General features: G+C 33.1%; 4 protein-coding genes across 5 annotated transcripts; 2 read left to right on the forward strand and 2 right to left on the reverse strand.

Annotated features, from left to right (window-relative positions):
* Nucleotides 1-6,387: 6,387 nt before the first annotated feature.
* On the forward strand, nucleotides 6,388-7,627 carry LOC139865626 (DNA-binding protein S1FA-like). 2 transcript variants are annotated; one of them, XM_071853699.1, is made up of 2 exons: nucleotides 6,388-6,498; nucleotides 7,211-7,627. In XM_071853699.1, the coding sequence occupies exons 1-2, from the start codon at nucleotides 6,469-6,471 to the stop codon at nucleotides 7,421-7,423; spliced, it is 243 nt and encodes an 80-aa protein (XP_071709800.1). In that variant the 5' UTR covers nucleotides 6,388-6,468; the 3' UTR covers nucleotides 7,424-7,627. The 2 variants fall into 2 exon arrangements, with proteins under 2 accessions (XP_071709800.1, XP_071709808.1); XM_071853707.1 differs by having other exon boundaries at nucleotides 6,409-6,498; nucleotides 7,214-7,627.
* A 3,597-nt stretch (nucleotides 7,628-11,224) lies between these two features.
* On the reverse strand, nucleotides 11,225-12,744 carry LOC139889421 (cell number regulator 8-like). Its single transcript, XM_071872377.1, has 3 exons — nucleotides 12,611-12,744; nucleotides 12,226-12,373; nucleotides 11,225-11,461 (listed from the first exon to the last, which is right to left on the reverse strand). Exons 1-3 carry the CDS (start codon nucleotides 12,742-12,744, stop codon nucleotides 11,225-11,227), a joined length of 519 nt encoding a protein of 172 aa, XP_071728478.1.
* Nucleotides 12,745-13,984: 1,240 nt separating this feature from the next.
* LOC139889427 (uncharacterized) lies at nucleotides 13,985-15,034 on the forward strand. The gene is made up of 2 exons (XM_071872383.1): nucleotides 13,985-14,084; nucleotides 14,670-15,034. The coding sequence occupies exons 1-2, from the start codon at nucleotides 13,985-13,987 to the stop codon at nucleotides 15,032-15,034; spliced, it is 465 nt and encodes a 154-aa protein (XP_071728484.1).
* A 1,434-nt stretch (nucleotides 15,035-16,468) lies between these two features.
* LOC139889434 (uncharacterized) lies at nucleotides 16,469-41,236 on the reverse strand. Its single transcript, XM_071872392.1, has 12 exons — nucleotides 41,036-41,236; nucleotides 40,659-40,932; nucleotides 40,547-40,573; nucleotides 40,212-40,235; nucleotides 40,022-40,109; nucleotides 39,802-39,909; nucleotides 39,509-39,652; nucleotides 39,259-39,379; nucleotides 39,015-39,185; nucleotides 19,326-19,341; nucleotides 16,632-16,767; nucleotides 16,469-16,526 (listed from the first exon to the last, which is right to left on the reverse strand). The coding sequence occupies exons 1-12, from the start codon at nucleotides 41,234-41,236 to the stop codon at nucleotides 16,469-16,471; spliced, it is 1,368 nt and encodes a 455-aa protein (XP_071728493.1).
* Nucleotides 41,237-72,089: the final 30,853 nt, after the last annotated feature.

Here is a 72,089-nt window from a genome sequence, read left to right on the forward strand (position 1 = left end):
ATCATACAAACCCCTACAGTGGTATCAGAGCCGCTTTTGCATGTGTTAAGAAACTTATGTTATATACAATAAGAACTTGTTCTTATTATTAGAAATGAACAACTTTTTTTTCTCTAAAAAAAGAAAAAGTTGTAGATTTCTAAAATGCAACTTAGTTATTTTATTTGCTACAACCATTCCTTTTACATGCATGTATGGTTGTAGAAGTTGCTATTTATATATATATACTAGTTGATATATTAAGTTGCATGGTGCATAGAAAGCCTTTAGACCATTTTGTGATGTTTGGTTGTGTTGAAATTCGATTGGGTTGTAAATTATTCTTTCATTTATAATGGTTTGTAATAATTTTATTTTTCATGTTTTGTTTAATTTTGAAATGTAAAAGTATTAGTGTAGACTTGTATATTTTATCTATAAAAATGTAACAAGACATGAAGAAAATTCAAGATGGAGTTCTAAGCAATTTTGGAGCCATTTGCAACATCAAATGTTGACTAGGCAAGTGGGAGCTTCAAGACATCACAATGGAGCATGGATATTTGTTATGTCCTTAGATTGACCCGGTCCCTTCGTTTGGCTCACGAAAACCGATTAGAAAAAGGCTTGGCTATGCACCTATTAATTGTTATGTTTATGTTTGTATGTTGCATGTTTGAATATAGGATATTTGCATGCTAGAAAATAATTGTTATTATGTACCTAGTCTAACTAGGAACATTATTTCAGCTGCACATTTGTATGAATCTGAATACTCGTATGCTTTTCCTAATGGTAATATTTCAGTTTTCAATAAAGATGTTTTTTATTTTGAGGCACGACCTCACAATGGCATATATGAAGTTGACATACAAGATTCATCCAATAATAGTTCTATGTATAACATAAACACCAAAAGATCCAAGCATGACTTGAATCAAACTTATCGATGGCATTGTCGTCTTGGTCACATAAACAAGAAACGCATAACCAAACTCCAATCTGATGGAATTTTAAAATCAACTAACTCTGAGTCATTTGATGTATGCGAATCTTGTTTAAGCGGGAAGATGACAAAGGCACCTTTCTCCGATTCCGGAGAAAGAGCAAAGGATCTTTTGGGACTTATACATTCCGATGTATGCGGTCCTTTTAGAACTATGTCAAGAAATGGTGAAAGATACTTCATTACATTTACTGATGATTTTAGTAGATTTGGTTATGTTTACTTATTGAAACATAAACATGAGGCATTTGAAACGTTCAAAGTGTTTCAAAATGAGGTTCAAAAGCAGCTAGGCAAAACGATAAAGTTTCTTCGATCGGATCGAGGAGGTGAGTACTTGTGTCAAGAGTTTGACGATCATCTAAAGAATTGTGGAATTATTTCACAACGCACTCCACCCGGAACACCACAACATAATGGTGTTTCTGAGGGGAGGAATCGAACCCTACTTGATATGGTTCGATCTATGATGAATCATACTTCACTTCCTCCATCCTTCTGGACCTATGCCTTATTATCTGCTGCTCGCATATTAAATATGGTATCAACCAAAAAGGTTAATAAGACACCATACGAGTTATGGCATGGAAAGGTTCCAAATTTATCTTATTTGAAAGTTTGGGGTTGCGAAGCTCATGTTCGACAAGAAACTTCCAACAAACTTGATCCCAGATCTATCAATTGCATTTTAGTGGGATACCCAAAGGATTCTATGGGATATTATTTCTACAATCCTACCGAGAACAAAGTGTTTGTTTCTAGACACGCTACTTTTCTAGAAAAAGAGTTTCTATTAAATAAAACAAATGGGAGTAATGTAGAACTTGAAGAAATTCAAGAACCACAAAATGTCACACCTGAGGTTGGCACTAGCTATCAAAAAACTGTTGAAGAACCTGAACAATTGGTTGCTCAGGAACCTGAAGTAACACAAGACATTCGTAGATCTAGTAGACCTCGTCATAGTCCCGAAAGATATGATGAAATTTTCTTGGTGGATGAAAGTGAGCCCACTAACTACAAAGATGCTACATTAGATCCTGAATCTAGAAAATGGCATGAAGCCATGAATGACGAGATGCAGTCCATGTATGATAACGAAGTATGGGACTTAGTTGATCTACCTACTGAAAGCAAGGCTGTTGGGAGCAAATGGATTTTCAAGAAGAAAACCGATATGGACGGAAATGTACATACATTTAAGGCAAGACTAGTGGTGAAAGGTTTCACTCAAACTCATGGTATTGACTACGACGAAACTTTCTCTCCAGTAGCCATGCTAAAATCAATTAGAATACTCATTGCCATAGCCGCATATTATGACTATGAGATATGGCAAATGGATGTCAAAACCGCATTCCTTAATGGACACTTAAGTGAAGATGTCTATATGGAACAACCAGAAGGTTTTGTAAATCCTAAGTATCCTAATAAAGTGTGTAAGCTTAAAAGAGCCATTTACGGATTAAAGCAAGCATCTAGAAGCTGGAATATTCGTTTTGATGAGAAAATAAAAAAGTTTGATTTTATCAAAAATGAAGATGATCCATGTGTTTACAAAAGGGCTAGTGGGAGCATAGTAGTATTTTTAATCTTATATGTAGATGATATACTACTTATTGGAAATGACATCCCAACTTTACAAAAGGTAAAGTCTTGGCTTGGAAAGTGTTTTCAAATGAAAGACCTTGGCGATGCTGCTTATATTCTAGGAATAAAAATTCATAGAGATAGATCAAAGCGGCTAATCGGCTTGAGCCAAAGTGTATATATTGAAAAGATTCTAAAAAGATTGAAGATGCAAGATTCCAAACGCGGATTTTTGCTAATGTCACATGGTACAATATTGAGCAATTCTCAAAGTTCTAGTACAAATGATGAGCTTAGACAAATGAATGAAATTCCATATGCTTCTGCAATTGGATCCATTATGTATGCCATGTTATGCACAAGACCAGACGTATCGTATGCTTTGAGCATGACGAGTAGATACCAACAAAATCTGGGAAAAAGCCACTGGATAGCTGTCAAGAACATCCTAAAGTACTTAATAAGGACTAAAGATATGTTCTTGATTTATGGTAGTGTGGAAGAAGATCTTACTGTAAAGTGCTACACAGATGCTAGCTTACAAACTGATAGAGATGATTCAAGATCACAATCTGGATATGTCTTTATCTTGAATGGATGAGCTATAACTTGGAAAAGTTCTAAGCAGAAAGTAGTTGCACAATCTACTACAGAAGCTGAATACATTGCTACATCGGAGGCAGCACAAAAGGCTGCGTGGATGAAAAAGTTCATTGCTGATTTAGGGGTGATGCCAAGCATAGAAGACCCATAGAAATATTTTGCGACAACAATGGTGCTATTGCTCAAGCAAAAGAACCTAGATCGCATCACAGCACCAAACATATCCTTAGGAGATTCCACTACATACGTCACATAGTGGGAAACGGAGATGTTTGTATTCGCAAAGTTCACACAGATCAAAACCTTGCTGATCCTTTTACAAAGGCTTTGGCACAATCAAAACACGAGGGTCATGCTCGGTGCATAGGGCTTCGTAATGTTAATGATTGGAATGATTTATAATTTACTATTATGATATTTTGAAACATTTATGCAACATTTATATTAAATGATATGATGTATTTGGAGATAATCATGCTCATTAATAATTATTGTGTTCTTTATTAGTATGTTTAAATCCTTGAATAACATTGTTATTCTAAAACGTCCATAGTCAATCACACCTATGGGAATAGTTATGAATTAAGACTAATGTGAATAAGTTGGTTGACTTTCATGAAGATGAAAGTAGAGCAAGGGAGTTGCAACCAAATTCACCTATGTTTATTAGAGAATAAACATTGGACATGACCCACTTTCAAGATCACTTCATGGATCAATGTCATAAGTGATTCTTGAAAATGGTAATATCTTTATATCCTTAGACCGTAGATACATATTGGGTCTTAAGTGTGAGGATTGTTATACTTTGACATAGTCAAACGTTGTTCTTTAGCCAGGCAATCATAAAAGCTATTGTTAAGTATAATATGAGACACATGAGAGACGTGTGTAGTCTAGACGGGATTTGTTCCTCTCATCTGGATAAGAGATTGACATCTATGGGCCCCTCGATGATTTAAATTGATTAAGATGCGTGGCCACGCTCAAACTATATTGATGTATTCAATGGTGTTTGTTTTATCATTTCCAATCTTGATCGAGTAACATAATGTATGAGCTAAATATGAGATTGATTGCTATCCATGTCTCATGCTCAACGTGATGTCAGTAACAAAGGGATAACTGATACCTTACCTATATATTGATTTGAAGTTTTAGCTTGAGAATCAATGGATGCTCAGAATATATGACACATTTTCATGTGTTGTTAGGGGCAGTGGCATGTTGCTAGACGTTTACCACTGTCTGTGTTGACATATGTTGAATCTTGTGCAAGTGGGAAATTGTTGGTTATTAATGCCCAAGACACAACTTATGTTTATACTACTAATAACACTTGAACCTATAGGGTCACACACAATGAGCAAATAAATATCAATTACATATTTGAATATGATTATTATATTACAACCTTATTATACATGTTGTGACATTGTTATTTAATTGAAATAATAATACTACAATTGTATATAAATGAATATCCATACATATGTATAAACATGTATATATGTAAGTAACAAGTATATTAGTTACTTGTTTATATCTTGTTAATTATTGATTATATATAATGTAAAAGTATACATTGTATAACTATATTACTATATTATAGAATTATAGTGGAATTCATGATAACATTGCACTATATTAGTGGGAGAAAAGTAAAAGAGAAATGATGAAGCATTACCTTTCATGATTAATTGTTTAAAGTGAAATGATTAAGCATTACCTTTTTTTTTGGCAAAAATATTAATATGTATATATATAATAGAACCGAAGTTCAGGTGAAGCAACATTAGCAGTACTTGGTCACAAACGACCAAAACTCAATAAAACACACTATCTTCGTTCTAAACATGAACAACAATATAGAGCACAATAATGAATAACAATAGAAAAGTCAACAACACAAAATCACCAACCCTAGGCCTAAACAACATACACATAACCCGACCCCGTATCCAACCTCGCATCTTCACTCCTCAGAAGCCGCCAATCCAAACCATTCACCGGGCAACCCAAGAACACCTAACCCGAGGCCTATTTACCGAAGTTAACAAAGTCAACAACGCTGGCAACAACATCAAACCCACAGAAGGCCCGACGACGAGAAAAATGGAATGGATGACCAAACAAGCCGCAACAGAACAGTACCAAATGCAAAATCAAACCTTAGGAACCAGTCATCTTCACCAAGTTTTCTAAGGACGTTTACAAATCCCCGGATTCAAACAGTCATAGCTTCAAGCAGTCGGCCAATAACAGCTAGCTACCGACAGCAGCCACCAGCCGCAGCCGGCGACCGCCATCGGCATCCAACCACCACTAGCATTACCTTCTATGACTTGTTTGTGTTTCTTTAAAATGTATGAGAACATACATTTGCAAAACTTACGGAGATACACAATTGAAAAGAAAGGCTTCCATGTGCTTTCATTTTCTCTCATGAAAATAACTTCTAAGAAAGTCTTTTAGTAAGTAAAAGAGTTAGTAGTTAAAATTATGTTTTCAAGGGTTGTGAAGGACTAGCATCCGGTTGATATTGGAGTTTGCTTTCGTGTGGATTACCGATAGAGGGAGACTACTTTGGCTCCTATATTCTTAGCATCCATAACTTCTCAAGTTCAAAGTCTTCAAAGGTTGTAGTCTTTAAACTCACTATTTATTATTTAGTTTTCTTAACAACATGCAATTGGATCCTTGGTGGGGAGTTTTTGAAAGGTTTAAAAATTGTTGTACATGCTTCCGCTGCTAAATAGTTTTATGAAAAATCATACAAACCCCTACACATCATCATCATCATCATCATCATCATCATCTACTTTCAATAGATAGGTGCTAGTTTTGGACCATAATTTGATGACTACTAGACTTTATATGACTTCTTATCCAAATGTACGAGATACATTCAAGAAAAATATGGACACTAAAGAAAATTCAATATTTTTAACTTACATTAAATTTACATAAAACACTGTGTTTATACAAAGTCTCGATATATAATCAGCATATTTATGCACTAAGACATCAAATTTTATGTAATACTCCGTAATTCTCAAACCAAAATACGTAGTATATAAATGTTGTAAACATTTTTCCATAACCACATTAACACTGCAAATAGATAAAGATTTAGTGTTTCAATGTAAACTAAGTAAACTTGAGGGGGTCAAAATGTAAATTAGATTCAACTCAATAACTCCCACACCCCATGTGTTGTGGAGTTCACATAGAACTCTCCGTAACGCGCTATCAAAAACTCCATCTCGCAGTTTCATCAAATCCGTTTCATGGATTCGGATCCTTCGTCTGATCGATCGGTTAGTCTAAAATATTTTCAATCTATTTTACAGATCTCGTAATTTTATGTGTTTCTTCCAGCAATCAGAAGGATTTTATAGTTATACGATCTGTTTATGTTCGATTTGATCTATATCTTTCCCTTGCTTTAACCTAGGGTTTGTAGCTTATATCCATAGATGATTACATCAGTCGTTTATATTTGTTCGAATTGAGTCCTTTTTGTATCAACAATTGATTTCTTTTTTCACGTGTTATGTAATTGTTTGTAGTTTAGGTAATTTGATCTGTGAAAGCATGATTTATGTCTCTATGATTATGAAATTGAGCATATATAGCCCAAATTGAAGTAAAATTGAGGCCTTATTTTTAATAGTTACTGATTACACATAATATATTTGCAAACTGATTTTTGTGATTTTTATGTTTACTAATGTTTTAAAATTTAACTGAAATGCCTAAATAGTCTGCTTGTTAGGTAGCTACTTAGATATAGAACAAAGAAATAATGCTAACTCACAAAAATAAGGACCTTCTTAAAATACTGCGATCATTAATAGCAAAATTTAGAGATAGTTATTCATTAGTCTGCAATTGCTTCTACACAGTCTTGAATAACCTTATTTATTCTAATGTTAATTTATGTTTAGTGTGGTTATCGTTTTCATGTAGCTCTTAATGAGTTTCTAAAACATCATATCAACTCACCCGTTCTAATTTTACCAATACCAGCAGCAATTCAAGGATGCAAAAGCCACAGGATTCAACCCAGGATTGATTGTTTTGTTGGTTGTTGGCGGGCTACTGATTACATTCCTTGTTGGCAACTATGCGTTGTACATGTACGCTCAGAAGACGTTACCGCCCAGGAAAAAGAAGCCAGTCAGTAAGAAGAAGTTGAAGAGGGAGAAACTTAAACAAGGTGTTGCAGTACCCGGAGAATAGACTGTCAAAAAACGGAGCATAAATTTGTGTTAATGTTCAGTACCGTCTTGTTCTGTGATGATTTTAGTGTCTTTAGTTTTGTACCTGTTTATCTAATCGTGAGTGCTAGTTTAAATTGATCCGGTATTGTTAAGTGGTAACTTAGTGTACTAGCAGCCCAAGGGTTCTCCAAGTATGATTAATGGTAATAATCACCTTGGCTTAGTTCGTGTTCCATCAGGCTTTAATTATCCTTTTTCGTGGGTGTTTTACTTCCATCGTTTCAGAGGTGTCAAAATGGGTATGTGGGATGAGTTGGGGAAATGGTAAAACTTTGCTCAGTTCAGAGTTGTTAGACCCAAAACAGTTTTATGTCTAAATTATAAACATTTTCTTTTACATTAAATTCATCGAATATGCCTATAAATATATAAACAGTCACTTTTTTATTCCAAATGATTACAACACATCGAATGACTTTTCACTTGTTTGGCCACTTTAACGATTTCAATGTGTTATAGCTCGGTTTCTGTTTCATCATAAGCGGTCACAAATCTTCATAAATTAAAAGGAACCACTTGGTGACACTTGATTTTGGTGTGGTCGTTAGTTTATAATGACGTGCTTGGTTTTTATCACCCGGTGCGTAAACTTTTGAATGTCCTTTTAGAGCATTTTCAATGGTTAGTTAATAGAATGTCAATTCATTGTTAATCCATTGGCATCATTAGGAATGCTTAGTCAATCCATTGTCAATCCATTTATGTCTTCCATTTAGTGAATCTTAAGCATTTTGCATCACATATGAAATTGTTGTAAACATTTGTACAATTTGCTTTTAGATTTGTACCATAATTTAATTAATTTATTTTTAGTGGTTGAAGAATGATGTGATGGTTGGGAGTGATATGTGATGAGTTAGTGATGGGAAAGATATGAGAAAGAAACGGTAATGTGGCGCTGATGTGGCAGTGTGTTAATATGAAGAAGGGTGTCATGAATGGGAATGCTCTTACTAAACATTTGCATAACACTAACCGAATATGCTATTAACGTAATTTATCTTTTCATTGCTGTCAAAATTATTGTCCCATGATTAGATGTTGCATCTTTAGTAAAGAAGCTTGCTCTTTCTTTCTAAAACTGAAAGGGGGAAAAAGATATACGAAAAACCCTCTTTTTATAAAGATTAACAATTAACAATTGTAACAAATAATTAATAACCAACAACTTGTGGTTCAATGGCACCAGTCCCTATGAAGCTGGGGCCCCATGTGTGGAAGCTTGAAAGAACAACATACGCAAGTTTGAATCCTCGGGGGATCATGATTTATCTTTGACTCTCGGGTATGCCTTCGTGGCGCTGCATCAGCTTGCATTACGCATATGCTGATGCCCTTGTACGTTGGGTCTATCACGTGCCCTTGGAGGATGTCTTCGGGCTAGACTCTTGCCTATCACACATGGGATTCCTTGGTGGAGGTGATTTACAGGCATCCGACTCTTACGGGGTAGGTTGCTAAAGGCAACACAGAGTTTGTAACAGATAGCTATGGCCACCAAGTCAAACATGGGTAGTCGCCTGTATAAAGAATACACAACAATAACACCCTTTTTTTTTTTTTTTTTTTTGTGGATAAAGAAAAACAATACTTAATCCTGCAAATGTGGAGTACGAGGATGTAAGAATAGATAGACATTAATCCACCTATGGAGAGACTCGTTCTTATACTTTTCACATAGAGAAGTCATTCTCAATCCAAATGTACCATAAATAAATCGGTTATTTATAAGACAAAATTGCATAGGGGATCCCTGTGGTTTGTTCGATACAACAAGTGGAGTCCAAAAGAATTTTTTCACCTTGGGGGGTCACTGTGGTTTGCAATAGTTTCACCAGGGGTCCAATGTCCTAACGTCTGTCAATATTTAACAGTTTTGGGCCTCACATGACTTGCACTTGAGGGTAGTTTCGTCTTTTTAATTAACCCTCCAGCTTTTTTTTTATTTTATTTTCTCTTTTCTATTTCTCTCTAGCATTAGAAGTATGCCAAACTCGAGGTTGCTTCAATCAACCTGACCAAAACCTTCAATACCAAACTCTAATTAAAATCAAACAACGAGCGAAGATCTGCATTTAAAATTTATGAAATCAGGGTTCAAATGAAGAACAGTGAAAAAACCATTGTTGAAGGCTTCAAAATCAAACTCGAGATTTAGAAACTATTAGGCATTGATTCCTTCACAAATAATGCTCCAAATCAAATCTCTAACGGTCGACATTCATAAAATAAACCTGAGTCACAACAGAATTTTTGAATTTTATGAATGAAACTCATGTTGACCATTTACTCCGAAGTTTGACTCTTCGAATTAGATCTGAATTCTTCAAGTTAGACCTTTCAAATTCTGCAGACACATTCACGATAACATAAGGAACGAATCTGCTTTTTTAATTTACTCTCTAACATCTCCAATTGATCCAGAGATTAGATCGGTGACGTTTTTAACTAACCGAAGAACATGGATCAAATCATCATGAATCAATTAATGTAAATCAGTTGTGATGATGCACGAAGTGTAGGATATCGATCGAGATCAGTTTTCTAACTTCGATTTTGCTGAATGAAACATCAATGAAAGATTTCAATCTTTAAACGATGAACAGTGACGAGCATGTAATGTAGCAATAATATGTTTTTTGATATTTTGAATTTGATAATAATCAGCTGTTGTTGAATCTTTAATATGAAATATGTTGATGATAATCAGCTTGTATTTGAGTTTGGGTTTTGAAAAGAAATTTATGAATCAGGGTTTAAAATTATTGTTCATACATTTTTTGAACACCATTTCTAACCAGGTTTTAATTAAAAGACAATAATACTCTCATGTGCAGGTCATGTGAGGTCTCAAAAACGTTAAAATTAGACAGACGTTATGGTGTTGGACCTCCCGTGAAACATCTGCAAATCATAGTGACCCCCAAGGTGAAAAAAATCTTTTGAACTCCACTTGTTGTATTGAACAAACCACGGGGACCCCCCATGCAATTTTGTCTATTTATAATGACGAACTTACAATCCTTCCGACAAACTAGAGACACGTGAAAGAGTATTTAACAAAGATGAATATCTACAAATCTTCAGTTGAATTAAAAACATATCAAAGAATGACAAAATAGAACAAAAATGAAAATACTTTATCTATGCTCTATGTAGAGTTGGAGGATCTGGGTTGGCATAACAGGTTGGTGTTAGCTTGAGCTTATAAACAACTTGTCACTTTAATCGCAGAAGTTGGCAAAGAAAACTCGAGTTTAAAAGCAATCAATCAGAGTTTATTAAAGATGACACAAAACATTATCAAGTGTTGATACAAAATGCTGGTAATTGTCTATGCCTAAAAAGAGGAAATCTTTGAGGTTGTTGATATGGTCATCGTGTGTCAAGTTAGTTTTCTGCTTTAACCGAAACCAAAGCAACATCGATAGATTTAAATATATGTAGGTGTGGCTGGTGTATAAAAAATATCTAACAGGTGAGATTCACCTGTTTAATGTCATCATTATACGAAGATATATTTGCCGGACCCCCTAAAGTAGATATATACCATAATCAGATTTTGTAACAGGAGACTATGAACTTCACTGACATTGCAATTTGAATTACTTGATTCATTTGGAACAAAATCTTCACAACAAAGCGTACACACACAACTGGTTGTAACTTTATGTACACGCATATTACCATATATGTATATGTTCCAAAAACATATTAAAACAGCTCTCTAACTCCCTCTGTAATCAATTGCAAAATACTTTCAGGCTCCATTACGACCCATGGTCTGCTCCCCAGGAGGAATCATAACCAACATCGGTTGGGCCCCAAATCCCGGATGAGGAAGCCTACGGCGAATCTCACGGCCTTCTTGGCAAAGAGCACACGGGTGGCAGCAAACATGAGTTGCAAAATCACCTGCCACCTCAGCCTGGTCCAATTGTTCTTCATCCATATCACAACATCCACCGCATGATTTTCTCATTGACTCCCAGTTACCCTGTCAAACCCATACATTTAACGAGCATCATTAAAATGACACTGCTTTAGAGGTGGCAAAATGGGTGGGGCAAAATTGTTGCATGTAATTAAGTAGGGTCGGGTATGTTTGGGTTTGCCTGAAGCAATATATGATTCTGTCCAAAAGTTCAATTCTTCCAATAAAAGTTTCGAGTGCCACACACACAAACCACCTTATTACAATAAGAATCTAACATTTTGATTATAACGATTTACGTCGACATTCTAGTTCTGTTTTCCTACAGAATGGGTAGGATTTCGTTTCTCTAGGAAACGAATAAAAATTTGAAAATGTTTTGAACAGCAAAACATGTACTTTTTATTTTCCATAAAGGATGATGTACAAAGACATAAACGAAATATTATACTTACAAAAGGGAAAACGGGGATTTTTGTTTTCTGAAAAAACTTCTCCATAAAACACAAAACTTGAAAAATCTTTTAATCTTCAGTTTACTGTTTATATAGAAACTTTTACTGGGAAATTCAAAATTGTGTTTCCTACAACTAAATGCAGACTAAGAAATGATATGTAAAAGAACTACAATATTTGTAAAGAGGCCAACATTTTGAAGTCAAAAGCTGAGGAATAGAACTCTTCCTCCAAAAAGGCAACAAGTTAAGCTAACCACAGGCTAAAATCAAGCTAAAGTATCCAAATATCCTGATTATCAATAATCAATAATAGATATCTCGAGAAAAAGGTAATTAAGTAATTTAATATTAGGGGGAAAACTTACAGACTTCAAGATCGCTGCTACAGAATTCATCATTACGACCTAAACAAGCAAATATGCCTGAATCCCAATGAGCCCTAGGTAACGGTTCTCCCATGACGTTAACAATGCCGTTAGTTAACGGCAATCCGTCAGCAGTCCAACCAGAGGCGAAACTAGGATTTTTTTTCACTGGGCCAAATTTTTTTTTTAAACCGTAACAATTTTTTGAACAAAATTTGAAGATTTTGAGGCAAAAGTTTGAGAATTTGGGGTAAAATTTGAAGGTTTTGGGGCAAAATTTGTAGTTTTGGGGGAAAAAAAAAATCAAACGGGTCAAAGTCGAAAAATCCAAAATTTTTACCGTGAAAAAAACTCCACTGGGGCGGCCGCCCCCCTCTGCCCCTACACACTTTCGCCCCTGAGTCCAACCATAAACAGCTGCACGATGAGTAAAGCCTTCTGGAACTGTAGCTTGTTTCAACTCTGGATTGCACATCAAGTGACTTTGAATTGGGGATAAGGGTTTTGGTGGTGTTGTTTTCATCGGTGATTGCTGGGTTTGATTGTTGATTGTTGTCGTTATTAATTTGAAAAAGAGATTGATTTGATAAAAGAGGGCTTGATTACTCGTTAATTGTCATGATTTTTGATGAAAAGTTGATACTAGTAGGGTCTGTGTTCCATAGATATTGTGTAGAAGAAATGAAATGAGATGAAAGAGGAACGAAGGGAAGGGATTGTGAATCCTTCCAATTTGATGGCCATTAGGGCTCCCTGTGAAGTGCGAGGTCACGGGTTCGAATCTTGCCATAGGCAGACGAATTTAATAGTAGCCCCTGACAAGAGGGTGCTTTTCCTGGCACAGGTGATACCTGGGTTGCCTGCTGCCTCAAGGTTTACGCGCTGCGCGGAGGCCAATGTGCCTATTCGTAGTAGTGGTTCCTCGGTTACCAAAAAAAAAAAAAAAAAAAAATACACTGAATTCTCCTTCCCTTTCATTTCATTTCTCTCTCAAACTAAACTCTGGAACATCAATTTCATTTAGCTTATTTCCCTTTCATCTTCCTTCTCTCTAAAATTACACTCTGGAACAGACCCGTAAAGTAGGAATAAGATAATTTGGGGAAAGAGTTTTGTTTAATTTTTAAAGAATGAATGAATGAATTACTCCATATGGATTGGTTTAAGTTATGTATATGGGCGATAATATGTACACAACCACTTTTTACACATACACAATCAAAAAAGCTTTACAGTGTTGTACAGTACAACACTATAAAACGTGTTTGATTGTGTATGTGTAAAAAATGGTTGTGTACATATCACTTCCCTATGTATATCTTTAGCTCAAATTTTATAAAAAAATATTTTCATCACATAGCACAAAGAAGGTTATCAGTCATATTATTATTTTATTTTACAGTTAGACCATCTTTAACGCGCCCGACAGACACCCAATGTGCAGCCAACACATCGAAAGCACGCTGCTAACGCAATGTGCTGGTGAGATGAGGCAGGGGCGTGTTGGAACTAGGCATGGAGAAGATGAAGACGTGCATGATTGGTTTTGTCAACGTGGTGGCTTGTGATTTGTGAAAAGATGCAACAGATATATGAATATATGATATTGAACGTTCGATCGATAATTTAATAAATAAATAAATAAATAATAACTTTATTCATCTATAATAACTCTTTCAATTTCTAACAAAACATTATTCAAAATGGATGCTTATTGAACTATTGCCGATGATTCATCGGGCGACAAGTTATTGTTAAATGTTATGCATTCGTATGCCGAAGAGCTAGACCGAGAAGTTGATGAAAGCTCAAGTCAGAGACCTCCACGAGCACCCCGAATGTATCTTCGTAGGGATCGCGAAGGTGCGAGCAGAATGTCTATGGAAAGATATTTTTCTGATGATCCTACGTTTCCTCTTCATAAATGTAAAAGACGTTTTTAAATGCGATCGCAATTATTCCTACGTATCATACAAGGTATATCCGAATGATCTCTTAATCATTTGCCCGCGCACTTTGAATTTTTTAAACAAAAAACCGACGCTATTGGTCATCAAAGTTTTAATATATATCAAAAGTGCGCATCTGTGTTGCGACAATTGGCCTACGGTACATTGGGTGATATGTTTGACGAATATTTGCGTATGAGTGAGCAAAAATCATTAATGTGTTTAAAAAACTTTCGTTTGTGTGTTACTGATTTGTATGAAAGAGAGTATCTTCAAAAACCAATAACACACGATATTCAGCGATTATACGCATCGCACGAAGGAAAACATAGTTTTAAAGGGATGCTTGGAAGCATCGATAGCACGCACTGGTAATGAAAGAATTGTTCTGTCGCATGGCAAGGTCAGTACACAAGTGGTCATAAAAAACCGTCTCTTATACTCGAAGTTGTAGCTTCGTATGATATGTGGATATGGCACGCCTATTTTGGTGTTGCAGGTTCCAACAATGATATTGATGTGTTAAACCGATCACCATTGTTTGATTCTATTAAGAATGGTACAGCTCCACCTAAACCATTTACCGTAAATGGTCGTGATTACACACATGGTTATTATCTCGCTGATGGTATTTACCCGGTTTGGGATACACTTATTAAGGCTTTTTCATCCCCAACTGACGAGCTACATACAAAGTTTACACGCTTTCAAGAAAGTGCAAGAAAGGAGGTCGAGCACACATTCGGTGTTATTCAAGGTAGATTCAATATATTACGTCTGCCTGGACGAGCTTGGAAAGCAAAAAAATATGTCCCGCATCTTATACACTTGTATACTATTGCACAATATGATCCAAGAGGATAACGGTTTTTGCTATAAATTCACTCAACAAAGAGTATCTAAGAGATCCAGATAACCAACCTGTTTTGTTAGGAGTCAAAATTGTAGTCATGTAACACGAGATAGGGAACAAAGATGTGCATAATCACTTCGGACAGACTTAACCGAGCATGTATGGAATCTCCCACCAAATTTATGCCCCACCAACTATTTTTTTTTTATATTATTGTATTTGTAGGACTAATAAATTATTGTAATATTTTATTTTTAGGATCTTTTATTAATGTAATCATATTATTCATTTTAATTTTAGTGTGGTTTAGTATATTAACTAGTGTGTAATGCTCGTGCTTTGCACGTCATAGAGCGTTCATTGTTGGTACAGTTCTTTGCATGTCATTGAGTGTTCATTGTCAGTACATGGTGAGCTGATATTCTATGATTTAAACAATAATAAAAGCTAAGAGTGGACATCAATGCAAGTGTCGGTAAATGTTTTTTATATAGCAACAATATGAGTAAAAAATAATGGATAGAGGCATATGATTCATGATAATAGAGGTGTCTTATTGGCAAAAGGCACAGGAGCATTTTTTTTTTTTTGATACTGAAACTTGTTGAAGTAGCCCTTCTGTGCAATTGATGCGAGATGCAGGCTTGGCTGTCCAAATAACTGTTTAAAAAGTAGTTGTTAGTCAGGTGGAATAAATTGTAATACGACAGGGGGCGTAGTGTATGTAGGATGTTCGTGTTAAAATATATGTTGGTGGTAGAATAAGATACCTGATACAATAATGACCTGTAAATGGGGTGATGAATCGAAACAAATGTACAGTGACCAGGCTCCCTGTATCATTAACCTGTTGTTTTCAAAGGATAAGCAAATGCAGTGTAACTAATCTGGTGAAATATAAGATGAAAATAAGAGGTTTACTTGTTCGTTACAGGGGCAGCTTTGTACCTGCGCTATATTAGCTAAAATAGGTTGCTGAAGGTCTCCTTGTAAACAACATTTCGTGTGTGGCGGTTGAACTCATCATCAGTGTCATTTATGATGGAAATTTTAAGACCAGTCGGGTTCGTAACTCGTGAAAGGGCAACGTATAGTTGCCCATGGCTGAAAACGGGTTTAGGAAAATATAGACCTACGAATTGGAGAGACTGGCCTTGGCTTTTGTTGATGGTCATTGCATAGCATGGTTTTACAGAGAATTGTATTCTTTGCATTACAAACGGCCACTTTGTTTATGTAGAAGTTAGTACTATCCTGGGTATTATGACCATATTTCCAATATGTGATCCGGTGATGATTCGAGCTTGGATAACAAATTTCTGGAAATCAGTTATAATCAGCCGAGTTCCGTTACACACTCCCGCACTTGGATATACATTTCGTAACAACATTATGGGTTGTCCTATTTTGAGTTTCAGCTTGTGAGGAGGAACACCTGGGAAATTCTACTTGGCCTCAACAATCGTCTTCCCATCATCCGAGTCTGAGCTTTCAACCACAAACCTATAGGCAAGAGTAATGCATAACTATATAAGATTGGGTAGGAGGCTGTGTATATATAGATGTATATATATACATACGTATGCATATAGAGACTAAAATACTTACTTGTGACTCCTGGGGCGCTCTAATTCCTTGGCTGGAGTAGCCACATGAAGGTTTCGTTTCTGACCTGTCGGGGTGGAGCTCTTCACTTCAGTGGTTTTAGCAAGGGAACTGGTTGCCGGGGCTGCTGCTGCATCGCCTTATGTCACACCCTCAAATAGGGCCTGGGGTATTTGTGACTAATTATATCAAATCATAATTGTATAAACGAGAACGACTCTATATGAGACGTTTGATTGAGTTTTACAGCGGAAGATAAATAGATTACTTTGTATTTAATAAACAACGCATTAAATGTCTTTAACTGATATGATATGTAATGAAGACTCCAAGCATAGCAAGCAATCATCATCAAATTAGCAAATGCAAGTCCTTCAAATTATCCATGAATGACTTGTTGAAATGTTGCTTTCAATTAGCAAATACACAGCGGAAGCATTATGTAAGACCTGAGAATAAACATGCTAAATAGTGTCAACCAAAAGGTTGGTGAGTTCATAGGTTTATCATAAATATGATTTCAATAATAGTGTTAGACCACAAGATTTAATAAAGTTGATATAGAAATATCAATATAAAGTGTTGATTGATATAGAAATATCAATCTAAAAGTAATGCTGAGTTTGTAATATCGCGACTAAACAAAAATTACCCCATGACACTTGTTATTCGTGTCGTTGAATCATTATTATGTAGTCAAAGACCAACGGTCAACTGACTAGAGACGTCACTCTCAGTAGCGCTACTCAAAATAACTAAGTTTGTATCTTATACCTCAGCAATTAACGATATTACGGCAGGGATTTAGCATGACAAAGCATGTATATAGCATAAAAGTTTGAATACTTGTGTCTAAATGTAAAACAGTTATAAAAGTTGCGCATGTATTCTCAGCCCAAAAATATATAAAAAGGGAGCTATGAAAACTCACGATACTGTATTTCGTATTTTACGAGTATGATGGCACTTGAACAAGTACGGAGTTGTCCTCGGATTCACGAACCTATATCAAGTATATATATTAACACATATACTTGTGATCGAATAAGTTTATATATATTATTTCAATTGTTATATATTTCTGTATATATATACTTGTATATATATATATATATATATATATATATATATATATATATATATATATATATATATATATATATATATATATATATATATATATATATATATTCCATATATAAGTATTTGTTTGATGAAATTATATTAATAATGATAATAAATAATAAGTTGTATTATTTTGTAATAACAATAATAATACTAGTAATAAAATGATAATAATCATAATAAGGTGTGAAAATAATAATTATAATTATAATAATAGTAAAAGTGAAAGTTCTTATAATAATTAAAATGTTATATGTTTACAGTAGTAATGATATTAATAATTTTTTAATATCTACAATAATAATCATAGTAATAGTAATAATAAGAATGATATTAGTAATAAAAATAATAATTTTTGTAAAAATGATAGTAATGATAATACTTTTTAATAATAACAATAGTAATACTCATAGTGATAATATTAATAATAGTATTTATGGTAAAAATAATCTTAATATTTAGGAAATGATACTAATACTAATATTTATGAAAATAATAGTAAGTTGTTTTGTTTTTATAATAATAATAACAATAATAATAATAATAATAATAATAATAATAATAATAATAATAATAATAATAATAATAATAATAATAATAAACTGGTAACTAATACTTTTATTAGTATTAATACCAGTAATAACTATAATACTAGTGATAATAACAAAATTTAATTGTAACAATAATAACAATAACAATAACAATAACAATAATAATAATAATAATAATAATAATAATAATAATAATAATATTAGAGATGGAACTAGCTTAGAAGCTTTTCTAAAAAAATATGCCCAAGACCGGGCTCGAACCCGAGACCTCTCGAAACCCGTTAACACCCTAAACCATCCTTCCAAATCTGTTTGTCTGATTTTTATTTCCAACTTAATTTATCTATCTATTGTTTCTGTTTCTCCTTCTTCTTCGACCCAAGACCAGAACCAAATCAAAATCATAACAGCTATCACTAATTTGGATTTAGACTTGAATTAGAAACAGAGATAATCGACCTTAGGTATTTATGATTAACAGAAGAAAAGTAAAAAAAATTTATAAATTGTAACAGCAGAAAAAAAAAATCACGATAACAACTCTAATCTTGATTTTGAGTTTAAGGCTGTTTTAGGTTATGATTCCTTCACAAAATAAGTTTCAATTCCATCCTAGAAACTTTCTAAATCCTTAATTTTAACAGAAACGACTTCTATAGCTCCAATTTGATCTTAGAACACCCGGTTGAATTTTTAAACCAAAACTTTGACTTCATAATTAGAATTCGATAGGAAAAATTGGTGTTTGATACTTTGCAGATAGTTTGAGTGAGGGATTTCTGACAAAACTACATTTATAGATTTTGAAAAATGTTTCGAAATCGAGTTTTGGGAAATATGACCAAGAACAGAAGTATCGAGTCTGTATTTTTAAAAATAAAATTTGTTTTTGATTCTTTGGATTGGAGATGTAAAGGATTATATAGCGTATTGATTAATGGAGCAGTTGATAACAATCAGTAGCAGCAATAAAATAATTAATCACGATCATATATAAAAATTTAAAAGCTGGAGCAGAAACAAAATCGTGGTAGTTGCTGAAAAAAAAATTATAATGCAGATCATAAAAAATAAAAGCAGTTTCCGGATCACGATAAAAAACAGATATGATTTTAAATATAAAAATCAAAAGCTGCTAGTTCATGATTTTTGACTTTTTATTTTTATTTTTATTTGATATTAGTAATTAATAATAATAATAATAATACTAATAATAATAATTATATTAATAATAATAATAATACTTTTAATATTATGAATAATAAAAAAAATAACATTAGTAATAACAAAAGTAAAGCTAATTATCAAAAATAATGTTGATAATACTAATGTTATTTATAATAATTTTTATAATTTTAGTAATAATGATAATACTAATAATGTTAATAATGATATTAGTAAGCAATTAATTATAGTAATATTCTAACAATAATGATAATAATCGTTATAAAATGTTATTAATAATAATGATATTTCATTATATTAATTTAAATGTTAAGTATTAATAATAATGTTATTAATATTAATAGAATATTAGTAATTATATTAATGATAATGATGATATGTATAACTATACTAATATTAATATTAGTAATAATAATATTAATAATAATAATAATCAAATTCATATTAATAAAAAATGATAATACTGATAATAATAATAATGATTGTAAATGATGTATATATACACACATATATATTTACATATCTTTTTATAATCGCTTGTTCGTGAATCGTCGGAATTAGTCAAAGATAATTGAAATCATGTAAAGAATTTGTTTAAATTTTATCAGAAATTTCCGGGTTGTTATAGTACCTACACATTAAAAGAAATTTCCTCCCGAAATTTAGTTGTTGCCATCAATCGGCGTTGTTCGTACATAGACGAGGATATTTACGTTTTATTTGGTCTTCACGTTCCCAGGTATGCTCGGGGCCTTTCGTGAATTCCAAAGGATAGAATATTATTTTGTTTCAAGCGTTTAAATCATACGAACCATAAATTCTACAGGTTCTTCGATGAAGTGCATTTTATTATTAATGCAGAGATCATTCAAAATGATGATGTTATACAAGTCATTTTAGTAAATTGGATAAATGAAATGTGTTATGAATAGTGTTGAGCTCATTTAAAACCTTGAGCGTTTATGCCACAATATTAGGGCAGACAAATAGAGAGGTGTTCATGAAAATCATAGTCATGAAGTTTGATAGAGATCGTCATTCTTTACAACAAGAATGATGAATATGAGTTTAAAAATAAAGTTTTATATCTATTGAATAATATGGATAAACGATTCGATTATAGGAAGCGTATAAACGAAGCTATCGTAAACGAGTGAATGAGAAAATTAAATGTTCGCCTTAACTTTTGACGTAGTCACGATTGATTTCCGGAATTTAAGGGATTTAAAGAAATCTTCATAATCTTTATAAGATTTGATTCTCCGGTAATTAAGGAAATTAGGATTTTCTTTAATTAAATGCGGTGAATTGCCTCGATTGATGTGTCTGGAAATTTGCTATAAATTAGCTTCTTCCGTTTCATTATCTTCACCACTTTTATACTTTCTTCCTCAATTCATACTTCTAAAAGATTTATTAATATGCTCAATCCAGTATTGTTACTTGTTATTAGATTGACCATATATGCAGTCATTCTTCTTTTTCATTTACCACAAGAGGAATCTGTTTACTTCTACTATTGTGAGGACCCGTCCTAATCCATCTGGACGAAGTCATCAACATCTGGTCCCATTGCGATGATCGACTCCAAATAATATCTTTAAAATGAGCAAATGCACAGCGGAAGGCTTAATTCGTACCTGAGAATAAACATGCTTAAAAGTGTCAACCAAAGGGTTGGTGAGTTCATAGGTTTATCATAACAATCATTTCCATATATTAATAGACCACAAGATTTTTGTTACTTAAACGTTTTAATAAAAATATTCTAAGTGGTTGAGCACTTGGTAACAATACTTAACATTTAATCAACGTCGCATATTCCCTTTATTATGAAATCTCACTACACTGTACCAAGTGTAGTCACTGAAACGAAGTAATGTGCAACCGTTGAATAGTGGTCGTCCAGTCCGGTTGGGGTTGTCAGGCCCGATAGATCTATCAACAGGATTCGCATTTACAATACCACATGTAAATAGTAGTTACCAAGCTACAGGGAAGTATGCCAGTGGTACAACTCAACGTAGAATATATTTTAAGTACTTGTGTCTATTTCGTAAACATTTATAAAAGCAGCGCATGTATTCTCAGCCTAAAAATGTATTGCAACAGCAATTAAAAAGGGAGCAAATGAAACTCACCTAATGTATTTTGTAGTAAAAATACATATGACGACATTTAACAAGTGTAGGGTTGGCCTTGGATTCACGAACCTATATCATTTGTATATATATTAAAACATATAATAACATTTAAGCAAGTTGATATTATTAATATACTAGTTTTATTAATGATTTATATGTTACTTTAAATAAATATATTAATTATATCTATTTTATATATTTTAATTACATAATTAATATTTATATATATATATATATATCGAATTCTTATTAAAGTATTTTAATTAAAACATATATGATATGTTAAAATTTATATATAAGATTATATATTAAAATATATTTATATCGTATATGTAATTTAATTAATAATAAATAATAATATTTTATTTTGAAAACAAAATAGTTTGTAAGATTAGCATAGGTATTTTATATGTGTTAGGTACATATTTATGTAAGTAATATATGTTGTAATAATAGTAATGAAAATAATAAATAACTAATAATAATAATAATACTTTTACTAATTGATATTTGTAAAAATGATATTTTTAATACTAATGATAACAATAATAATATTAATGATGTTAATAATAATAATAATTGTAATAATAATAATAACAATAATAATAATAATAATTATAATAATAAAAGAGTAATAAGTAAACTACCTCAAAGAAGTAGCCCCTAAAAAAAAAACGCCCAAGTCCGGGTTTGAACCCGTGACGTCCCGCTAACCCGATAACACCTTTAACCATTCATCATCTAACCCATTTATCATCATCATTCTAAACCATTATTGTATACATCACATGATCATCATAATCATTTAACATGATTATAATATCATTACCATAATAACCTTTATCATCTCATCAATATCTTGTTATTATTACTTACGAACCATCATCATTATATTAACCTCATAACCGTATATCATCTTATTCGAAATTTATTATCATCGTCATTAACTTATCATTATCACCAACTTATCATCATCATTCTCAACTATTATCTATATCATCATCATCACTTATTATACTATCATATTCATATTATATAATCATACTACAACCCGTTCATCATCTTTATTATCATCATAAATTCTTACGTATATCACTATCAACCCCAAGTATCATCATCATCGTAATATATTTTATCAATATATTTATCATTCTCAATCATCACCAATATAATGATGTATTCATAACCTTCGTGGCCCAATTCAGAAACATAAACAAGATCACAGCCCACGGCCCATTCATGCATAAACTAGTCCATTTATTAATCGGCCCAAAAAAAAAAACAAGGAATTAAGATGACCGATCAGTAGGCCATCATGGTAGGGTTCGTTTTCTTTATTTTTTTTATAAAAAGGAAATTAGTGGATGTATGAGTGGTTGTCGGCTCAACTGTAAACCAAGAAACAAAATATCACGCATCAATCATCTCCCTAATTCTCGTCATCATGTATCATCTCATATGTACATCAATAAAACAATAGCAGCTGCAGCAATTAATATAGAAAACAGGAAAGTTTAAGCGTAGCAGTTGAAGCAGAAATACAGTAGCAGCTAAACAATGATTTGCAGGTGTTGGTTGCGATGGTTGATCAGAAAAATAGAGAAAAAGAAAATAGCGACAACAATTGGGTGTTTGGTTTGGTGATCTTTTCGATTGGAACAAGAAACAGAAACGTAAATTGTAGCAGTAGCAAGAAAAGGGTTTGTAGACTTGATTAACCGTGATGTTTTGTTTTGTAAGTGGGTTTCGAACAGAAGTAGATTGGCAGACGACCTGTGGTGTGATTCTTTGAAAACTGAAACAAGTGAGAGAGTGACATAGAGAGAGAAAAGAATGGTGATGGATTAAGGTTCAAGGTGGTGTAAGGTTGTTAAAGAAGGAGAAGAAGAAAGCCGATGGTGGTTCAATCGAAGGTGATGAAGGTGGTGACGATTTTGTGGTTTGATGAAGATGACAATTGTTGGTTTGCTTGGTAGTTCACGGTGATCATTGTGGTGGTGATGAACCGAAAATAAAAGTGTCGTGAAGGTGGTTTGTGATGAGTGTGTCAATGATGAAGTGGTGTTAACGTATGTCGAACAAACAAGAACAAAAACAATTGGTTTGCAATAGTGATGGGTTTAAGAAAAGTGGTGGTTTTCGATGGTTTCTTGTTACGGTTTGATGGTGACCGATGGTGGGTTGTTTTGGAGGGTGACGTTGGTGTTCGTGGATGACATGGTGATCAACGAAAGGAACATAAAACTTAAGTATTCGTTTACGGTTGTGATGTTGAGCGATGGTGGTGATCATCCATGGTGTCTTGATGGTGAAGGTTCAATAAGTGGCGAGGGTTTATGGTGGTCACGGTGGTTTATAGCGGTTGAGGGTGGTGGCTAGTAATTGTTGAATGGTTACCGGGTTAAAGGAAAACAAGAAGGAAGAAGATGATTTATGTGTGATCTATCCTTATGTACATGTATTTATAAATTAGGTTATATAATATATATAATTTAATAATAATTATAATATAATTTTCCTAATAATTAAAACATGTGAAAAGAAAACACAGTGAAGTCACCATATTTGATTCGTTGTGCCGACACTTTACACGGATAATATATCGTGGTCCATTGCTAAACAGTTAAAATAAAAAAGTGTTCCTAAAAATCCCATATTTTTAGATTAAATATATTTAATTATTTCACTCATTAACTGTTTGAAACCTGATCAAAAAGGTTCGATAATTATTTATTTTCTGTTCCAATTTATATGTACGGAGTACTAATATTTAAACTTTAAAAGGTAAAAATATTTTTATCAAATCTAAAATCTTCGTAATCGATTTACAATCCAACTTTTATTTTAAATCTTCATGAACTCGTTTTATATCTATATTAAAACTAATGAAACGTCAACTGAGTGTCACTGACGTCTATTAATTAGACTCGAAATCATTCATTTTCCATTTACTCTCTCTTTATATATAATCAGTTTTAAATAACAAGTTTTATCACATAAATATATATCATATATTTTTAAACAAATAAATTTAATATTATTTTATATATTTAGAAGTAGTGTGTGTGTGTATATATATATATATATATATATATATATATATATATATATATATATATATATTTATTTATTTATTTATTTATTTATTTATTTATATTTAGTTGTTCGTGAATCGTCGAGAACAGTTGAAGGGTAATTGCATTCATAAAAATAGTTCAAAATCTTTAAGACTCAACCTAACAAACTTTGCTTATCGTGTCAAAAATACAATATCGTATCGAGAGTTGGTTCAAAATTAATCGAAATTTTCCGGGTCGTGACAGTACCTACCCGTTAAAGAAATTTCGTCCCGAAATTTGAGTGAGGTGGTCATGGCTAACAATAAATATGTTTTCATGATGAATATGAGTTGATTAAAAATAGTTTTATCATCATTGAGTAATAAGGATAAATCAATTCGATTACTCGAAGAGTATGAGTGAAGCTATCGCAAAAGAGTGAAATGAAGTAAATAGAGATTCGTCTTAACTTTTGACGTAGTCACGGATGATTTTTGGAATTCATGGAATTTAAAGAAATCTTCTAATCAGAAAGAAAATGTTATCGCACGATTTATTAGCAGATTGTCGGAGTTACGGAAGAACATAAATATCAAAGGAAATATTTCCGTGATATGCTTAGAGATTAAGTAGAGTGAAAGAGTTGTGTAACATGGCACATGATGATGGTACTGAGAATCATCACGTTTCATTAGAAACTCAGCATGACTTACTGTAATATAATCACGTTGGCCGGGCGTCATTATATTATACTAATCCATGCTTCAGTTCCCAACACTTCTCTAGAAAATCATTCATAATTTAACTTGAATTTTAAAGAATATAGAAACTAAAATAGTTTCTTTTAGGATGTAACACAGATAGCACGAAGAGATAGATAATTTTGGACAAGAATATTGAAGAATATATCTTCAGAAATATCGAAGATATTTATGACGATATTTTGGAATTTCTTAGATCGAAGGTTGATGAAGAAAGATTTTCAGCAAGATTTTAACATGACTTCGGAGCAAGATATTCTCTAAAGATTTCATCGAATCTGAATTCTCTGAATATAGGGTTTGGTACTTGTATTTTTCCTTGGTCTCCTTCATGGTTAGCTCAATCCGTTTTTCAGTACCAAATTTTCTATCGAGCGTTCCTAATACTTTCTTCTTTATCATCAACTTTTGGCCATTAAGACCATCTACAACATGCTGCTTCGTCAGTATTTTCAAAGTTAACTGATCTGAGTCATCGGTTATCAAACCGAGGTAGTTTAAGGAGAATTGTGTTTTTAGAATGATTAATCGCTGATGATAATATTGTGGAATATAAAATGTTCCCCAATAACAATAAAGAGTATGCATATATATCGCGGTTATAATAAAGTTGTTTCGGATGAAAAGACGGAGTTGACTTGCTGGAGCTGTGACAAAATTAGCTACTTTGGAAAGGGATTGCAAAACGATCTTCGGTAATAACAATATCAAAGGAACTAGAACAGATACGTGTCAAACGTTTACTCAGTTTCCGAGGGTTTTTCAGGTGCATAACTATATGCATCAATCTTTTCTTCCGTAGATGAAGTGCGGTTGGTTTATCCTCTCGATTGAGGTGTTTTTAAGAATCATGATAGATTTGAACGCTGATTGTAATCGTCGAGATACAATGAGGTTTAAGATGAAATCAAGTGGCAAACTTGAAGAATTGTTTAGTTGCATATGTTATAATCAATATTTTAATTCATTTTAATTGTCCAATGTTAGCAGTCCAATAGTCTAATTTATTCATATATAATTTAATATATAATATTCAAATTAATTAATACGTATCGTGACCCGTGTACTGGTCTCAGTATTGATCACAACTCAAACCATATATATATTTTGGAATCAACCTCAACCCTGTATAGCCAACTCCACATTCACATATAGAGTGTCTATGGTTGTTCCGAAATATATATATAGATGGGTCGATATGATAGGTCGAAACCTTGTATACGTGTCCCGTTTTAAAGTACGTAAAAGTAAATAACAGAAATTAAATGACGATAAATAAAATTGCGAGAATGTAAATTGCGATAAATAAAATGTAACCAGTTAGCTAGGAACAGTTAGCTAGGAACAGTTAGTGTGGATTCTTAACAAAATTCTTCTCATAGTTAAATTGTTTGTTTCTAACAAGTTTTATTTTGTTCAATGTTTTCTTCATTATGCCACTTGTTGAATTCTGATAGATCAAAATCCAAATATGAAATTGAATGAAAATGGTTTTTCTGCGGTGAACGGATTCGTATCTTTGTGGATGTAAGTAGGATAGTAAATGACTATTGAATCAGATTTGAAGAATGTACAGTGTAACTTATTAATGTGAAACCCAAATATTCCTCGGGTATTACCTTCCCGTTAAAATATTTTCATCATTAATAGTTGGTACAAAAGAATTTTTAATTACAATCTTTATGAAAATATACATACATATATATTTTCTTCAGATGTAATCATGGATTTAATGAGTCAATATAAGATATTAAACTCATTTGATTTACCGTTAATACTAGATTACATAATTTCTAAAACTTTAGAAATTACCTAATCGCCATGTCGAGCAAAGATAATCGATGTAGAACGATATGTAGAACGAAGATAAAGTAGATAGAACGATACGTAGGACGATGATTAGGCTCGAGGTACAGAATGAGATGTTGAGGCGTGTGATGTTGAAACTTGGGTTGTTGGTGGTACTGGTGTCGATGTTGGTGTCGGTGATGCTGCTGGTGCTGGTAAGTTTTGCACCATATTCTCCAACTCCACGATTCGATCGCGAAGTTCATTGACTTCTTCTATTATTCCGGGATGATTGCCGGTCGGAACGAGCAGATGAATAAGGTTTAGAATTGTGGATAGAATATAATCGTGGCGAGATATTCATGCAACGAGAGTGAAAATGGTGTTTCGAACTGATTCGCCGGTAAGTGATTCAGGTTCTTCACCAAAAGGTGAATTCGGTTGGTGGAAGGGATCGCGTTCTTCTCGTCTCCAATGATTGAGTAGACTATGAACCCATCAGATAAATCGGGGATGACTGATTAATTGATTCATTATAGTGACACTGCTTTCAAAGCTTAGGTGAAACTCCATATCGGAATAGCTGTCGGAATAACTATCGAAATAGCTATCGGAATTCGAGGGACTCGAACTGGTTGAGGGATTCATCTCGTACGATCAGGTGAAGGATTTTCGATAAGAAATAGATTATAGGATGTAGATTAGTACCCTGCAATAAATAAATTTACATATGCATATATAATACTAAAATCCCATAAGTTACGGAGAAATCTACGAAAGCTGTCAGGCAAAGTCTACAGTAACAGATACGCTAAGATATGAATTTGGTCTATACACTATCGATGCAATAGTGGTAGTAAGACGTGTCTAAACTTAAGGATGATAAGCAAGTAATCTCCGACAAGAAATGATAAGCAAAACTTATAATATGCGGCTAAGGTCGAAGTCCAGACTCGCTAATGCATCCTAACAATTATCAGTTAGACACACTAATGCAAGACCTGGTTCGCTAGGACCAACGCTCTGATACCACCTGTGAAAACAGTGGGGACGCATCCCACTCAGTGCCTTCCCAGCTAACCGCCTGGTGACCACTGAGCGTACCTCAGACACTGATTTTAAGGCCCGCCTCTCGGCAACGTACAGCCAACCCTAATAGGGACCGCGAGGAGTAAGAGCCAATGCTTCGTCACAGGTAACACTGTGAGAACCTCCTCTACGATTAACCTGCTAATAAACAGCATTAAACCAGCTCTGATACCACCTGTGAGGACCCGTCCTAATCCATCTGGACGAAGTCACCAACATCTGGTCCCATTGCGATGATCGACTCCAAATAATATCTTTAAAAATAGTAAATGCACAGCGGAAGACTTAATTCGTACCTGAGAATAAACATGCTTAAAAGTGTCAACCAAAGGGTTGGTGAGTTCATAGGTTTATCATAACAATCATTTCCATATATTAATAGACCACAAGATTTCTGTTACTTAAACGTTTTAATAAAAATATTCTAAGTGGTTGAGCACTTGGTAACAATACTTAACATTTAATCAACGTCGCATATTCCCTTTATTATGAAATCTCACTACACTGTACCAAGTGTAGTCACTGAAACGAAGTACTGTGAAACCGTTGAATACTGGTCGTCCAGTCCGGTTGGGGTTGTCAGGCCCGATAGATCTATCAACAGGATTCGCGTTTACAATACCACATGTAAATAGTAGTTACCAAGCTACAGGGAAGTATGCCAGTGGTACAACTCAACGTAGAATATATTTTAAGTACTTGTGTCTATTTCGTAAACATTTATAAAAGCAGCGCATGTATTCTCAGCCCAAAAATATATTGCAAAAGCAATTAAAAAGGGAGCAAATGAAACTCACCTAATGTATTTTGTAGTAAAAATACATATGACGACATTTAACAAGTGTAGGGTTGGCCTTGGATTCACGAACCTATATCATTTGTATATATATTAAAACATATAATAACATTTAAGCAAGTTGATATTATTAATATACTAGTTTTATTAATGATTTATATGTTACTTTAAATAAATATATTAATTATATCTATTTTATATATTTTAATTACATAATTAATATTTATATATATATATCGAATTCTTATTAAAGTATTTTAATTAAAACATATATGATATGTTAAAATTTATATATAAGATTATATATTAAAATATATTTATATCGTATATGTAATTTAATTAATAATAAATAATAATATTTTATTTTGAAAACCAAATAGTTTGTAAGATTAGCATAGGTATTTTATATGTGTTAGGTACATATTTATGTAAGTAATATATGTTGTAATAATAGTAATGAAAATAATAAATAACTAATAATAATAATAATAATACTTTTACTAATTGATATTTGTAAAAATGATATTTTTAATACTAATGATAACAATAATAATATCAATGATGTTAATAATAATAATAATTGTAATAATAATAATAACAATAATAATAATAATAATTATAATAATAAAAGAGTAATAAGTAAACTACCTCAAAGAAGTAGCCCCTAAAAAAAAAACGCCCAAGTCCGGGTTTGAACCCGCGACGTCCCGCTAACCCGATAACACCTTTAACCATTCATCATCTAACCCATTTATCATCATCATTCTAAACCATTATTGTATACATCACATGATCATCATAATCATTTAACATGATTATAATATCATTACCATAATAACCTTTATCATCTCATCAATATCTTGTTATTATTACTTACGAACCATCATCATTATATTAACCTCATAACCGTATATCATCTTATTCGAAATTTATTATCATCGTCATTAACTTATCATTATCACCAACTTATCATCAGCATTCTTAACTATTATCTATATCATCATCATCACTTATTATACTATCATATTCATATCATATAATCATACTACAACCCGTTCATCATCTTTATTATCATCATAATTCTTACGTATATCACTATCAACCCCAAGTATCATCATCATCGTAATATATTTTATCAATATATTTATCATTCTCAATCATCACCAATCTAATGATGTATTCATAACCTTCGTGGCCCAATTCAGAAACATAAACAAGATCACAGCCCACGACCCATTCATGCATAAACTAGTCCATTTATTAATCGGCCCAAAAAAAAAAACAAGGAATTAAGATGACCGATCAGTAGGCCATCATGGTAGGGTTCGTTTTCTTTATTTTTTTTTATAAAAAGGAAATTAGTGGATGTATGAGTGGTTGTCGGCTCAACTGTAAACCAAGAAATAAAATATCACGCATCAATCATCTCCCTAATTCTCGTCATCATGTATCATCTCATCTGTACATCAATAAAACAATAGCAGCTGCAGCGATTAATATAGAAAATAGGAAAGTTTAAGCGTAGCAGTTGAAGCAGAAATACAGTAGCAGCTAAACAATGATTTGCAGGTGTTGGTTGCGATGGTTGATCAGAAAAATAGAGAAAAAGAAAATAGCGGCAACAATTGGGTGTTTGGTTTGGTGATCTTTTCGATTGGAACAAGAAACAGAAACGTAAATTGTAGCAGTAGCAAGAAAAGGGTTTGTAGACTTGATTAACCGTGATGTTTTGTTTTGCAAGTGGGTTTCGAACAGAAGTAGATTGGCAGACGACCTGTGGTGTGATTCTTTGAAAACTGAAACAAGTGAGAGAGTGACATAGAGAGAGAAAAGAATGGTGATGGATTAAGGTTCAAGGTGGTGTAAGGTTGTTAAAGAAGGAGAAGAAGAAAGCCAATGGTGGTTCAATCGAAGGTGATGAAGGTGGTGACGATTTTGTGGTTTGATGAAGATGACAATTGTTGGTTTACTTGGTAGTTCACGGTGATCATTGTGGTGGTGATGAACCGAAAATAAAAGTGTCGTGAAGGTGGTTTGTGATGAGTGTGTCGATGATGAAGTGGTGTTAACGGATGTCGAACAAACAAGAACAAAAACAATTGGTTTGCAATAGTGATGGGTTTAAGAAAAGTGGTGGTTTTCGATGGTTTCTTGTTACGGTTTGATGGTGACCGATGGTGGGTTGTTTTAGAGGGTGACGTTGGTGTTCGTGGATGGCATGGTGATCAACGAAAGGAACATAAAACTTAAGTATTCGTTTACGGTTGTGATGTTGAGCGATGGTGGTGATCATCCATGGTGTCGTGATGGTGAAGGTTCAATAAGTGGCGAGGGTTTATGGTGGTCACGGTGGTTTATAGCGGTTGAGGGTGGTGGCTAGTAATTGTCGAATGGTTACCGGGTTAAAGGAAAACAAGAAGGAAGAAGATGATTTATGTGTGATCTATCCTTATGTACATGTATTTATAAATTAGGTTATATAATATATATAATTTAATAATAATTATAATATAATATTCCTAATAATTAAAACATGTGAAAAGAAAACACAGTGAAGTCGCCATATTTGATTCGTTGTGCCGACACTTTACACGGATAATATATCGTGGTCCATTGCTAAACAGTTAAAATAGAAAAGTGTTCCTAAAAATCCCATATTTTTAGATTAAATATATTTAATTATTTCACTCATTAACTGTTTGAAACCTGATCAAAAAGGTTCGATAATTATTTATTTTCTGTTCCAATTTATATGTACGGAGTACTAATATTTAAACTTTAAAAGGTAAAAATATTTTTATCAAATCTAAAATCTTCGTAATCGATTTACAATCCAACTTTTATTTTAAATCTTCATGAACTCATTTTATATCTATATTAAAACTAATGAAACGTCAACTGAGTGTCACTGACGTTTATTAATTAGACTCGAAATCATTCATTTTCCATTTACTCTCTCTTTATATATAATCAGTTTTAAATAACAAGTTTTATCACATAAATATATATCATATATTTTTAAACAAATAAATTTAATATTATTTTATATATTTAGAAGTAGTATTTATACATACATATATATATATATATATATATATATATATATATATATATATATATATATATATATATATATATATATATATATATATATATATTTAGTTGTTCGTGAATCGTCGAGAACAGTTGAAGGGTAATTGCATTCATAAAAATAGTTCAAAATCTTTGAGACTCAACCTAACAAACTTTGCTTATCGTGTCAAAAATACAATATCGTATCGAGAGTTGGTTCAAAATTAATCGAAATTTTCCGGGTCGTGACAACTATGCTCTTGGTTTTATAGTGTTTTTAGTTCTTCCGTGTCTTTATATTGCTATACGCATTGATATACACGGTTTATATTTTCGGAGTCATTATCGGGCTTTATATTTTCCCTTATATGTCGGAGCTTTATGCTTTTGTTTCTTCTTCCCGACTTCAAGTCAAGCGAATAATAGTCCAGAACTCGTAGGTATGAAGTTTCGAATTATCATAATATACAAAGTAGAAAGGAAAGGTAATAGCACGATTTGATTTGTCAAATTACCAGAATATCCGGAAAAGACCGAATCATCAAGAAAAATATTTTCTTGATATGTTTAGAGGTTAAATAGAATGTAAGAGTCGTGTAACATGGCAAATGATGATTATAAAATCTATGAATCATCATCTTCCATTAAAAATTTAGCATAACTTACTGTAATATAATTACGTTGGCCTGACGTCATTATATTATACTAACTCATGCTTCAGTTCCCAACATTTCTTCAAAACATTTATAATTTAAACTTGAATTTTTCAGAATTTAGAAACTAATACAGTTTCCTTTATGATGTAATAAAGATATCGCAAAGAGATAACTAATTGCGGACAAGAATCGTTATGAAGATATCTTCAGAAATATAGAGGATATTTATAACGAAAGATACGATGATATCTTAGAATTTCTAAGATCGAATGATAATGAGGAAAATTCTTCCGTAAAGATTTAGAATGCATAAAAAGATCTTCTGTGGTTTTCATCAGAAATCGAATCATCTAGATTCTTTGATTACAGGTTTAGTTCTTGTGATTTGTCCACAGCTTCCTTCATGGTTTGTTCAATCCATTTTCCAGTTCCAAATCTGAGCTTTTTCAATGCGTCATTCTTTATCATCAAACTTTTGGCCATTAAGACTATCTATAGCTTTTGCTGATTCGTCAGCATTCTCAAGGTTAACGAATCTGAATCATTGATTATCAATCCGAGATGGTTTCAAGAAATTTTATTTTTAGATGATTAAACGCTGATTGTAATCTTCAACAGATCTAATGGTTAACGAATAGGCGTTGTTGATTTCAAAAGTAATGAATGATAATTTCGGTGGTTTGATGTGATAATTCATCATAGAATACGAATGAATATAATTAATGAATGTAGTGATCTTTAGGAAGACAACACTTGCTAAAGCTTTACTTGGATTCTGATATGTCAAAATCAGGATATATAATTAAATTTGTATGAAAATGATTGTTCCTTAGTGAACGTATACATATATCACGTGAATGTAAGTAGTATAGTTAATAACTGCTGAATCAGAATGGAAGAATGTACAATGTAACATATTTATATGAGATATGAATATCTCTCGGATTTTACCTACCCGTTAAAATATTTTTACAATTAACAGTTTGTACAAAAGAGAATATATACGTTCATATATGTATTCTTCAGATGTAATCATGGTTTTAATGAGTTAATATAATATTAAACTCATTTAATTTGCTGTTGAAACGAGAATAAATAATCTCCAAAACCTTAGAGATTTCATAATTGTCGTGAAATATTTCGCAAATGAATTTATGAATCAATAGTTCATCGTTCATTGTTATTGATATACCTTAGCATATGATGTTGATGCTCGTGGAATTCTTGTGAAATTTACAAAGTATGAATAATGTTTTCGAGTACATCAAAAATAGAAGTGTAAAATCAAACATGTATTTGAATAATACACTTGGTATATTATGAATTGGAGTTCATTGTGCTGAAGCAGTGATTAACGATTGTTAAGTCATTAACGAAGGATGTACATCATAGCATATTGTGATATGAATTTACCAAGTAGTACATACTAGTTAAGATTCACACGTAATAGCTTAGTATGAAAAGATTTATTAGTGTTCCAAACCATATATATAAAGTATGCATATATAATTCTTCAGGAAGAATGAGTTAATACATCTTAACTCATTATTACTAATATTCCTGGGTATCTATGGGGCGTATGATATTGATATCAGAGGTACTGAGTGTGATGTTGAGGCGTGGGATGCGGATGTTGTTGGTGGTGAAGCTGATGCTGTTGGTGGTGATGCTGATGGTACTGGTGGTGCTGGTTATGCTGCTGGTGCTGCTGCTGGTGTTCGTAGGTTTCACACCATATTCTCCAGAACCACTACTCGAGCGCGAAGCTCGTTGACTTCTTATATTATTCCGGGATGATTGGCGGTTCGAACAAGTGGATGAATAAGATCTAGAATTTTAGATATTATATATTCGTGACTGGATATCCTGGAAATGAGGGTGAAAATAGTGTTCTGAACGGGTTCGCCGGTAAGTGCTTCAGGTTCTTCACCAAGAGGTGAATTCGGTTGGTGGAAGGGATGACCTTCTTCTTGTCTCCATTGATTTAGTTTACTACGAACCCATCCCCAATTCATCCAAAATAGATGATGTCTGATTGGTTCGTTTGTTCCTGTTACGCTGTCTGTGGAGCTCGAGGAATCAAGTGAGAAATTCATGTTATGTGTTTGGAATTAGGGTTTTTGATACGAGTGGGTGTTGAATAATGAATGATATATTCGTCTCCTTGAATAGTATATATAGCAAAAAAGATTTCCGTAATTTACGGAGGAAATTTAGGAAAAGTGTTAGACAAAATCTATTGAGATAGATATGATAAGATATAATAAGATATGATGTGTCTATACTCCAATAATGGCAGTATGACGTGTCGAGATCATAAAATAATAAATTTTTAATCTGATAATCTTTCGATTAAAGACTTTCAATTTGTATATTGTGATAACCCAATGACATTTTCCGGTTCGCAAACCGATGCATAAGGGCATAAGGCATATAGGTACGTGATATAACATGGAGTTATATATGTTAGAGTATGAATAGTAACAAATATAGGAGTTTCAAAATTCATGGATAATATTTCATGTAATACATCTGTAATACACAAACCATGATAGATGACTTAGGAATGTCAAGAATTTCAGAAATCATAGTGTTGCATTTAGATGCGGTGGCGTAATTGGATAATACTGAGTGGAATTAGCAGAATTCTTATATTGGCTCGACATTCTAAGATAAGTAAAGTTCCTAAAGTATAGTGTAGCATTTAATAATTAAAGGCAACAATTAAAGGCACTATAGTCAAGGAAAGTTGTAGTCCTACATTGCTAAGGTACCTAATTGTATAAGGCACACATAAAATGCAATCATGGTTCTCTACAACAACACTGCTCTGATACCAATCTGTTACACCTCCAAATAGGGCCTAGGGTATTTGTGACTAATTATATCAAATCACAATTGTATAAACGAGAACGACTCTATATGAGACGTTTGATTGAGTTTTGCAGCGGAAGATAAATAGATTACATTGTATTTAATAAACAACGCATTAAATGTCTTTAACTGATATGATATGTAATGAAGACTCCAAGCATAGCAAGCAATCATTATCAAATTAGCAAATGCAAGTTCTTCAAATTATCCATGAATGACTCGTTGAAATGTTGCTTTCAATTAGCAAATACATAGCGGAAGCATTATGTAAGACCTGAGAATAAACATGCTAAATAGTGTCAACCAAAAAGTTGGTGAGTTCATAGGTTTATCATAAATATGATTTCAATAACAGTGTTAGACCACAAGATTTAATAAAGTTGATATAGAAATATCAATATAAAGTGTTGATTGATATAGAAATATCAATTTAAAAGTAATGCTGAGTTTGTAATATCGCGACTAAACAAAAGTTACCCCGTGACACTTGTTATTCGTGTCGTTGAATCATTATTATGTAGTCAAAGACCAACGGTCAACTGACTAGAGACGTCACTCTCAGTAGCGCTACTCACAATAACTAAGTTTGCATCTTATACCTCAGCAATTAACGATATTACGGCAGGGATTTAGCATGACAAAGCATGTATATAGCATAAAAGTTTGAGTAATTATATCTAAATGTAAAACAGTTATAAAAGTTGCGCATGTATTCTCAGCCCAAAAATATATAAAAAGGGAGCTATGAAAACTTACGATACTGTATATCATATTTTACGAGTATGATGGCACTTGAACAAGTACGGAGTTGTCCTCGGATTCACGAACCTATATCAAGTATATATATATATTAACACATATACTTGTAATCGAATAAGTTTATATATATTATTTCAATTGTTATATATTTATGTATATATATACTTATATATATATATATATATATATATATATATATATATATATATATATATATATTCCATATATAAGTATTTGTTTGATGAAATTATATTAATAATGATAATAAATAATGAGTTGTATTATTTTGTAATAACAATAATAATACTAGTAATAAAATGATAATAATCATAATAAGGTGTGAAAATAATAATTATAATTATAATAATAGTAAAAGTGAAATAATAATTAAAATGTTATATGTTTACAGTAGTAATGATATTAATAATTTTTTAATATCTACAATAATAATCATAGTAATAGTAATAATAAGAATGATATTAGTAATAAAAATAATAATTTTTGTAAAAATGATAGTAATGATAATACTTTTTAATAATAACAATAGTAATACTCATAGTGATAATATTAATAATAGTATTTATGATAAAAATAATCTTAATATTTAGGAAATGATACCAATACTAATATTTATGAAAATAATAGTAAGTTGTTTTGTTTTTATAATAATAATAATAACAATAACAATAATAATAATAATAATAATAATAATAATAATAATAATAATAATAATAATAATAATAATAAAGTGGTAACTAATACTTTATTAGTATTAATACTAGTAATAACTATAATACTAGTGATAATAACAAAATTTAATTGTAACAATAATAACAATAACAATAATAATAATAATAATAATAATAATAATAATAATAATAATAATAATAATAATAATAATAATAATATTAATAGAGATGGAACTACCTCAGAAGCTTTTCTAAAAAAATATGCCCAAGACCGGGCTCGAACCCGAGACCTCTCGAAACCCGTCAACACCCTAAACCATCCTTCCAAATCTGTTTGTCTGATTTTTATTTCCAACTTAATTTATCTATCTATTGTTTCTGTTTCTCCCTCTTCTTCGACCCAAGACCAGAACCAAATCAAAATCATAACAGCTATCACTAATTTGGATTTAGACTTGAATTAGAAACAGAGATAATCGACCTTAGGTATTTATGATTAACAGAAGGAAAGTAAAAAAAATTTATAAATTGTAACAGCAGAAAAAATCACGATAACAACTCTAATCTTGATTTTGATTTTAAGGCTATTTTAGGTTATGATTCCTACACGAAATAAGTTGCAATTCCATCCTAGAAACTTTCTAAATCCTTAATTTTAACAGAAACGACTTCTATAACTGCAATTTGATCTTAGAACACCCGGTTGACTTTTTAAACCAAAACTTTGACTTCATAATTAGAATTCGATTGGAAAAATTGGTGTTTGATACTTTGCAGATAGTTTGAGTGAGGGATTTATGACAGAACTACATCTATAGATTTTGAAAAATGTTTCGAAATCGAGTTTTGGGAAATATGACCAAGAACAGAAGTATCGAGTCTGTATTTTTAAAAATAAAATTTGTTTTTGATTCTTTGGATTGGAGATGTAAAGGATTATATAGCGTATTGATTAATGGAGCAGTTGATAACAATCAGTAGCAGCAATAAAATAATTAATCACGATCATATATAAAAATTTAAAAGCTGGAGCAGAAACAAAATCGTGGTAGTTGTTGGAAAAAAAAATTATAATGCAGATCATAAAAAATAAAAGCAGTTGCTGGATCATGGTAAAAAACAGATATGATTTTAAATATAAAAATCAAAAGCTGCTAGTTCATGATTTTTGACTTTTTATTTTTATTTTTATTTGATATTAGTAATTAATATTAATAATAATAATACTAATAATAATAATTATATTAATAATAATAATAATACTTTTAATATTATGAATAATAAAAAAAATAATAACAGTAGTAATAACAAAAGTAAAGCTAATTATCAAAAAAAATGTTGATAATACTAATGTTATTTATAATAATTTTTATAATTTTAGTAATAATGACAATACTAATAATGTTAATAATGATATTAGTAAGCAGTTAATGATATTAATATTCTAACAATAATGATAATAATCGTTATAAAATGTTATTAATAATAATGATATTTCATTATATTAATTTAAATGTTAAGTATTAATAATAATGTTATTAATATTAATAGAATATTAGTAATTATATTAATGATAATGATGATAAGTATAACTATACTAATATTAATATTAGTAATAATAATACTAATAATAATAATAATCAAATTCATATTAATAAAAAAAAATGATAATACTGATAATAATAATAATGATTGTAAATGATGTATATATACACACATATATATTTACATATCTTTTTATAATCGCTTGTTCGTGAATCGTCGGAATTAGTCAAATATAATTGAAATCATGTAAAGAATTTGTCTAAATTTTATCAGAAATTTCCGGGTTGTTATACCTTAGTTCCAGGTGAGGAATCTGGGTGGTCGGGGCCAGCCGTGAAAACCTTTATGCAGTTGAAGCTCTTATAGCTGCCGTACTCATAGTAAGAGCTTGGCTTTAGCAGGAAGGTGTGGGTGGTATTGACCAGGTTCACCAATGCGTTGGGCAAAACTGAAGTGCAGGAACCCTATTTCCAAATGATAAGAATGTAAATATTTGAGTATTGTATAAAGGGAGGGAATTTAATATTGCAACCAAACCTTATCCATGTCAGTCAGAAGAGATTGGGCTGTGCCATTAACTATTTGTTCTGCAGTTTCATCGAAAAGAATAATGACAGTTGCAACAGAGTCATCGGTTACATCAAACTGCAGCCTGAACCTGGAATGTTCGAATTATTTTAGAGTCGGGGTAGCCATTATTTTAAAAACAGAGGGAAATGGTGTTTACATACAAAAGTGGGTAATCCAATATATTTGTATTTTAATATCTGGTTGTCGAATAAGGAACCTCTTTTTCATAAGAAACACACCAAAACTGGTTACCCTGACACGATATTCCCTTCCTAGAGCTGCAAATGCCGCAGCTAAAATAGTACCAGCTACTTTTGGTATGAACATTGGCAATATGAAGTGTGCATTTGAATGTATCAGCCTGATAATATAGGAAGTAGATTAAGGTGCATTTGAATGTATCAGCCTGTTAATATAGGAAGTAGATTAAGGTTAGGGAAAGAACGTTAACGTGGGTGTTTGAAAAAAAAGACTGAATACAGGAGCTAATCTACACATACTGCAGAATACTTTCGTTGGCGGGCCAGGTCAAGCAACTCAGCTAGTGTGACTTCTTTGGGTGAGCCAAGTTGATGTTCGGCTAAGCAGTCCTCGAGCACCTCCGCAAGGGCCTTTCCACTAAATAAATAAAAGTGATTTGAGTATCACATCAATATGCATCATATCTATACCTATAGTTATATATGCATTTCTGTGTGGTGGCATGTGTGTTTATAAACATGCGTCATACCTGACTTTGGACTTGAATGCTTGCAACGCTGGAATCTCGGGGTCATCCATGATCCAAGTGGGCGAAGAGCTGGAAATTGAGAGGCTGCCTGAAATGATTGTTAGGCCAAAACATGTTCACTATAAACATAATGTCGTTCACTATAAACATAATGTGTGGGCTGAATAATGGGAGTCGAGGGATAGCATACCAGAGCGACTGGTTTTCACATTGACTGAAGACAAAATAACACAATATAAGGCACTGGTTTGTAGGCCATTGTGCTAAGATATCTTTTGGACGAAAGAATGGCCTAAATTGCCCCATAGGGTTACTGGCAGCTTCTTGCCCATGGTGGTTAAAAATTGTTTGAATGAGGAGTGTTGGAAAATGAGCAATTAAACGTGCACGTAAACAATAGAGTATGAAATGATAGTATTAGAAAGGCTTGTGATAAACATGAGTCGAAGCAATGTCAGGGGCACCTTTCGTTTACAAGCTCGAAATCCAGGGTCGTGGCATCGGTTTTTTGGTCCTATGGCTTACCAACATTGAGAGCATAGCCAATCACGTCTGCAATGCATTCAACATGGATATTATATCATGTGCAAAATTTATAATGGTAACAAATAAGGGAAAAATTTACATGAGACGTTACCGACTAAATATTTGCCACCAGTGACCTCGAGATCTTCGAAATCAATACAGCTGTACGGATGATGGATGAAACCAACATTATCATTACCTACTTGTCTTCGCAGATAGGTGGGACCATGCAATTCAATCATAAGTGGGTTGTCTTTCAAAACACGGTACTCCTCTTTGTTTCGTATAACTTGGAAGTTACCAATCAAATACACAGATCCTTCTATTAGCCTTGGTATGTAACAGTGAGCAATGTTATTTTTAGCAGTGCATTGAATAACAGTCCCCTACAGAAAATGGGCGGTATCAGATAATTATCAATACGTACATATAGGTGTATTATGAAATTATATAATGGTTTAAAATAAGTAATAAACTCCAATTTTATACCTTCTTATCTGAAACGATGAAGTCGGTACTCAGATATTTGCCATAAGCAGTATATGGGTCCCAACGATGACAAACCATTATCATGACTTCAGCATCCTTGCCTTCCTCGAGTTCGTCAAGATGGATATGTGCCCTTTGTTCAACCAGTGTTGGTGGGGTTTCAATCGATTGAGTGTAAGACCCTGTTTCAGTCTCAGTCATGTTCAGTGAAATAGGACGCCGTCTACTAATAAAGGACTGGACACCGTCCAGACATTTGTGATGCCGTCCAAATGGTCTGACGGGCCAACTATGTAATTTTTAGATTTTAAAAGGGGTATGTTGGTCTTTTCACTTGGTGGCCGGTTTTAAGCCACAAATGGGCAAGTTTGGCTCATTCAACCTTATCCTCACCACACAAACACTCTCATCCTTATCTATAGAGAGAGTAAGAGTTTAGAGAGAGAGAGAGAGAGCGAGCTTGATTTGGAGAAGAAGGAGTTGGATTCTCGCCAAAGCTCGAGTTTTAAAGTTGTTCATCTCGTTCACGGCTACGTTGCGGTAGTATTGGTAAGTTCAAACTCCGAATTTCATTTGTTAGATTTGATATTCAAGTTAGGGTTTGAGATTGATTAGTTGTGAAACCCTTTTTGATGATGAAGTGGGTTTATGGTGACTAGTTATTGTGGTCACTTGGCGGGTTTTGGGTTGGTTGATGTTTTGGCCATGATTAGGCTTTGTTAATGGGTATAACCACTAGTGTTAGTGATTATGGAAGTGTTGGAACTCATTTTGGGTATTTGGTTGACTAATTTTGAAATGAGTCAAAATTAGGGTTTGTATGTCAATTTGGGCAAGATAAGTGTTTAACACTTGTGTTCGGGTTTAATTGGCATATTAGGACCATTTTCACTTGTGTTAGTGATTATTGGTTAGTTTGGGCGCGATTTGTGCTTGGAAGTGCAATTGGGTCGAAATTTCACTAAGTATCGATTGAGTTGGTTTGTAAGTCCACCCTAATTGTGTTGTTTGAATTGTGATAATGGAATAGGTACTTTCCATTGACGTGTTGCGGATTTGTTCGGTTGCATTCATCAAGACGACAAGGTGAGTGTTAATATCCTATGTGCATATGTATGTGTAGGATGGGTACGGGTCGGGTGAAGTGGTTCTCGGTTATAGAGCTCACTTCACATATATGTCGATTTGATGGACTTGTGTAATAGGTCCAATTGGCACGATTGTGCGTTTTGGTTGACCACCTTTAGCGAGGTGCACACTTTGTGTGTACGTTATCACATGTGCTTGTGACGTGGATTATATAACCCCAATGGCGAAGAAATGGTATTGAGTTGTGATTGGATAACCCCGATGATGTGGATTTGTATAATCCTGGGACCGTGGGTTTTGATTTGGGAGGTGAATCACGTGTGGTGCGGATTCACGATGACGCGTGTAGTTCAGTCATCTTATTGAGGTAGTAGTCTCGTGTGGATGCGGATTTACTAAGGCTCGTGTAGTTCGGCCAACCTCGATGTTGTTGTGGAATTGAAGATAGTAGTCTCGTGTGGATGCGGATTTACTAAGGCTCGTGTAGTTCGGTCAATCTTCTTTTGGTATTGGGTTAAGGGGTTAACCTTGGGCGTTTTACGCTTTATTGTTATTTATATATCGTCGTATTGTTGTGATGTAGCTAGCCTTCCGGGTTTAGCTTTAATGGCGTTGTTCATATCGTTGTTGGTGAACTTACATTGTTGTTATTGTTAGCTTGTTGTATAGCGATTGTACGGTACGCTTAGATTAGCTTGCCTTTGTGCCTGGATGCTCCGGTATGTGCTATTTGATTATTCGTGTGGCGTGTCCATTTTATGCATATATATGTATGTAGTATATTCTCACTCACTAAGCATTAGCTTACCCTCTCGTTGTTTACATTTTTATTGATTTGCGTGGAGGCGGTGGCTCGGGTAAGCATGGAGACTAGTGGATTTGTGTAGTTGCTTATAAGACGTGCTTTTGGATTTGATTAGGATTGGGTAGCGTATCCCCAATCACCATGCTCGGTCTTTATTTTTGTGTTAAAACTCACGTGGTTAGAAACTTGTATTTTGTACGAAAGTCGTAAAACGGCCGATGTGGGCCTGGTGTTGTAAAACTTGTTTTATCGTGTGAAATTCTTAGTTTTACTTATAATGACGTGTCTTGATAATTGGTTTCGTTTAAAAGTGTCGAGAAGCGGGTTTTTCGCTCGCGTGTAATTGAAAAACTGATCAGAAATTTACAGTTCATTTGGACGCCGTCCAAAAGGCTTGGACGTCATCCTAGTCTTCACTGCTGGACGCCGTCCAGATAACTGGACGCCGTCCAGATAACTGGACGCCATCCAGATGCACCGTCTCACAATTTTTTTTTGGGTCGTGTTTTCGGTTGAATAATGGGTTGGGTCGTTACAAGTGGTATCTGAGCATGGTCTAAGGGATTTAGGCGACTTGAGATAGGTGCCTAGACTTAGACTTTTGTGTGTGCTTATTTTTTGCGGGACTTGTAGGTAAACGGGTCAAACGGGGACTTGGTTAATGCCTTAGCATCTAGGTGAACTAACTAGGATTGTGACTTGTGTTATGATATTACTTCTTACGTATGTTTTATCGAGTAGGATTTTTGTTTGTGTTGGTTATATCATCGAGTGAGGCGGTCGTTGTACTAACAAGTTGATACGGCGTGTGCGCGTACTAAGGACTTGCAAACCTTATTACGGGTGCAAATCGTGTCTACAAGTGATGTACGATGAGTGTTGAGCAAGATGGGGCGGTGTTGTGCGTGTGGTTTTATATGTTCGTGGACTAATTGTTTTTGCATTCCTTAGAATGACGACGAGAAACGAGATCGAGGCGAGCGACGGTGAGTTTAACACTAGAGTTGCGGCCACCGTGGCGGAGTAAATGAGTGCGTTACGAGAAGAAATGGACATGAAGTATTACGAATTTCAAAGTAGTGGTGCAATGGAGCGTTGTCATAAGAGTTTCATGAGGACTAAACCCCCGATGTATGACGGGAAACCGGATCCTTTGGTTAGTACAACATGGATCTCGGATGTCGAAGGGTGTTTTCACACTATTACATGCCCTCCCGAGAAGAGGACAAGACTCGCTACTAGCTTGTTGTGGGGTAGGGCGAAGGATTGGTTGGATAGTAAAATTGATATCGTTGGTGGTGAAGCTTTTATGGGGTTATCGTGGGACGATTTTAAGAAGGAATTCTTCGAGGAGTTCCGGACACAACCCGACTTGGCGGAATTGCGTGATGAGTTGCGAAATTTGCGACAAGGATCTATGGACTTGAATACTCTTAAGACGACCTTTATGGCGAAGGCTCGTTTTTGCCCGGAGTATATTGGGAACGATCGTATGTTGATGGAAGATTTGTATCGATCTTTGAATGATGACTTGCAGGAAAAAATTAGCAGAGGTCAGGCGAAATCGTTTGCGGAGTTATTCGCCGTGGCTAGGGGTTTCGAATCGTATTCGCGATCGGTGGTTAGTGAACCTTCAAGTAAGAGAAGGGTTGTTTCGTATGGTTGATAAGGCTAAAAAGGAACATATATTTCATAGCAATATCCCTCCTAAATAATAAGTTTTCATATGTAATTGTATTATATTTTCATTGTAATTGTTTAAATAAATAAGTGCGAAGACAAAAGGCGAAAATGAAGATTTGAAGACACAAACGTCCAAAAAGCTCAAATGTACAAGATACAATTCAAAAGGTTCAATTTATTGATGAAAAACATCTAAAAATGACAAGAGTACAAGTTACAAAACGTAAAGTACAAGATATTAAATTGTACGCAAGGACGTTCGAAAATCCGGAACTGGGACATGAGTCAACTATCAACGCCCGACGCAACGGACCAAAAATTACAAGTCAGCTATGCACAAGAATATAATATAATATATAAATAATTATATTAATTATTTATATTTTATATTTATATATTTATTATGTCGACAAGCTAGGAGCCAAAAGTTTGTGAGCTGGATTTTCAAACTCCACGACTCGCGGAGTTTGAAGGCCAAAAACTCCACGACTCGCGGAGCTGCCAAATTCCAAAATGCCTATAAAAGGTCACGAATTCTGCGAGTAAAAAAAATATAAATAATAATAATAATACTCCTATGTAATAATAATAAATAAATATATATATATATATATATATATATTATATATAGTATAGTATAGTTTTATATTAGATTGGTTTTGGGTTATGCAAAAGTTATTTTACGGGTTTTAAAGTCGGAGCTCTGTCCGTGTAACACTACGCGATAAATAATCAATGTAAGCTATGTTCTCCTTTTTAAATTAATGTCTCGTACTTAAGTTATTATTATGCTTATTTAAGACGAAGTAATCATGATGTTGGGCTAAAATACTAAAATTGGGTAATTGGGCTTTGTACCAAATTTGGGGTTTGGACAAAAGAACGACACTTGTGGAAATTAGACTATGGGCTATTAATGGGCTTTATATTTGTTTAACTAAATGATAGTTTGTTAATTTTAATATAAAGATTTACAATTGAACGTACCTATAAATAACCATATACACTCAATCGGACACGATGGGCGGGGTATTTATATGTACGAATAATCGTTAATTTAACCGGACACGGGAATGGATTAATAGTATATGGAATTATTAAAACAGGGGTGAAATTATGTACAAGGACACTTGGCATAATTGATAACAAAGTATTAAAACCTTGGGTTACACGCAGTCGATATCCTGGTGTAATTATTAAACAAAGTATTAAAACCTTGTTACAGTTTAAGTCCCCAATTAGTTGGAATATTTAACTTCGGGTATAAGGATAATTTGACGAGGACACTCGCACTTTATATTTATGACTGATGGATTGTTATGGACAAAAACCAGACGGACATATTAAATAATCCAGGACAAAGGACAATTAACCCATGGGCATAAAACTAAAATCAACACGTCAAACATCATGATTACGGAAGTTTAAATAAGCATAATTCTTTTATTTCATATTTAATTTCCTTTATTTTATATTTAATTGCACTTCTAATTATCGCACTTTTATTTATCGCAATTTCATTATCGTTATTTACTTTACGCTTTAAATTAAGTTGTATTTATTTTTAATATTTTACATTAGGTTTTAACTGCGACTAAAGTTTTAAAATCAACAAACCGGTCATTAAACGGTAAACCCCCTTTTATATTATTATTATATATAAAAATATATATTTTGTACAAATATAGTTGTTTAAAATATAGTGTAAAATAAGTCGTCTCCCTGTGGAACGAACCGGACTTACTAAAAACTATACAACTCTACGATTAGGTACACTGCCTATAGTGTTGTAGCAGAGCTTAGGTATATCCCATCTGTAAATAAATTAATTAAAACTTGTATCGTATTTAATAGTATTTCCTAGTAAAAGTATAAGCTATTTCGTACCCCCATGCTACGACATCAAGTTTTTGGCGCCGCTGCCGGGGAACTAGGCGAAATGCTATATTTTTAATTTATTTTTGTATAAATATATTTATATATCATTTTAGAAAACAATATAAAAAAAAAACGTTTTTCAAACTCCACGACTCGCGGAGTTTGCAGGCTTAAAACTCCACGACTCGCGGAGCCGCCCTGACCAGCCAGACCAGAAACCCTATTTCGCATTAATTACAGAATATTATTAATTATTATTATTTATAAACCCTATTTAATTTATTATTATTAATATTTAGTTTTAGTTTTTAAATTAATTTGTATTTTGTATTTTAATTAGTTTTATTATAAATAAAAATTAATACTTTTATAAAATAATAAAGATAAAAATAATATTTTTATAAAAATTGTACTTTTTACAACTTTAAGTTTATTTTTATTTATTTTTGTTTATTTTTATTTGTTTTTAGCATAATATTTGTATTTTTATTGTTCGTAGCTAGTTTTAAATTTAGTATTTTGCCGTAGCTTATTTTTATTTCTAGATTTTTAGGCTTTGCCGTAAAATCCCTTAAGTGCTTTTTCTTTAGATTAAGATTTAGGCGCTTTGGAATTTTGCGACGACGTTTTTCGCTTTAGTTTTAAATAGATTTTAGTTTCTTTAAGTAATTGCCGTTTTCTGAATAAAATTGCATTTACCTTTAGACCTTTAGGCGCAACTTTTTAGATATAATTTTTAGACTTTTAAGTTTCGACGTTTTTCTTTCTTATTTTTATCTTTCGACGTTTTTCGACGCGCATTCTTTTTCTTTCTTATTTCTCGACGCTTTAGTTTTTAGGACTTAGAAATTTTCTCTATTTCTTATCTAATATCTCAAACGGAAAGAAAAATTATTTAAGTGGTTAAATTAATGGACGTTGACAATTTTCTGCTTCGTAGTAATAGTTGGATTTGTTAGTGGCTGAGTTGTGAGCTTCCGATTTAAAGGGTTCTGGCTCCCTGCTGCATCTTTTGGCTATTCGAAACGTGGGCAAAAGCAGAAAAGTCTATTAATTGGACAACTTATATAAGTTTTTCTATTTTTATAACTAATAGGATAATTAGTAAATGCACCACATTGTAGCTAAAATTTGGCCATCGCAATAAAATGGAAAATTTTGAAAACAAGGCTATGGAAACTCTTTTTGATATCCAAAATCAATTAAATCAATACTCTCAAACGAGTGTTGATGACAATTCGATCAGTCAATCTTGGATCACGAACGACGAAACAATAACTGGTTGTGAAATATGTGGAGATTATCACTCAACATGGGAATGTTACTATTACATTCCTATGGAAAATTACGCACCCACGGAACCTGAATGGAACGATTATGAAGAATATAATTCAAATTGGGATTATTCCCAAGAATATTTCCAAACTCAACAACCAGTAGACGAGAAAAATTACGTGTCTGAAAATTTATTAGACAATATGAAAATCAAACTCGAAGAACTCAATGCTCAAAATGAACAAATGAGAGAGTTTGTAAACCGGCAAGCTGAAACTCTATCAGACTACACACCTGTTGATCTGAGGAGTCGTGTGCAAGAAAATCTCATATCATCGAATTTTGATGAATTCGAGAGCTCCGAAATCACCAACTATCCAGATGATACTTTTTATTCAGTCTTACCAATTTCACAACATATCGACACATTAGCCTCTACCGACGAAATCATCGATCCATCAATGGATAAAGAAGAAGTAAGGGTGACAAATTGGTACTCATGGGAATACGATAACGTTAAAAATTTTACCCCCGAGGCCAAACCGAACTTCACCATTCCACAACCTTCCAACCCAATATTCTCAATAGACGAGTCATCTACCAGAAATGAACTACGAGCTATAATAGATAATGACACCTCGAATTTCACCCAATTGGGTAATAGAGGTGAAAACTTTGATCCTGAGAATAAAAGGAAGGAAATATTAGGAATTGTCCACCCTATAGAAATAAGTATGTCGGTGTATATCGATCCATTTGACCAAGAACCAGAAAAGAGACATATCCATTTACTAAAAGCTACACTTAAAAAAGAATTAAATAGTGACGATCGGGTGGGTCTAAACTTTAAACCCATTGATATATTATACACCACCCGAAATGTAAATAACTGGCTCACTATTCTAATTCGTGGAACTTATTCTATTGACTTCACATGTCGTCAGCTAAGTGTGGGGAAGTCTAACCCCACTTAACGTTAAATTAGGGGTTCGGGTTAGTGCATAACTCGTTAATAAAAATGCATGATTAGGGTAAAAGACGCTTTTTCAAATATTAGTAAACAGTTCAGAAAAGCAGCCGTTTTTGAAAAAAAAGCATGTGTGATAAAACAAGAAGGAATGAACGATGAGGCGTGACATCTATCATTCGACGAGCTTTGTAATTACAAACTGGGTATTTTCAATCATTTCTCTACACTAATCACCCTCATGAATTTATAATTAGAGTCTGATTTCATGCAAATGAGAGCATTGCATGATCTCAAGTGTGGGGAAGGGTTATAAATTCTCTCGGGTTTATACTTGGTTTATTTGCCAAATTTTATGAAAATTTTAAAAATTTTCAACTAAATGAATTTAAAATCATGTTTATATATATTTATGAACGGTGAAAACTAGGTGTTAATACCGAAATTATCGTTACCTCGGAAAGGACATAAATTGAGAAACACCCTAAAACACTTGAATTCATTTAAAATGGAATAAAGGAGAATAAAAAGGCAAAGAAAGAAACTAAGTGTGGGGAGAATGTACCTAGTTATTCAATTAAAAACTATCTAGCACATGTTTCTGTAAAGTTTGTTGCAGATGCTTTTGTTTTGGACGATTTTAATCAGTTTTACCCGATTTACTGTAATATATTTGAAAGAAAAGATGGATCTACACGATGAATCAATTCCATCATTAAAAGGAAGTAAAGTCTTCCGAAAAAGACACGCGCTTCTTGATTTAGGTCAAGAAGTTGTCGTCCAGACCAGCTGTAGGTTGACGAAAAATCTAGAAAAGTCATCTCTAAAATCAGCAGGAAATCCACGGACCACAGCATCAAACAGGGTCGCCAAGTGGTCAGACTTATCCTAACCATGAGAGGATCTGTCTTGTAAAATGGGGAGGGCACCGTGCAAATTAGCTTGATAAGACTAATGAATCAGATCCCCAGAAAGGATAATCTCCTTAAAAGATCAAAAATCAGCTTTTAAGACTAATATTACTCAATCCTTGAGATTGACCTTAAAGATTGAGAATTCAAACTCATGGAATTCAATGATATATAAACTCGAGCTTGAACGAGAAAATATTTTGATCAAAAATTACAAACCGATTTGTTTTCTGAAAACCTATTTTCAATGCGTTCATTACCATTGAACGTAAAATCCTAGGAATTCACCTGGAATTCATTAGGTCACCTGAACCAAATTGGGTGTCAACCGTAAGAACGGTGGTTGCATAGCATGGTCGGAGACAGGACCTTGTGCCAGACCGAAAAATCATAGGATGATCTTTACTATTGCTCCTACAAAGGATAGTAATAGCACCCGACACGTTTATAGACCATAATCAAAAGCAAGTCACGGGACATTGTCTTAACAGTTTCTTGTTCATCGCTTTCCTTTACAACCGGACGGTAGTTTACCGAAAGGTAATATACGGAGCAAGTATACTGGACGTGTTGCTTTCCCAATACAAGGTTAGCAAGTGGGTAACACAAAACCACAAGTGTTGAGCTAAAATTTTCAAATCTGAAACCCACACAACCCACAAAAAAAAAATATTTTGCAAACACCGGTGAAGGGTTATTCCGGAAAACTTATCTAGGGTAAAAGCTAGATTGAATTTTCAAAAGATCAAATATTTTCATAAAGATCCAATTTCCTTAATGATCTACATTTTCATAGTCATGTGGGACTGTAAACCGCCTTTCAAATGTGCACTTTGCTTTGGAAACCGAAAGTAAATCGGCTATTTGATTGCAAGTGTCGTTGACCTAAACCCGAGGCAATTGTGGATGGCACACCCACCTTTAACCATGGTTCTATCATTACTATCATTGTTTATACCGCCGTATCAAAATCACTGATGTATAAAGTGTGAGAATAAAAAAGTGATTCGAGTGAAGTGTGATTTTATTTCAAGTTATGTATTGCTTGAGGACAAGCAACGCTCAAGTGTGGGGATATTTGATAAGGCTAAAAAGGAACATATATTTCATAGCAATATCCCTCCTAAATAATAAGTTTTCATATGTAATTGTATTATATTTTCATTGTAATTGTTTAAATAAATAAGTGCGAAGACAAAAGGCGAAAACGAAGATTTGAAGACACAAACGTCCAAAAAGCTCAAATGTACAAGATACAATTCAAAAGGTTCAATTTATTGATGAAAACCATCTAAAAATGACAAGAGTACAAGTTACAAAACGCAAAGTACAAGATATTAAATTGTACGCAAGGATGTTCGAAAATCCGGAACCGGGACATGAGCCAACTATCAACGCCCGACGCAACGGACCAAAAATTACAAGTCAGCTATGCACAAGAATATAATATAATATATAAATAATTATATTAATTATTTATATTTTATATTTATATATTTATTATGTCGACAAGCTAGGAGCCAAAAGTTTGTGAGCTGGATTTTCAAACTCCACGACTCGCGGAGTTTGAAGGCCAAAAACTCCACGACTCGCGGAGCTGCCAAATTCCAAAATGCCTATAAAAGGTCATGAATTCTGCGAGTAAAAAAATATAAATAATAATAATAATACTCCTATGTAATAATAATAAATATATATATGTGTTATATATATAGTATAGTATAGTTTTATATTAGATTGGTTTTGGGTTATGCAAAGGTTATTTTACGGGTTTTAAAGTCGGAGCTCTGTCCGTGTAACACTACGCGATAAATAATCAATGTAAGCTATGTTCTCCTTTTTAAATTAATGTCTCGTACTTAAGTTATTATTATGCTTATTTAAGACGAAGTAATCATGATGTTGGGCTAAAATACTAAAATTGGGTAATTGGGCTTTGTACCAAATTTGGGGTTTGGACAAAAGAACGACACTTGTGGAAATTAGACTATGGGCTATTAATGGGCTTTATATTTATTTAACTAAGTGATAGTTTGTTAATTTTAATATAAAGATTTATAATTGGACGTACCTATAAATAACCATATACACTCAATCGGACACGATGGGCGGGGTATTTATATGTACGAATAATCGTTAATTTAACCGGACACGGGAATGGATTAATAGTCTATGGAATTATTAAAACAGGGGTGAAATTATGTACAAGGACACTTGGCATAATTGATAACAAAGTATTAAAACCTTGGGTTACACGCAGTCGATATCCTGGTGTAATTATTAAACAAAGTATTAAAACCTTGTTACAGTTTAAGTCCCCAATTAGTTGGAATATTTAACTTCGGGTATAAGGATAATTTGACGAGGACACTCGCACTTTATATTTATGACTGATGGATTGTTATGGACAAAAACCAGACGGACATATTAAATAATCCAGGATAAAGGACAATTAACCCATGGGCATAAAACTAAAATCAACACGTCAAACATCATGATTACGGAAGTTTAAATAAGCATAATTCTTTTATTTCATATTTAATTTCCTTTATTTTATATTTAATTGCACTTCTAGTTATCGCACTTTTATTTATCGCAATTTCATTATCGTTATTTACTTTACGCTTTAAATTAAGTTGTATTTATTTTTAATATTTTACATTAGGTTTTAACTGCGACTAAAGTTTTAAAATTGACAAACCGGTCATTAAACGGTAAACCCCCTTTTATATTATTATTATATATAAAAATATATATTTTGTACAAATATAGTTGTTTAAAATATAGTGTAAAATAAGTCGTCTCCCTGTGGAACGAACCGGACTTACTAAAAACTATACAACTCTACGATTAGGTACACTGCCTATAGTTTTGTAGCAGAGTTTAGGTATATCCCATCTGTAAATAAATTAATTAAAACTTGTATCGTATTTAATAGTATTTCCTAGTAAAAATATAAGCTATTTCGTACCCCCATGCTACGACATCAATGGTGCTCCAAGTAAGAAAAATAAGGGTACAAGTGCGAGCACGGGTGGTACACGGACGGGTATATCAGATTCTAGTGCGTCTAGATGTTACAAGTCTTGGGAATGTTCGATGCCAAAGAGCGATGGCACGGTGTGCTTCAATTGCCAAAGAGAAGTCCCGAGTTAGCGGGGACGGGTGTGGCGAGAAGACGTTATATGTCCTTTGATTATTTATTTATGTGCCGATGTGTTTGGGTTTGTTAATTGCATTTTGTTGTGCATATTAATGTTATGAGTGACATTCCTAATGGGATTACCCTACAGTGGCGTTTGGATTGACGGACGAAGGGCGTAAGACTTGGTGCAACCAAGCATTCCTTAATGTTGGGAAATGTTTCTACCAAGCCATGGGAATGGGATTTGGTGTTCGGTTGTTAAAAGCGTGTTCGCTTTTGTGTTGGGGATGGTGAACCATGAGGTTCATCGGGTGGATGGAACCCTAGAGATCGAGTGTTTGATCCCGATACATGTTGTTAATGGAGTCTACGTGACGCGACGTTGGGTGCCTCTTTCATACCTACTAGCGTGGTATTCGACTCCGATGGTGTTGCGGTTACATTGTACTTAGGGTACCGAAGAGAAACCCTTAGGTACATGAGTGACTAGGTGGAAATTTAACAATATGGAGCAATCGGAGGATTGCAAGATTAAATTTTGTGTAATTTATGGTGAACTCTTCGTTCGAAGGTTTTAAGGATAGGTTAAAATCCTTCGTGTGCTCAAGGTTGGAGCAAGGTATTGTGATGTGGTTATGGAACGGAGTTCTAAGTGGGGGAGTTTGAACTCTCGCACAAAGATGTTCTAGTGTATTGATAGTGGACGATGCTCGTATGGATTCGGAGCTAGCGTTGAGACCTACGTTCGTCGATTGTGGTAAAAGTACGATTTGGAATAAATTGTACTTAGGCTTTGGATTTAAATTATCACCGAGGTGGTAATGTGGTGAATCTTATTGAGAGATAATGGACATGTTTGACGAGCAAGGTGAGATTCCTAGATTAAGGGATGTGTGTGTCGGATTCTCTTCTAGAGAATTATTGTTTTGTGCCTATGTGCGATATAGGTGGTTCTTGCTCGATCGTGGTGGCATTGTGTACACGTACGTGTGATGCGTGTGCAAGGATTTCCAAGTGAGTGGAATGTTCCTAAGTATGAGTATATACTTGTTGTTCGGGGTGGATGGTTGGTGTATTCCGTTAGGATTCACTATGGTGTAGCAGGGCGCGATGTTATACTACTCGTTGTGATCGAGGCTAAACGAGCGTGTGTTGATGGTTAGTGTATTCCGTTAGGATTCACTATGGTGTAGCAGGGCGCGATGTTACACTACTCGTTTTGATCGAGGCCAAAAGAGCGTGTGTTGATGGTTAGTGTATTTCGTTAGGATTCACTATGGTGTAGCAGTGCGCGATGTTACACTGCTCGTTGTATGAGGCCAAAAGAGCGTGTGTTGATGGTTAGTGTATTCCGTTAGGATTCACTATGGTGTAGCAGTGCACGATGTTACACTACTCGTTGTATGAGGCCAAAAGAGCGTGTGTGATTGGTGGGTTATGGCCGTTGACGTGGTCCGCTAACTTCACCTTGGGAGAAGTGTTATATCGGTATGGTATAACGTTATCTGGAAATGCGAGTACTGATGGGGAATGGGAGTACCATTCCTGTGTTGAGATTTGGTAAGTGAGTCGCGTGTAGTTCGGATTCACAATGACACGTGTAGATGCGGTCATTCTATTGGGATAGTGACTCTCATGTAGTTCGGATTCACTAAGGCGCGTGTAGTTCGGCCAATCCCGATTGTTGTTGCGGTGGAGGTGGCGAGTCGCGTGTGGTGCGGATTCACTAAGGCGCGTGTGGTTTCGGCCAGCCTTCATGTGGTTAGTATTGAGAACTATTGGTTGTTTTATACGCCAGTGGTGGGGTCGTGAGGACCATGATGTGTGATTAGTGATGCGATAGCCGTGTTTCACTCACATGTTGTTACGGGTGTGACAATAGTCGATTTTGCACACCTTGGGATTTGCGTTGCCATAGTCATTTTGGGCGCTATCAGTTTTAGCCGTTTGCTTATGATGTTACGATAGTTGCGTATTGGTCGTATTGCGCACTACTAGGGATGTTTAGTGATAAGTGTATCCGTAAGGATTCGTTTTGTTCGGTCTTCATCATTTGGTTGTTGACCTTGTGTTGGGACTTGGTTATTATTAGCATTGTACTTGGTAAGGGTACGCTAAGGGATTGATATCGCGGTAAAGAAATTGGTTAAGTTTTTCCCGATGTGAGGAATTGAGCAAGTTTTTGTGCTCGGATCGGTGGATTTGATAAATCGCGGATGACGATTTAGTGTTTAAGGCGGTTCATTGGGAAGAATTGCCTAGAGGAGTTGGAAGGACGCGTGATGATTCCATGTAAGCTAAGCGATTGTAGTAGACTTTGGATGTTGTGTACATTGCATGTCCCATAATGTGTGCAAATGTGTATTTGGTAAATGGAGTAATCTTCGAGTTAATGATTCACGTGGTGGAAGTCGTATTGGAGCGTATGTTTGAGGACCATTGAGTGCTGGTCTGGTTGGTTAAGTGATGGTGATCACGGGGATGTGATCCAATTTAAGTGGGGGAGAGTTGTAAGACCATATTTCAGTTTCAGTCATGTTCAGTGGAATGGGACGCAGTCTAAGAGGTGGGACGCCGTCCACTAATAAAGGACTGGACGCCGTCCAGACATTTGGGACGCCGTCCAAATGGTCTGACGGACCAGCTGTGTAATTTTTAGATTATTAAAAGGGGTATGTTGGTCTTTTCACTTGGTGGCCGGTTTTAAGCCACAAATGGGCAAGGTTGAGCTCATTCAACCTTATCCTCACCACATAAATACTCTCATCCTTATCTAGAGAGAGAGAGAGTAAGAGTTTAGAGATAGAGAGAGCTTGATTTGGAGAAGAAGGAGTTGGATTCTCACCAAATCTCGAGTATTAAAGTTGTTCATCTCGTTCACGGCTACGTTGTGGTAGTATTGGTGATAATGCTAAAAACGAACATATATTTCATAGCATTATTCCTCAAGAAAGACAAGCTTTTAGTTGCAGTTGTCCTATTTACAAGTAATATTCGTTTAAATAATAAAAGGTGAAGACAAAAGACAGATTCGACGAATTGAAGACGCAAACGACCAAAAAGTTCAAAAGTACAAAATACAATCAAAGTGGTTCCAATTATTGATGAGAAACGTCTCAAAATTACAAGAGTACAAGATTCGAAACACAAAATACAAGATATTAAATTGTACGCTTGGACGTTCGAAAATCCGGAACCGGGACCAGAGTCATCTCTCAACGCTCGACGCAACGGACTAAAAATTACAAGTTAACTATGCACATGAATATAATATAATATATTATTAATTCTTAAAATTAATATATCTATTATATTATATTATATAATCCGTCGGCAAGCTAGGAGCCAAACTTGTGTGAGCTGGAATCCACAGCTCCACACTCGCAGAGCTTTGAAGACCAAAAAGGCCGTACTCGCGGAGCCCAAAAAGTCAGAAATCCACCTTTAAAAGGCCGAGCATTCGGCCGAATTTTACACATCTTTTTCTCATTCATCATACGTAAAATATATATATATATATATTTTAATTTTAATTTTAATTTTAATTTTAATTCTAATAATAAGGGTATGTTAGCGAATGTTGTAAGGGTGTAAGTTGAAATTCTGTCCGTGTAACGCTACGCTATTTTTAATCATGGTAAGTTATGTTCAACCTTTTTAATTTAATGTCTCGTAGCTAAGTTATTATTATGCTTATTTAAAACGAAGTAATCATGATGTTGGGCTAATTACTAAAATTGGGTAATTGGGCTTTGTACCATAATTGGGGTTTGGACAAAAGAATGACACTTGTGGAAATTAGACTATGGGCTATTAATGGGCTTTATATTTGTTTAACTAAATATAGTTTGTTAATTTTAATATAAAGATTTACAATTGGACGTACCTATAAATAACCATATACACTCGATCGAACACGATGGCGGGATATTTATATGTACGAATAATCGTTCATTTAACCTGACACGGGAATGGATTAATAGTCTATGGAATTATTAAAACAGGGGTGAAATTATGTACAAGGACACTTGGCATAATTGATAACAAAGTATTAAAACCTTGGGTTACACACAGTCGATAACCTGGTGTAATTATTAAACAAAGTATTAAAACCTTGTTACAGTTTAAGTCCCCAATTAGTTGGAATATTTGACTTCGGGTATAAGGATAATTTGACTAGGACACTCGCACTTTATATTTATGACTGATGGACTGTTATGGACAAAAACCAGACGGACATATTGAATAATCCAGGACAAAGGACAATTAACCCATGGGAATAAACTAAAATCAACACGTCAAACATCATGATTACGGAAGTTTAAATAAGCATAATTTCTTTATTTTCATATTTAATTGCACTTCTAATTATCGCACTTTTATTTATTGTTATTGTATTTAATTATCGAACTTTTAATTATCGCATTTTTATTTTATCGCAATTTTATTTCATCGCACTTTTATTTATTGCAATTTCATTATCGTTATTTACTTTACGCTTTGAATTAAGTCTTTTATTTATTTAATATTTTACATTAGGTTTTAACTGCAACTAAAGTTTTTTAAAATCGACAAACCGGTCATTAAACGGTAAAAATCCTCCTTTATAATAATAATATTACTTATATATATTTGTATTTTTATAAATTAAAACTAATATAGCGTTAAGCTTTGTTTAAAAGATTCCCTGTGGAACGAACCGGACTTACTAAAAACTACACTACTGTACGATTAGGTACACTGCCTATAAGTGTTGTAGCAAGGTTTAGTTATATCCGTTCTATAAATAAATAAATATCTTGTGTAAAATTGTATCATATTTAATAGTTTTTCCTAGTAAAATATAAGCTATTTCATATACACCTCGCATAACATTAAGTATTTTTGGCGCCGCTGCCGGGGAACTTAAACGCCGAAAGCGCAACGCTAATGATATAAAAAAAATAATAATAATATAATTTTGTAAAAGTTTTTATTAAGTCTTTCAAGTAAAAATACAAGTTTTTTAAAAAAATATAAAAAATATAAAAATACAAAAAGAGTTTGTTAAAAAAATATAGAAAGTTAAAAAGTATTTTTATTTTTGAGTTTAAATATAAGTATTTTATTGTTTCATATAAATATTTATTTATATTTATATATATATTTTATATTTATAGAAAAACAAAAATAAAAAAAATAAAAAAAAACTGAACCTGTAAAAATCGACCCCTTTCTCAGCTGAAATTGAACCCTCCGCGACTCGCGGAGGTTTTGAACTGGGACTATCCGCACTCGCGGAGGTCTTCTGACAGGCCACAGTCAACCCTAAAACAGCATTAATTACGGAGTATATATTATTATTATTATTAATTAAACCCTAATTAGGGTATTATTATTATTATATAATTTAGTTTTTATTATTATTTTGTATTATTTAGTTTAAATAGTTTAAATAATTTATAAAATTAATAATTTTATAAAATAAATAATATAAAAATAATATTTTTATAAAAATTGTAATTTTTACACTTTTAGTATATTTTTATATTTTGTTTTTTATTCGTTTTAGCGTAATATTTGTATTTTTTGCTCGTTTTTAGTTTTAATCCATAGTTTTTGCCATAGTTATTTTTATTTCTAGATTTTTAGGCTTTGCCGTAAAATCCCTTAAGTGCTTTTTCTTTAGACTAAGATTTAGGTGCTTTAAAATTTTGCGACGCCTTTTTAAGTTTTAGTACCTTTTTAAGTTATTGCCATTTGGGATATAGTATTTCTTTCAAGCTTTAATATTTTTAGACGCAACTTTTAATTCTTAGTTTTTAGTTCCTTTTTAAGTTTCGACGCGCTACTTTCTTATTTTTATTTTTCGACGCCTTTTACCTATGTATCAATTATCACTCCAATTAGTAATCTCAATTTGCAATTTTAATTTTAAGTTAGTAATAATAATAAGGTTGGGTTAGTCGAGTGTTTTAAAAGTTTTATAAGTCACTCTTTTTCTTTCTTATTTCTCCAATTTTAATAACGACGCGCTCTTTTTCTTTCTTATTTCTCGCAATTCTAGTTTTAGGACATAGATTTTTATTCTATTTCTTTTCTAAAATTTCTTAAAATTACGAAAATTTATTTTAAGTGGTTAAATTGATAGACATCAAAATTTTCTGGTTCGTAGTAATAGTTGGATTTGTACGTGGACCTGATTATTGGAGCCAAACAGTACTCAATTATATTGAGACCAAACGAATCCTGCCCCTCTGCTGCATCTTTTGGCTATTCGAAACGTGGGCAAAATCAGAAAAGTCTATTAATTGTATAACTTATATAATTTTTCTTTCTTTTTTAAAAACTAATAGGATATTCAGTGAATGCACCGAGCAAAACGTTCACCACCTTTTGTACGTTCACCACCTGTAACTCGATCAAGACATCTAGCAAATATTGTCGCCGTTGATTTTTCTTTAGAATCGTCATCTAGTAGACCAAGTACTCCAATTCATATTTCCGATAATCCATTTTTTGAACCCGACCTCACAATTGAGAATCCGGAGAATATTCAGGGACGATTCATAGATCCTGAACCATTAATTTTTCCTCCGGAACCACCAATCATTCAAACAGAGATTGTTGAGGAACGGACCATTAAATCAGAATCCTCTAGTGATTCAGATTCAACAAATTCAATCATGGAGAATCTGGAACCTTTAAGTATGGAAGACCGAATGAGAGCTAAACGCACTGGCCAAGGTCACGCAATTACTCATCCAGACATTAATGCGCCAGATTATGAAATCAAAGGATAAATCCTACACATGGTGACTAATCAATGCCAATTTAGTAGTGCACCGAAGGAAGATCCAAATGAACATCTTCGTATCTTTAATAGGATCTGCACACTATTTAAAATAAAAGAAGTTGAAGATGAACAGATATATCTCATATTATTTCCCTGGACTTTAAAGGGAGAAGCCAAAGATTGGTTGGAATCGTTACCTGAAGGGGCGATCGATACATGGGACGTTTTAGTTGAAAAATTTCTTAAATAATTCTTTCCGGCATCTAAAGCCGTAAGACTTCAAGGAGAAATTGTTACATTCACACAGAAGCCAAATGAAACTCTATATGAGGCGTGGACAAGATTTGGAAAGTTATTGAGAGGATGTCTGCAACATGGTTTAGACACTTGTCAAATAGTACAAATATTCTACCAAGGATGCGACATCACTACAAGGAAAGACATCGATATAGCAGCTGGTGGTTCCATTATGAAGAAAACCAAAACTGATGCTTACAAAATTATTGATAACACTGCTTCCTACTCACATGAGTGGCACCAAGAAAAAGACATCGTTAGATCATCTAAAGCAGCTAGAGCCGATTCTAGCCATGACTTAGATTCCATTTCCGCAAAGATAGATGCTGTCGAGAGACGAATGGAAAAGATGACTAAGGATATACACTCAATACGAATTAGTTGTGAGCAGTGTGGAGGACCACATTTGACAAAAGATTGTCTCGGTATTGAACTAACAATGGAACAAAGAGAGAATGTTTCTGATAATGCTAAAAACGAACATATATTTCATAGCATTATCCCTTAAGAAAGACAAGCTTTTAGTTGCAATTGTTCTATTTACAAGTGATATTCGTTTAAATAATAAAAGGTGAAGACAAAAGACAGATTCGACGAATTGAAGACGCAAACGACCAAAAAGCTCAAAAGTACAAAATACAATCAAAGAGGTTCCAATTATTGATAAGAAACGTCTCGAAATTACAAGAGTACAAGATTCAAAACGCAAAGTACAAGATATTAAATTGTATGCAAGGACGTTCGAAAATCCGGAACCGGGACCAGAGTCAACTCTCAACGCTCGACGCAACGGACTAAAAATTACAAGTTAACTATGTATATAAATATAATATAATATATAATTAATTATATAAATTATATATATATATATTATATTTATATATTAAAATCGTCGGCAAGAAAGGTTCCAAAATGAGATGAGCTGTAGAAACAAACTCCGCGAGTTGCGGAGTTTGAAGGCCAAAAAGGCCGCAACTCGCGGAGCCTCCCTGGACAAAAATGCCTATAAAAGCCAGCGCAATTCGACGTTTTAAATATCCATATATCAATCTCTCTATCTATATATAAACGTATATATATATATATATATATATATATATATATATATATATATATATATATTTTAATTTTAATTTTAAATCCTAATAATAAGGGTATGTTAGCGAATGTTGTAAGGGTGTTAGCGAATTTTAAATCATTGTAAGTTATGTTCAACCTTTTTAATTTAATGTCTCGTAGCTAAGTTATTATTATGCTTATTTAATACCGAAGTAATCATGATGTTGGGCTAATTACTAAAATTGGGTAATTGGGCTTTGTACCATAATTGAGGTTTGGACAAAAGAACGACACTTGTGGAAATTAGACTATGGGCTATTAATGGGCTTTATGTTTGTTTAACTAAATGATAATTTGTTAATTTTAATATAAAGATTTACAATTGGACGTACCCATAAATAACCATATACACTCGATCGGACACGATGGGCGGGGTATTTATATGTACGAATAATCGTTCATTTAACCGGACACGGGAATGGATTAATAGTCTATGGAATTATTAAAACATGAGTGAAATTATGTATAAGGACACTTGGCATAATTGATAACAAAGTATTAAAACCTTGGGTTACACACAGTCGATATCCTGGTGTAATTTTTAAACAAAGTAATAAAACCTTGTTACAGTTTAAGTCCCCAATTAGTTGGAATATTTAACTTCGGGTATAAGGATAATTTGACGAGGACACTCGCACTTTATATTTATGACTGATGGACTGTTATGGACAAAAACCAGACGGACATATTAAATAATCCATGACAAAGGACAATTAACCCATGGGCATAAAACTAAAATCAACACGTCAAACATCATGATTACGGAAGTTTAAATAAGCATAATTCTTTTATTTTATATTTAATTTCCTTTATTTTATATTTAATTGCACTTCTAATTATCGCACTTTTATTTATTGTCATTGTATTTAATTGCACTTTTAATTAACGCACTTTTTAATTATTGTATTTTATTTCATCGCACTTTTATTTATCGCAATTTCATTATCGTTATTTACTTTACGCTTTAAATTAAGTTATATTTATTTAATATTTTACATTAGGTTTTAACTGCGACTAAAGTTTTAAAAATCGACAAACCGGTCATTAAACGGTAAAAACCCCCCTTTATAATAATAATATTACTTATTTATATATTTGTATTTTTATAAAATAAAACTAATATAGCGTTAAGCTTTGTTTAAAGATTTTTCCCTGTGGAACGAACCGGACTTACTAAAAACTACACTACTGTACGATTAGGTACACTGCCTATAAGTGTTGTAGCAAGGTTTAAGTATATCCATTCTACAAATAAATATCTTGTGTAAAATTGTACCGTATTTAATAGTATTTCCTAGTAAAATTTAATAGTATTTTATACCCCTTAGCTTTAACATCAAATATTTTTGGCGCCGCTGCCGGGGATTCGAAATCTAGCTTAAAAGCCGGAAGCTCAACGCTAATATAAAAAAAAAAGATTTTTATTTTTAGTTTACTTTTATAAAAATATGTTTTTGTAAAAATACGTTTTAAATATTCGAAAATATAAAAAGAAAAACAAAAATATAAATACTTTTAAGAGTTTGTTAAATATTTAAGTTTTATAAAGTTTCTTTATTTTTATTTTATAAAAATATAAGTTTTATTTAAATATTTTGTGTTTATTTAAAACATAAAATAAAAACCGAAAAAAATATATATATATATAAATCTAGTTTTAAGATTTTTATTTATAAAATTATAAAATATTTCTATTTTTATTTTAGTTTTTAAAATATAAGTTTTATTAAATTTATATAAATATATTAATTAAAAATAGAAAAAAAAATAATAAACTCTCGGGCCTGCTACTGTAGCAGCCCGTAACCTGGCCCAAAATCCAAGCTCATGCGATCGCATGAGCCCGAAGGCCATTTCTCATGCGATCGCATGAGAGTGTCTGACACGCCCTAATTGAATCTCGTACTGCATTAATTACGGGTAATAATTATTATAATTATTATTTAACTAAAACCCTAATTAGGTTTAGTTTTTAATATTAATTAATTTTAGTTATTAATTTGTTTTATTAAGTTATAATTAGTTTAATTAAATTATAAAATTAAATAGTTTTATAAAATAAAAAATATAAAAATAATATTTTTATAAAAATTGTACTTTTTACAACTTTTAGTATATTTTTATATTTTATCCCTTTTTATTTGTTTTTAGCGTAATTTTTATATTTTTCGCTCGTATTTACTTTTAAGTCATAATTTTTGCCATAGTTATTTTTTTACTTCTAGATTTTTAGGCTTTGCCGTAAAATCCCTTAAGTGCTTTTTCTTTAGACTAAGATTTAGGTGCTTTAGAATTTTGCGACGCCTTTTTAAGTTTTAGTACCTTTTTAAAATATTGCCATTTGGGATATAGTTTTTCTTGTAAGCTTTAATATTTTTAGACGCAACTTTTAATTTTTAGTTTTTAGTTCCTTTTTAAGTTTCGACGCGCTACTTTCTTATTTTTTATTTTTCGACGCCTTTGACCTATGTATCAATTATCACTCCAATTAGTAATCTCAATTTGCAATTTTAATTTTAAGTTAGTGATAATAATAAGGTTGGGTTAGTCGAGTATTTTTAAAGTTTTATAAGTCACTCTTTTTCTTTCTTATTTTTCGACGCCTTTTATTTTTCAACCCTTTTCTTTTTCGACCTATTTCGACGCGCTCTTTCTTTTTCTTTCTTATTTCTCGCCATTCTAGTTTTAGGACATAGATTTTTATTCTAATTCTTCTCTAAATTTCTTAAAATTACGAAAATTTATTTTAAGTGGTTAAATTGATAGACATCAAAATTTTCTGGTTCGTAGTAATAGTTGGATTTGTACGTGGACCGGGTTATTGGAGCCAAACAGTACTCAATTATATTGAGACCAAACGAATCCGGCCCCTCTGCTGCATCTTTTGGCTATTCGAAACGTGGGCAAAATCAGAAAAGTCTATTAATTGGATAACTTATATAATTTTTCTTCCTTTTTAAAAAACTAATAGGATATTCAGTGAATGCACCGAGCAAGACGTTCACCACCTTTTGTTCGTTCACCACCTGTAACTCGATCAAGACATCTAGCTAATATTATCGCCGTTGATTTTTCTTTAGAATCGTCATCCAGTCGACCAAGTACTCCAATTCAAATTTTCGATAATCCATTTTTTGAACCCAACCTCACAATTGAGAATCCGGAGAATATTCAGGGACGATTCATAGATTCTGAACCATTAATTTTTCCTCCGGAACCACCAATCATTCAAACAGAGATTGTTGAGGAACGAACCATTAAATCAGAATCCTCTAGTGATTCAGATTTAACAAATTCAATTATGGAGAATCTGGAACCTTTAAGTATGGAAGACCGAATGAGAGCTAAACGCACTGGCCAAGGTCACGCAATTACTTATCCTGACATTAATGCACCAGATTATGAAATCAAAGGACAAATTCTACATATGGTGACTAATCAAAGCCAATTTAGTGGTGCGCCGAAGGAAGATCCAAATGAACATCTTCTTACTTTTAATAGGATCTGCACACTATTTAAAATCCGAGAAGTGGAGGATGAACAGATATATCTCATGTTATTTCCCTGGACTTTAAAGGGAGAAGCCAAAGATTGGTTGGAATCGTTACCTGAAGGGGCGATTGATACATGAGACGTTTTAGTTGAAAAATTTCTTAAACAATTCTTTCCGGCATCTAAAGCCGTAAGACTTCAAGGAGAAATTGTTACGTTCACACAGAAACGAATGAAACTCTATATGAGGCGTGGACTAGATTTGGAAAGTTATTAAGAGGATGTCCACAACATGGTTTAGACACTTGTCAAATAGTACAAATATTCTACCAAGGATGCGACATCACTACAAGAAAAGACATAGATATAGCAGCTGGTCGTTCCATTATGAAGAAAACAGAAACTGATGCTTATAAAATTATTGATAACACTGCTTCCCACTCACATGAGTGGCACCAAGAAAAAGATATCGTTAGATCATCTAAAGCAGCTAGAGCCGATTCTAGCCATAACTTAGATTCCATTTCAGCAAAGATAGATGCTGTCGAGAGACGAATGGAAAAGATAACTAAAGATATTCACTCAATACGAATTAGTTGTGAGCAGTGTGGAGGACCACATTTGACAAAAGATTGTCTCAGTATTGAACTAACAATGGAACAAAGAGAGAATATTTCATACATAAACCAAAGGCCTGGAAATAATTATCAGAATAATTATCAACCGCCAAGACCAATTTACAATCAAAACTAGAATTATAACCGAAATGTTCCATACAACAACCAACAAAGTCCTAGTAATCAACAAGTATCCAACAATACTTACAACCAGCAAAGACCTAATTTTCAAAACAAACCACAACAAACCGATGATAAAAAACCGAATTTACAAGATATGATGACGAAGCTAGTTGAAACTCAAACGCAGTTTTTCACATCTCAGAAACAAACCAATGAACAAAATGCTCAAGCATTTAGAAATCAACAAGCTTCTATTCAAAACTTGGAACAAGAAGTAAGTAACCTAGCAAGGTTAATAGGTGAAAAAAAACTGGGAAGTTTACCTAGTGATACAAATGCTAACCCCCGAAATGAAACAGCTAAAGCCATTACCACAAGAAGTGGTACAACACTTAAACCACCTGAAATACCTGTAATTTCTGATGAAGCTATTCCTACTCCACAAGAACCACAACCTGAACAAGATAAGGAAAAAGAACCGGTAGTTGAAAAGGTTAATGAAAATAACACAGTTAAGGCTAAACCTTATGTTAAACCATACCAACCACCACTTCCTTACCCGAGTAAAATGAAAAAAGAGAAACTTGAAGCCGAGCAATCCAAATTCTTGGATATGTTTAAACAGATAAATGTAAATCTTCCTTTCATTGATTTAATTTCAGGAATGCCTAGATATGCTAAATTTCTGAAAGATTTAATCACAAATAGAAAGAAAATGGAAGAACTCTCGGCCGTTACTATGAATGCTAATTGTTCAGCAGTGCTGTTGAATAAGATACCAGAAAAATTATCTGATCCAGGAAGTTTCACAATTCCATGTTTTCTGGGTAGTCTTAGTTCAATAGAAGCATTGGCAGACTTAGGTGCTAGTATAAATTTAATGCCGTATTTACTATACGCTAAACTAGACCTTGGAGAATTGAAACCAACAAGAATAAGCATACAACTAGCCGATCGATCAATAAAATATCCTAGAGGGATAATGGAGAACATGCTAGTTAAAGTTGGTACTTTAGTATTTCCAGTAGATTTTGTTGTTCTGGACATGGAAGAAGATTCTCAAGTTCCTCTCATATTAGGAAGACCATTCTTAAACACGGCTAAAGCAATGATAGACGTGTTTGGTAAGAAACTGACCCTAAGTATAGAGGACGAGAGTATTACCTTTTTCAGTTGATAGAGCTATGCAACAACCGCAATCTGCAGATGATACATGCTATTATATTCAAACTATAGATTCACATGCAGAATTATTAGAAGAATTTCCAGAATTACAAGGAACAGGAGAATGTTCTTTAGGAGAAGGAACTGAACCAATTGATGAAACTGAAATGTTAGCTACACTAATTGCTAATGGATATGAACCAACAACAGAAGAAATTCAAATGTTAAAAGAAGAAGACATATATCGATATAAATCATCGATAGAAGAACCACCGACACTAGAGTTAAAGCCACTTTCAAACCATTTGGAATACGCTTATTTACATGGTGAATTGGAATTACCTGTAATAATATCGTCTTCTCTTACTGAAAATGAGAAATCATAACTCATTTCTGTGTTGAAAGCTCATAAACCAGCCATTGCATGGAAGATTCATGATATTAAAGGAATAAGTCCTTCGTATTGCACACATAAAATCCTTATGTAAGAAGGTCATAAAACGTATGTGCAACGCCAACGAAGACTAAATCCTAATATGTAAGATGTAGTTAAGAAAGAAATTATTAAACTGCTTGATGCAGGTTTAATTTATCCAATTTCTGATAGTCCATGGGTAAGCCCAGTTCAATGCGTACCTAAGAAGGGTGGCATGACTGTCATCACAAATGAGAAAAATGAGCTTATTCCTACTAGGACTGTAACAGGATGGCGTGTATGTATTGATTATAGAAAATTAAATGAAGCCACCAGAAAAGATCACTTTCCCTTACCTTTTATTGATCAAATGTTGGAAAGATTAGCCGGAAATAGTTACTATTGTTTTCTTAATGGTTTTTCCGGATATTTTCAAATTCCAATTGCACCCGAGGACCAAGAGAAAACCACATTCACGTGCCCTTATGGTACTTTTGCTTACAAAAGAATGCTATTTGGACTTTATAACGCCCCTGCAACCTTTCAAAGGTGCATGATGGCGATTTTTCACGACATGATAGAAGAATGCATGGAAGTTTTCATGGATGACTTTTCAGTCTTCGGTGATACATTTGAATCATGTCTAGTTAATCTTGAACGAATGCTTATTAGATGCGAACAATCAAATCTAGTTCTTAATTGGGAGAAATGCCATTTCATGGTTAAAGAAGGCATCGTTCTTGGACATAAAATTTCAAAGGAAGGAATTGAAGTGGATAGAGCTAAAGTAGATGTAATTGCTAAACTTCCACATCCCACCAATGTTAGAGGAGTTAGGAGTTTTCTAGGGCATGCCGGTTTTTACCGACGTTTCGTAAAAGATTTTTCTAAAATTGCCACTCCTATGAATAAACTCCTAGAAAAGGATGCTCCATTCATCTTTTCAGATGAATCCATCAAATCTTTTAATATTCTTAAAGAGAAACTCACTAATGCGCCGATCATGATAACACCAAATTGGAATCTACCGTTTGAACTAATGTGCGATGCAAGTGATTTTGCAATGGGAGCCGTTTTAGGACAAAGGATTGAAAAACGATTTCAACCTATATATTATGCTAGTAAGACGTTACAAGGAGCACAAACGAACTACACAACTACTGAAAAAGAACTCCTTGCTATTGTCTTTGCTTTTGACAAATTTCGTTCATATCTCGTTCTAGCTAAAACGGTGGTCTATACCGACCATTCTGCTCTTAGATACCTATTTTCGAAACAAGATGCTAAACCAAGATTAATCCGTTGGATCTTACTCTTACAAGAGTTCGATATTGAAATCCGAGATAAAAGAGGAGCAGAAAATCTCGCCGCTGATCATCTTTCTCGTCTTGAAAATCCCGAATTTGAAGTTCTAAATGAATCGGCCATACAAGACAACTTTCCTGATGAATATCTATTGAAGATAGATCATAATGAAATTCCATGGTTTCCAGACTATGCAAACTACTTAGTTTGTAGATTCCTTGAAAAAGGATTGTCATACCAAAAACGAAAGAAATTCTTTAGTGATATAAAACACTATTTCTGGGAAGATCCACATCTGTTTAAAAGTTGTCCAGATGGAATAATACGCCGGTGTGTATTCGGAGATGAAGCCAATCAAATCTTAAACCATTGTCACATAGGACCAACAGGAGGGCATTATGTGCCTCAACTAACAGCAAGAAAAGTTTATGATGCTGGATTCTATTGGCCTACAATTTACAAAGACGCACACCTTCTTTGCAAATCCTGTGATGCTTGTCAAAGGGCCGAAAAAATAAGTCAACATGATGAAATGCCACAAAATGTCATTCAAGTATGTGAAGTATTTGACATTTGGGGTATTGACTTTATGGGTCCATTTCCGAAATCTGATAATAATCTATATATTCTCGTAGCCATAGATTATGTATCTAAATGGGCGGAAGCACAAGCTCTCCCAACTAATGATGCACGAGTTGTAGTCAACTTTTAAAAACGTCTTTTTGCAAGGTTTGGAACACCGAAAGCTTTAATAAGTGATCGGGGAACTCATTTTTGTAATAATCAACTTGAGAAAGTTCTCAAAAGATATGGAGTAACTCATAAAATCTCCACTGCATATCATCCACAAACGAGTGGACAAGTTGAAAATACCAACCGAGCTTTAAAACGTATTCTAGAGAAAACCGTAGGATCAAATTCGAAGAAATGGTCCATAAAATTGGAGGATGCACTCTGGGCTTTTAGAACAGCCTACAAAACTCCAATTGGAACCACACCTTTTAGACTCGTTTATGGAAAAGCATGTCTTCTTCCAGTAAAAATTGAACACAGAGCATTTTGGGTTTTGAAGACATGTAATCTTGATTTACATGAAGCTGGACGTCTACGGTTAAGTCAACTAAACGAATTAGAAGAATTAAGACAAGAAGCATACGAAAATTTGTTAATCTATAAAGAAAGAACGAAGAAATGGCATGATAAAAGAATCAGAAGTTCAAAAGAATTTAAAGAAGGAGACAGAGTTCTTCTTTTCAATTCACGATTCAAGCTATTTCCTGGAAAATTGAAATCAAGATGGTCTGGACCATTCATAGTCAAAAGAGTTTTCCCATACGGAACAGTAGAATTAATAAATTCAAATGGGATTGAATTTAAGGTTAATGGTCACAGAGTTAAACATTACATAGATAGTCTGATGGAAGTTGACAACGAAGTTAATCACAATTTTGATACCACAGCTAACTAAGTGTGGGGAGAATCAAGTCTTTAAAGGATAATATGTATTTCTGTTAGAGTTAGATTTTCTGTTTTCGTGTAGTTCTCGAAAATGGAACCCGAATGGTCTTTCCCTAGCAGACCCTAAAGAACTAGTCTTCTCCCCCCATTCTGAATTTTTTTTATTTTTTTAGGATTTACGAGATGAAGACTTCCTGTGAACTAAACCATGGTCTAATGCTACACGCTTTGATTACTAAACGTAATAATGACACACTTCCAAGTGAAATAGTATCATTAATCAGAGAAAAATTGAACGGAGTAAGAAAAGAATCCAGATGCGAAGATAATAAGTTACAATTTGGTAAAGGAAAATCGAAATCCGTAGCGAAAAGAAGAGCACGACACCTTGAAAGATGTCACAAGTGCGGAAAATGGTCACAAGAAGGTAAATGTTCAAATAATCAAACCTATTCAAACACCGAATTTATTACTTTATGCAGAGATGGACCGTTCATATGTTTAGAAGAAAAAACATTAAATGCTCGAGGTTACGCCTATGTAGCCATGGAAAACCAATTAGTCCGACTATCTTATGAGTGGGCTAGAGCATATCACTAAGAATACTATCTCACAGGTAAGTTTGTACAGTTTTCATTTTTTATTTTTATTTTTAACCTTTTGATAATAAACGCTAATCTGTTCGCTATAAAGTATTAAATTGGTATTCAATAAAATTAGGTCTTGTGATCGAAATTATTGATATCATACAAAAATTTATTACATCACTGCGAAATTTAACGTTTATTCTTAAGGTATAAATATCTTTAATCAATCAACTTCGTCATGAGTTAAATTAGGTCATGGAACCGAAATTATTTTACCGAAAAGAGGGGCGCATATTTTTGATAATATTTGATTGATTAAAGTGGGATAAAAGCCAAAAAGATTTTTAATTTTATTTTTACCATGTTTTTAAAATTAATATATAAATCTTAAATTAATATTGTAAACTTCTTTAAAATTGTAAATATCTGAAAAATTAATATTTTTAATATAAGTTTGTATGTATAAAAACAAAATTAAATTTAAATTTGGTGTGAATTTTTTTTAAAAAAAATATGAATTTTTAATTTTATGCATTTTAAATTTAAGTTTGGTGTGAATTTAAAAACAAAAATTTACTTTATTTTGCTAAGTTAAAAATATGATTTTTAAAAATTCGTCGTAAGTTGAAGACTAGGTCGTTGAGCCGAAATTGCTTTACCCGAGGGAGGGACGAGAACTTTTATTATCATTATTTTTAATCTTATTGATTTAAAGTATGCAAAAAAAAAAAAAAAATTTAAAAAACCCAAAAATCTTTGCTTTTAAAACTGCGCTTTAAATTGAAAAATTTTAAAATTTTGTCGAGGGACGGACTAGGACATCGTTCCGAAACGACCTCGTCCTAAACAATAAGGGAAACAAAATTTTAAAATTAATTAATTAATTGTTTTATAAGTTAAGGTTTTTATTAAAAAAAAAAAATCAAACTCCGCGACTCGCGGAGTTTGAAAAGGAAAGTACCGCGACTCGCGGAGGATCAAAATTCCAGAAAAAAATAAAACGCAGAACAGACCAGTTTCTTTCCAACCAAACTCAAAAACTGCGAAAATACACACAAACACATCACAAATTCGCAATTTTTGGCCATTTTCTATCAAATCTTTCACAAAATCATGTTGAGAAGGATGCTATCAAGGAATTACTCAAGGAAACGGTAAATTTCTACACCTAAACACCATTTAATCCGAAAATTAGTGTTCTTGAACAAATTTATACCCAATTCGATTTTGATGCTTTTTAGTGTAATTATGCTTAAATTGCTTATGTATTATGCTTGTATAACCTAGATTGATGCTATTTAACATGATTAGAAGCCTTAAACTTCAAATTTTGAGTAATCTAGAGTTGGTGTTCTTGAGCAATTTGGGGCTTTTTGATATAAACAGGTTATGGCCAATTTTTTGTCATGAATTATTGCTAAATTAAGTAGTGTAACATGTTTAGATAGTTAAATGATCCAAACTTTGAGCCTAAACATGATTTTTGAGAATTAAAGTGGACTTTTTCAAGTCTAAAATTCATGAACTTGATTTTTGAGAGATAATGCCAATTGAAACTTGTTTAATTGCTAATAATGATTATTTTGACATGTTATTTGAGTTGAATGCTTATGAACTTGGCAAACATTTTCGTATATGCTTATTTGAAAAAGTGTAGATTTGATAAAAATATGAAAATGAGCATAAGTTTAATATAAATTGAACATGTCATTGTAATTATTTTGATTGATGATTTTGCTGACACTAATGCATATTTGGATGCACAAAAATTGTGTTTGATGTGTTTTGCAGACTGAAAGGGGTGAATCTTCATCCCAAGCTCGCATTGCTCCTCCTGAGAATGCGGAACAACAGGATGTTGATAGCTATTACAAACAAGATATACCTCATCCAGTTATGACATTTTCAGATATGCACGTGGAAGATTTGCACCCGAACTTGAGATTAGA

The sequence above is a fragment of the Rutidosis leptorrhynchoides genome, chromosome 1 (assembly GCF_046630445.1).
Source record: "Rutidosis leptorrhynchoides isolate AG116_Rl617_1_P2 chromosome 1, CSIRO_AGI_Rlap_v1, whole genome shotgun sequence".
Taxonomy (NCBI): Eukaryota; Viridiplantae; Streptophyta; class Magnoliopsida; order Asterales; family Asteraceae; genus Rutidosis; species Rutidosis leptorrhynchoides.

Bases quoted from the DNA above. Each gene is read 5' to 3' on its own strand.
- LOC139889434 (XM_071872392.1), bottom strand. From the start codon at position 41,236: ATGACTGAGACTGAAACAGGGTCTTACACTCAATCGATTGAAACCCCA. The intron at 40,933-41,035 runs GTATAAAATTGG...CATTTTCTGTAG, and splicing joins TCATCGTTTCAGATAAGAAG to GGGACTGTTATTCAATGCAC. The intron at 16,527-16,631 runs GTAAGTATTTTA...TCTTGCCTATAG, and splicing joins GAGCGCCCCAGGAGTCACAA to GTTTGTGGTTGAAAGCTCAG.
- LOC139865626 (XM_071853699.1), top strand. From the start codon at position 6,469: ATGGATTCGGATCCTTCGTCTGATCGATCG. The intron at 6,499-7,210 runs GTTAGTCTAAAA...TACCAATACCAG, and splicing joins ATCCTTCGTCTGATCGATCG to CAGCAATTCAAGGATGCAAA.
- LOC139889427 (XM_071872383.1), top strand. From the start codon at position 13,985: ATGCATTCGTATGCCGAAGAGCTAGACCGAGAAGTTGATGAAAGCTCA. The intron at 14,085-14,669 runs GTGCGAGCAGAA...TTGGTGTTGCAG, and splicing joins TCTTCGTAGGGATCGCGAAG to GTTCCAACAATGATATTGAT.
- LOC139889421 (XM_071872377.1), bottom strand. From the start codon at position 12,744: ATGAAAACAACACCACCAAAACCCTTATCCCCAATTCAAAGTCACTTG. The intron at 12,374-12,610 runs GTGTGTAGGGGC...AAAAAATCCTAG, and splicing joins GGTTGGACTCAGGGGCGAAA to TTTCGCCTCTGGTTGGACTG. The intron at 11,462-12,225 runs GTCTGTAAGTTT...TGGGTTTGACAG, and splicing joins TCTGTAGCAGCGATCTTGAA to GGTAACTGGGAGTCAATGAG.